This window comes from Lynx rufus, unplaced genomic scaffold (genome assembly GCF_022079265.1).
Source record: "Lynx rufus isolate CCGP_SWC_20201006 ecotype Redwood Valley unplaced genomic scaffold, mLynRuf1.p SCAF_23, whole genome shotgun sequence".
NCBI lineage: Eukaryota > Metazoa > Chordata > Mammalia > Carnivora > Felidae > Lynx > Lynx rufus.
The window spans coordinates 1,583,299-1,651,109 of NW_025814838.1; the positions used below are offsets into that span (position 1 = coordinate 1,583,299).

A 67,811-nucleotide genomic window follows, 5' to 3' on the forward strand; every position below is an offset into this window, starting at 1 on the left:
GTCTACATTGCCTCCCACGTCGGGGGGGAACGCTGCCCACATGTTCCTGATCTGGGGAAAGATTCAGGGGCGTCTTCTACCGGTTGCGTACGCTCCCCTCACCCCTCCCTCTGCGTCTCCCGGGCCCCTCCCCAACTCACCTCTTCCGGGGAGAAGCGGTCGCACTGCGTGGTAAGCAGCTCCTCCAGGCTGGAGAGAGGTGACATATGGGGAGTTGAGACTGGGCTTCGTGGTTCCTTTCCACTCCCTCCCACCTCATCCTTGTTGTCATTCCTGGTATCATCTTCAAAACCGAAGTCACTGTAGATCCCTCACTGGTCTCCCAGTCTGGCCTCCCTGCTTTTGCTCTTCCCCTCCCGAATGTGCTATCAAAATGTACTCCTATTGCCCATTTCCACAGTTCTAATTTTTCCCTTATTCCCTCCCTTATACCTAACCCTTGGTAAGAATTTAAGGAGGCTCTCTGTGTGTGAGCAGCTGGAGAGGGTCACTTACAACTGCTTCTTGATGGTGCCCTTCCCCTCATGATCCAGGACCTTGAAGGCTCCAGTGATCACGTCCTCAGGATCAGCACCTGCAGGGTCAGAGGGCATGTGAAGCGGAAGGGTCCCTGAACGGTCTGTCCTTGAAAGGTCTGGGGAGGAGCGGTTGGGGGCTTAGACCCAAGACACTTCATTCACCTTTAAGCTTCTCTCCAAACATGGTCAGGAAGACGGTGAAGTTGATGGGACCACTGGCTTCCTTCATCATGGCATCTAGCTCCTCATTCTTCACATTGAGGCGCCCTGGAGCAGGGTGGGGGGAGCTGGAGTGGGGTCCTGGGGCCAAGGGTTGATCCTTCCCATAATTTCAGATCATCCCACCCACTTTTTTGCCTGGGCAGGCTGAGGCCCAAGGTGGGGCTAGCAGGGCTGAAACCCAAAGCTTTCATATTCCCAGTACTTCCTCAGTCTTGAGTCTTTATGGGTGGGATAAGGGGCTCACCCATGGCTGCGAAGGTGTCCCGCAGATCTTCCTTGTCGATAATGCCATCACGGTTCTGGTCGATTACCGTGAAGGCCTGCGCAAGGTAGGGGCAGGGAGGGGTTAGGTCCCTTATGGCCAGGCTTCAGCATCCCTATCCCAGGCAGATCAGATTCTGGCCCCCAGCCAGCTGTCTTCTTACATGCCAAGCAGGGAGGGGAGCAAGGAATTCTAAACCCTTCCCCTCCCCCCCCCAAACAGGTGCACATTCCAGGGAGGGGTATGAGGGGGGAGGAACAGCAGGGGGTGCCTTTGGTCAGCCTTCAGTCTCCCTTCTCCTCTCACCTCCTTGAACTCTTGGATCTGAGTCTGGTCGAACATGGAGAAGACATTGGAGCTTCCGCCCTCTGCTGCCGCCCTTCTCCTGGCCTTTTTGGGTGCCTGGGGGGTGAGGGATGGGCAAAGGGGTCTATGGGCCAATCCCTACTCCTCTCTGGAGGCAGTGGATTAGATTCAGGGTTCTTTGGGTCATTTTTCTAAAGCAACTGTTCTGGCTCTAGGCTTCCCCTTCCTTATGACCTCTGCTGAGGGGACTTGCTTAAATCTGTATCCCTAAATTCCTGTCCTTCATCCTACCCAACAAGTGGGACTTCTCAACAAGTCCCCTTCTCTGTGCCCTGAGCCTGTCTCCTCTGAGTCCCAGACTTGTTGTGTGACCTAATCTACTCATTCACCCTGTCTGAACCTCTACTTCCTCATTTATAAAATGGGAGTTGGACTTCTTGCCTGGCTGGTCCCAGAGGGTTTGGGGAAGAGGGAGTGCAGAAAGGTGCAGAGGATGCTTTGAGAGGGACAGGTCTGTGAGTGGAGAGTCTGGGCAGATTATCCTTGGTTGGGTCCTTTAGGCCATCATTCTGTACGATCCCCATTAGTAATGCCAAGAAAGGGAGGATTCATCTTTTTTTCTCTTACTGGACTGGGAATCGGCTATGTTCTTTTCAAAAGTGAAGCTGCCCTGAGGTCTGAGGGGTCTGGGGGATTCTCACTCACCATGTCTTCGGTCTCCTGGGGGCAAGGCAGTGGCTCTGGCTGGAAGGGAGCAGAGTCAGCCTGGGGCAGTCCCTCTGGGGTTATATAGTCCTGCCCCAGGGAGCCCTCAACATTCCAAGGTAACCTTAGCCCTTTCGGTGCCCACCCCAGATACCAAAATAGCCCAGCTGAGGGCCTCTCCTTTCTTGGAGGGCCAAGCAGCAGCTGGAGCCCAGGGAGGGAGGAGGGAGTGGGTCTTGGGATGCATGTCTCACTGGGACCTGGGCAGAAAGGGATGTTCTCTTTCCCAAAAGCGGGCTGGAATGTGCCAGAGTTCAGAGAGGACCCAATCTGAGGGACAGTACTGGGGGAGAGATGAACCAGGCCCCTGTACCCCTGAGTGGGTGGGTCCAGATTTATTTATTTACTTTTGAAACATTCCTTATTTTGAAATTAATTTTTTATGGTTTTACTTATTTTTTTTAATATATATATTTTTTATTTTTAAGTAATCTCTACACCCGATGTTGGGCTCAAATTTAACCCAGAGATCAAGAGTCGCATGATCTACCAACTGAGCCAGCCAGGCACCCCTCCAGATTTAAACCCAGTAAAATTATTGAGCACTTACACTGTGCCAGGCACTGGGCTGTGCTTCGTGGGTGCATTTTGGCAAGCACAATCCCTCAACTCCCATTGTGGAGTTCACAGTCAAGTGTATGTATGCCTGTGGGTTAGTGGCAGAGTTGAAAGGGAGACAGCTGTCTGGGAAAGCTGAGGAATAGGAAAGTCTTCTACCTCCCCTTCATGGTGGAGGGGAGGGTGTTTCAAGAAAAAAAAAAAAACGCCAAGCATAGAATGACCAGGGACTAGAGACTAGACAGAAAGCCTGCTCTGTGAGTTTGGGCTTCGTGCTTCAACTCCCTGGGTCTTGTTTCCACCCTCTATAAAATGGGTATTAATTCCCATCCCACAGAACTTGTGGATATGGACACCATTTGGGAACAGTTTAGTGAAATATAATCATTACAATGAATAGTTAGGCCCTGTCTTGGTGGACTTAGAGTCTAGCTGTGGAGACAGGATAAATGCAGAGAATGATTCACAGCATTTGGTCAGGAGTACAGAAGTAGAGAGCATAGCAGCCGTGTCTGGGAGTATGGGGATGACTTTATGAAGGCCAGGAGAAGTGGGTCAGGTGGAAGTGGAGGGGCAGGTGTGCTAAGCAGAGAGCACAGACGGGCAAAGGCCTGGAGAAGTGAAAGATCAGGTTGCCAGAATGGTAATGGGGCTTGAGCAGAGGGTGCAAGGGGCTGGAGACCAGAGACTGGAGGGGCTTCAATGCCAGGCTGAGGGTTGAGAACTTGGCAGCCTTGGAAAGGTTTGAAACAGGAGAACATAATGGAATGTGAGTCTGTAATCATTTCTTTGGGTCCTATTATGAAAGTTGGAACCGAGCGGAGGGGAGTCAAAGACCCCAAGAGGACTGCTACTTGGTCACCTCCGCCTGGGGGGCTGGGTTGGCCAGTGGCCCCTTTCTCCATTCTGGGCAAGAACAAGTTTGGCTGACTGTATGACTTTGAGGTGCCCTCTCCTGGGGAAATAGTGGCTGAGGAAACCCCAGGAGGCCACGATTGGCGAGGACACCCATCTCCTCCTTCATCTGCTTCCTTTAGGACCCAGTGTCCTGAGGAAGATGCCTCCTCCGTCTCCCTCCTCCAGCCTCATGCCAATGCCTCTAAGACATTTTCTTTTCTGGGCACTGGGGCCCAGCCACCTGTTGTCTCTAAGAAGAGAGAAGGAGCCACCCTAAACTTAGCAGCTGCCCTTGGCCTCCTGCACTGGCCCCTCCCTACTTCAGTGGACAGCTGTCTCACCTTATAAGGTTACCATGGGGGTCTAGGCCCAGGGAGGAGCCTTATTCCTGGATTCTGGGAGGGGAGGAAAACTCCAAAGAGGGGAAAAGGGAAAGTGCTCAGGTAGCTTGGGCCAAATGAAAAGTGGGGAAGTTGAGGAGGAGATCAGGAGCTGTATATCTAATTCAGACACTGAATGAGAATACACAGGATCTGGGTCTGAGCTGGGAGTGAGTAGCCTAAGAGAACTCAGAAACCAAGGAGGACCTGGGCATTGGGAGCTAGGTCTGACTGAAATTTCAGGATGGTGGACTCTGTATGGAAATTTGGGCCCTCTAACCCTGAGGCTCAGAGGGATGTGGGTCAGAGAAAGGAGAGGCTTGTAAAGTCAGGGCTTTGTGTTTGTGGTCTAGGGTAGCAAGGGCGGGGGGGCTCAGGAGATTGGGGTCTGGTTTCTTAGAAAATGAGGAGTATAGAGAGGTGTGGCAGTGAGGGGAGAGGAGTTGATGGGATAGGTCCTGGATACCCAAAAGAATAAGAATACAGATATGGGAGTTCCTGTTACTGGGAATTCATAGTTTGGGTCTAGGATGCCTACTAGAATGCTGGGGGGGCTGCACTCAGAGGATGAGGTCCAAGGAATTAGAGCCTGGATTCTGGGGAGGAGCTCAGATAGCTGGGGAGCTAGGAGAAGGACTTAAGGGCTTGGGAGGATCTAGAGAAATGGGTCGCTTAGAGGATTTGGAGGCTCTGGTTATAGTCGCCTGGGCTTTGGAGTATTGAAGTTGGTTGTGAGACCGAGATGAGAACTAGAGACGGAGTGGAGGTTGAGAGGACTTGATCAAGGCATTGGATCTGTGGTAGGGTCTCACAGACCACGAGAGTGAGGTGGCTCTGAAGCTGGATGGAGAAAGGGAGCCTAGGAGGCGCTTGACTGGCTCAGTTGGTAGAGCATGCGACTCTTGATCTCGGGGTCGTGAGTTGAAGCCGCACGTTGGGTGTGGAGCCTACTTAAAAAAGAGAGAGACAGACAGAATGGGAGCCCAGAAAGGACTCAAACAAAGCAGCGCCATGCTCTTATTGGCTAAGGGCTGCAGTAATGTGCCTGGCCCCCGCCCCCTCACAGTGCTATCCCCAACTGTCACCCCCCTTCTGCGCTTGTCTCCGGTTGTCACCGATATCCCTGGGCTGGCACCGCCTGCTGGCAGCACCCCTACACTTTGGATGCTTCCATTGGCTGAGACAGCCGTCTATCTTCCTCCCAATTGCTTAAGCGAGGGAATGCGTTTATTGGCTGACAATGCAAATTAATTGCAAATTTGGCCCGCCCCCCCCCCCCCCAGCTGTCATTCTTTCGTGACCTTCTTGGGAGACTTTAAGAATTCCTCAGCCCTTCCTATTGACTGCGGATGCCGTCTGTCACTGCCCTCATAGACACCACTGTCTGTCAACTTGCCCTCCACCTACTCGCCCTTTTCATTGGCTCCCTTTTTAGTATTCCTATTGGCCAGGCTAGCCTCTTCTCGCACAGCACCCGCCTCCTTCCGCGGTCATTCACTCTTTAGCCATTTTTATTGGCCAGGGCGTTCAGCCTCGCGCTTTTCTATTAGTTACTTCTTTCGTCCCACCTCCCCCTGCCTTCACCCCCCTTCTCATTGGTCTTCCAGCCCTTCTTCTTCTCCATTTCCTCTTCCCAAATTACCCAGCCCCTTCCCACCTCCAGCCCCACCCACCCTTCCCAACGATTGGCAGAAACCCAGTTCCCTCTCTCCTATTATTCGCCCAAACACTCTGACGAGGAGGGAGAAAAAAGGAGCGCGACGGCACTGCCCGCGCGCAGGCGTGAAACGCCGAAATGCTGGCCGCTTAGCCGGCACTGAGGCGTGTGCGCAGGCGCGAGGTCGGCCGCTCGCCCGGAGCAGGAGGGAGGGGGCGGTGGCGAGAGAGCGCCAGGGGTGAGAGGGCGCGAGCGAGACCCCGGCGCCTGGCGCCCCAGGACCCTTGCCACGCCTCCGCGCGCCCGGCGGCGGCCCGCGCGCCGCCCTCATCTGCGACGCGCGCCGGGCCGCGCCCTTCGCCTTCTCCTCTTCCTTGGCGGGCGGCGCGGAGCGGCCTGAGGGGCGGCGCCTTCTGCGTCCGCCCCGGCGGGGTGATGTGAGGGGTGGCCCGCGGCCATGGAGACGGGCCCGGCGCCCCTGGTGGCCCCGCCGCGCCGTCATGGCGCCCCCGCGGCCCCCTCGCCGCCGCCCCGCGGGTCCCGGGCCGGGCCTGTCGTGGTGGTGGCTCCGGGGCCGCCAGTGACCACGGCCACTTCGGCCCCCGTCACCCTGGTGGCCCCCGGGGAGGCGAAGCCCGCCTGGGTCCCTGGGCCCACCCAGACTTCGGCCCCGGCCTCGACCGTCACAGGCAGCACAGTGGTGGTGCTGACTCTGGAGGCCTCATCCGAAGCCCCGAGGGCGCAAGTCTCCGCTGACCCAGACCCCCTGGTGCCCGCGGCAGTGGCAGGAGCCGAGATGTCCGTGGCTTTGGGCCCGGGGACAGATTCTCCGAAGACGGAGGAGGCTAGAACCTCACCCGCCCCTGGACCAGGTACCCCCACCAGGACCCCTTCCAGAACAGTTCCTGGGGTTCTGACCGCCAAACCCCCGCTTGCCCCCAAGCCGGGAACCACAGCTGCCTCAGGAGTGACCGCGCGGGTTGCAGCAGTGACAGCAGGACAGGTGACAAGTGGACATGAAGCTGCAGCAGCAACATCAGCATCAACTGCACAGGCTCCAGAGGACCCCTCAGGGTCTGGCACAGGCCCTTCAGGAACTTGTGAGGCTCTGGTAACTGTCGTGACGGTCACCCCAGCTCCGGAGCCTGCTGAAAACTCTCAGGACCTAGGCTCCACGTCCAGCCTGGGACCTGGCATCTCTGGGCCTCGAGGGCAGGCCCCGGACACTCTGAGCTACTTGGACTCTGTAAGCCTCATGTCTGGGACCTTGGAGTCCTTGGCAGATGATGTGAGCTCCATGGGCTCAGACTCGGAGATAAATGGGCTGGCCCTTCGCAAGACGGACAAGTATGGCTTCCTTGGGGGCAGCCAGTATTCGGGCAGTCTGTGAGTACCCAGTGGGCACCCCGTGGGGCTTCAGGGAAGCAGAGGTTGGGGAGGAGGAAATGATCCACCTTGCCCAGATCCTGGCAGCTCAGCCTCCTCCAAGGCTCCAGGGGAGTGGCTCCAGCAGGAGTGAGCTACTTGGTGATCCCTGTCCTGCCTAGAGCATCCTGAGGTTTTGGTGGCACTTGCATGTTAGAGTTTCAGGCCAGGTGTCAGGAGTTCTGGGTTTGAGCTTTGCTTTTAGTGTGTTGTGTGCCCTTGAGCTAGTGTTTTCCCTATTTCTGTGTCTCAGTTTCCATCTCTATATAGTGAAAGGTTGAATGAGGTGATACTTAAGGTCGTCCCAGCTCCTTGATGTGAAAAACTCCAGCTGTGGGTCAGATATTCTGGAGGGTTGGCTGGGCAGGGATTCTGGTAGAGATATTTGGTCCCTGAAAGGGAAGGAGTCTGGGAGGGATGCAGTCATCTTCCCTCCCCCATAGCCCTAGGTCTGATGGGATGATGAGCTGGGGGAGGCCTGGTCGGTAGAGGGGAGACCGTGAGGGTAAGGCTCCTCTGCGAAACAGAGAAGGGCAATCTTGTGTTTTTACTGAAGGAAGGGGTTGGGGGAGGCCTCTTCCCCATTTCCTCATCTCCCCAGCTGGGCTTACTCTTTCCTAGTTCCCTCCAGGGGCCTGAGTCACTCCTGATGTGGGGGTGTGATTGCCTCTGACTTCTTCCTTCCCTCTCTCTGGGAAGGATCCTGCCCATTGTTCATGTACCACTTTAACCTGCTGGTCAGTTCAACCTACAGCATCACCTGAGCACCCAGGTGCCAGGCCCTGTGCTAGGTACTAGGGATAAAATAGTTGTTTCAAGGCACTCGTTGTCAAAAGGGAGAAACAAATACTTAAACAATTGATGTCAATGTATTTTAGGTTTAGCCTAGAGATCTTCACAGGATTTTGTGAGTGTTAGGGAAGGGACCTTTTGCCCACTCAGAATTCAACTGAGTCTGTTCCAAATCCTGAAGAATGAGTAGGATTTAGTCTAATCGTGTTATGTGTGTTGGGGTGGGGGGCACCTGCCTGGAGTTGGGGAAAACACTGTGGGAAGGTATTCTAGGTGTTTTATAATCCAACAAAAACCAGAAAACCTTTGAGCACCAACATTCATGATCCTAGGAAGGCAACTGAAGTTTGACCTTGGTGTTTTCCCATGCTGGAGGGATGCACTGTTGTACCCAATGTATAGGTGAAGAAACAGGATTAGAGCAGTTGAGTGAATTGCCCCACTCACACCTGGATCTGTGTGACCAGTGGCTTTCTCCTCAATACTCTGCTGCCCTAAGGAACTTGGATTGAATTGGATTTCAGTGAGCCCCTCTTGTGTGCCAGGCACGTTGCTCGATTATGTTTCTCTGCTTTGTAATTTTGTCCCTCTAAAATCTATCTTCCATGCTGGAAGAACATACTTCTGAGGCCAGGCTGACTGGGGCACATGTTACCTTAAAAACTTATGGTAGCTCTCCCCTGGCCACAGGATAAAGTCCCATGTGCTTTATTCTGTAGATGGACTCCTTATTTTCTCCCTTTGCCAGTCTTTCTGGTCTTCTCTCCCACCACTTCTCACCATGCACTTAATACTGTGGTCCTGTTGAACTGATTGTAGTCTCTCCCCCTTCATACTCAGGCTGTTCCACCTGCCAGGAATGCCTTTCTCCTCCTTCTTGTCTTGGTATGTTCTACTCAGTCCCTCCTGGCTTATAATGAAGATGTCTCCTCCTCTAGGAAGCCTTTCCTGATATCCACTGCCCCTACTCCAGTCAGTGCCTCTCCTGTGCATTTTTGTTATTGCATTTCCCACACCACATTGCAGTTATCTCCCCTGCAAGCTTGTGACCTTCTTGAGGGCAGGAAAGATATTACCTAATTCTTCCTGATCCTTAGTAGGGTTTGGAACCAACTTATGATAGAAATTAATGAGCAATGATGGGCGCCTGGGTAGCTCAGTTGGTTAAGCGTCTGACTTTGGCTCAGGTCATGATCTTGAGGTTCGTGAGTTTGAGCCCTGTGTCAGGCTCTCTGCTGACAGCTTGGAGCGTGGAGCCTGCTTCAGATTCTGTGTCTCCCTCTCTCTCTGCCCCTTCCCTGCTCACGCTCTGTCTCTCTCTCTCAAAAATACATAATAAATATTTTTAAAATATTAATGAGTGATGATTAAGTGGTTCTAAGACAAAAGAAACTAATAGTTAATGAGCCCATCCATTTGCCAGTCCTTTATATACAGTTTCTCAGTAGTTCTCTCATACCTTTGTGATGTAGATGGTGGCATCCCTTTTTGACAGATGAGGAAGAGATTCAGGTTATCACTTGCCAAGATTTCCCAATTTCTAATGGACAGAACTGGGATTTGAGCTCAGGTTGGTCTGGAAATTCAAGCGCTTTCTTCCATTCCACTCATTTCCTGGTACTGGCTCCTACAAGTAACTGTTTCAAGACTCCTGGGGTATCTTGAGTGTGAAGCTGTGACAGAACAATGGGCAAACAGTGCAAGGAAAGCTTCATTTGCTTGAGAATCTCGGGTGACTTCAGGAAGGAGGTAGAGGGAATTGCAGGTGGCCCAGGGGATCTCAAGAGTCTGATAGGAGGAAACTCAGTTGCTTCTAAGGAGGCAGAGAAGTATATTTATATTTGTTCTGTATTCTGTTTTATGGATGACAATTGCTCTTACTGAGTACTTGCTATTATATAACCTCCCAAGTAGATCCTATTTTTTTCTCCACCTTACAAATGAGGAAATCGAGGCTTAGAGGAATTCTATGACTTGCCCAAGGTCACACAATGAGTAAGTGGTAAAGCTAGAACTTGGACCCAGGTCTAATGCAAACTGTGGCTTTTAAATATTCTGTACCCTCTCTCCAAACTTGTATGTGCCATAAGCAGGATTTGAACACACCCAACATGTACAGAGATCCAACATGAGAACACCATCTCTGTACAGAGATTCCTTCCAAGGGAAGAAGTCCTTTCAGTGTGGTGAACTAGGCCCTTCGATGGCTAAGTGGCCAGATATCCTGATATTTAGTAGCTCACAAAATGCTTTTACATCCAGTCTCTCATTTGAGCCTGGGGAGGTGGGTGGCTTGCTTCAGTTCCGCCAGCAATCCATGTTTTATACCACTGCTATTGACCCTTTCCATGCTTTCTTCATCCTGCAGAGAGAGCTCCATTCCTGTAGATGTGGCTCGGCAGCGGGAACTCAAATGGCTGGAGATGTTCAGTAACTGGGATAAGTGGCTGTCACGGCGTTTCCAGAAGGTTTGGAAGGCTGACTGGTGGGCAGGGCAATGGACAAGTTGGGAGGGGGTTAGGGAGAGCTCATATACTCCAGGGAAGCCATGATAGTATTTGTTCTCTAGACCACATTGGGGATGGGTGGTTCTTGGGCCTGGGGGAGGAGTAGTTTTAAAGATAGAAGGCCAGGCCAGGTCCAGTGGAGTCAAGCCAATGAGATGTGGGAGGGCTGTCCCAGGAAGCCTGAGGACTGCTGGGGAAAGCCTGGAGGCTATGCCAGCCCCTGAAGCTGTCACCCTGCCTGCCACTCTGCCTTAGGTGAAGCTGCGCTGCCGGAAGGGGATCCCCTCCTCCCTCAGAGCCAAGGCCTGGCAGTACCTGTCCAATAGCAAGGAACTCCTGGAGCAGAACCCTGGCAAGTTTGAGGTGTGTCCAGGGTATGGGGACAGTGATACTGTGTGAAGGGTATCATCAGTCCCCCTAGATCCTGAGATAATCCCTGATGTCCCACTGCAGGAGCTGGAACGGGCTCCTGGGGACCCCAAGTGGCTGGATGTGATCGAGAAGGACCTGCACCGCCAATTCCCTTTCCATGAGATGTTTGCCGCTCGAGGAGGGCATGGGTAAGATGGCCTGATCACGTGGGTCAGTCTGTAGAAGGCTCCAGGTGGATACAGGGCTGGGTTGAAAGCTGTTCTTGCCCTCCAGGGCTTCTAGGAAAGTGGTCCTTAATGTATTGAGTGTCAAGCCATATTGAGGGAACTGTCCTGGGAAGGAGATTCTGACTCGGGGCTGGGGGGTTGTTGGAGGGGAGATGGAGAGGCACAACAAGGACTTATTGAAGAGGTTGCATTTGAGTTGGGTTTTGAAGGTTAGATGGGAGCAGAGCCAGGGGCAGGTTTTTCCTGGCTGGGGGTTTATATAAGCTGTCTCTGGGATGTGGGGTTGAGTGGAGCTGAGGCTGGAAAAGCAGTTTCGGGTCAGATCACCAGAGGGCCTTAAAAATTGTTCCGAGGCACTTGTACTTTTGTTCTATATGCTAGACTTCCCCAAGATGTATATATATCACTCCTTAGTAATATGCAAGATGGTATTAGGTGACTCTCAGATGCACATTTTTCATCAGTTGGTTCATCTTTTCAGCAAATATTTAACTGAACACCTGCTATCTGCCAGGAACTGGTCTAGTCACAGATGATAGCAGTTAACAAGACAAAAACTCCTGCCCTTATGGGGCTTATTACATTTTAGTGAGGATAGACAATAAGTAAATAAGACAAAGAAGGAAAGTATGTTGTATGTGAAAGGGTGGTAAGTATTAAAGAGGAGTTTAAATTAAGAAACGGGAATAGAGAATGTGAATGGAGATGTGGTTATAATGATCTGACTTGTGTTTTAAAAGGATCATTCTGGCTGCTGTGCTGAGAATAGTATAAGGAGACAAGGACGGAAGCAGAGAGACTTGTTAGAAGACTATTTCCATAATCCAGGAGAGAGAGTATGATAGATATATCAGAATGGTAGCCATGGAACTATGGGGAAAAGTGGTTGGGTTCTGTCTATATTTTGAAAGTAGAGCCAAAAGGATTTGCCAATAGATTAGATGTGGACTGTATGAGAGAGAGACAGAGAGAGAGAGAGAGAGAGAGAGAGAGAGAGAGATTGGAATTAAGGCCGACTCTGAAGGTTTTGGGCCTGAGAAACTAGACAAATGGAGTTGTTCATATATTGGTGTGGATGAGAAAAGGAGGTTAGAGGGGTATGTTAAGAGCTCAGTTTAGGAATGTGAAGTTTGAAATGCTAATTGGACATCCAGATGGAGAAGTCAAGAAAGTTGGATGTACGACCTGTATAAGTCTGGAATTTGGGGAGAAGTTTAAACTGGAGGTAAGCTGGAGATTGAGAGTTACTGGCCTCTAGATGGGACTAAATTTCACCTGTGGGATTGGACGAGCTCATCAAGGCAGCAAGTGTAGATACAAAAGGAAACTCAGAGATTGAGCCCTGCAGTTCTAACATTTCAAGAATGGGAAGATAAGAACGAACCAGCACAGGAAGGAGAAACTAGAGAGGTAGAAGGAGAACCAGGGCAGTGTGATTGCTGGAAGCAAATCGAAGAGGGGTTTTGGGACCAGTTGTATGGAATGCTGCTGATGGGTCAAGTAAAATCAAGTCTGCAAATTGACCTCTGGACTCAGCACAGTAGAGGTCATTAGTGACCTTGATAAAGGCAGTTTGCACAGGGCAGTAGTGTAGAGCCTGACTGGAGAATGGGAGGAAAGAGATTAAAGACAGCAAGTCTGTATTCTGAAGTTTTGCTGACTAGGTAAAGAGAGAAATGATGTAATGTTTGGAGGGGAAGGGGGGGTAGTCAAGAGACTTTTTTTGTAACATAGAGGAAATAACAGATACTGGTATGCCACTGGGAATGATCTAGTAGGGAGAGAAAAACTGATGATGCAGGAGAGGTGGGAGGCTTGCTGGAGTGATGGACTGTGTAGGTGAGAGGGGATGGGACGCAGTACCCAAGTGGAAAAGCTGTGTTTGGCCAGGACCACAGACAGTTCACCCACAGCAACAGGGAGAAAGCAGGGACACAGATGCAGGTAGGTGGGTAAAAATAGCATGGGAGCTTGTGGGAGTTACATGTTTAATAGGTATTAGGTAAAATAACTAGTACATCAAACCTGTCATTTCATGGATGCTATTGCTAAGTGGAGAAAAAATATTAAGTAAATAGTACTGGGGAGGTATGCAGGTAAAACACAAGATCACACTTCAATGACTGAATTTGGGGATGTAAGAGGTTATTACTTTTTACTTTTTTCTGGGTAAGAAATGAAAGTCTGAGCTACGGAATGGCTGTGGAGGTAGAGAGAAGGAACAGGCATGAATGAAACTCAACATGTAGTGTTGATAAGACTTGATTAGCCACGGGGAGTGATGTAGGGCTCTCTTTTCCAACGTGGGGCTAAGTGAATGGAATTCTCAGACACAGCAATGGGCACCCTCAAGAGGACAGGTCTAGGGCAGAGATTTTATTCTTTGCGATACAGAGACACGAGAAAGGTCTGAGGCACAGCTGGCTTCTCAAGCCTTCACCAAGAACCAGGGCCCAATGGACATGTTGGCAGAGAACTGATGAAATCCACTGAGGCAGATAGGGCAGGCCCTGCTCTGGGGTGATCAAAGAATTCAGACAGTGCTATGGGAGGTCTGATGCTGTGGACAGTGGAAGCTTTCTGAAGAAGGTGACCTTGAAGGTCTATGGGGTGGTGGCAGATGAAGGATGGAGAGAGAGCACATCCTGTGCTGGGGAATGGGTAGGGAGCACATAGGATGTGGAGGCAAGGGTGGAAAGCTGGAGCCTGGAATGCTTTGATGATGGTCTCGGTCATTGGCTTAACCTTGATAGCAGTGCTAGGAAGGTCGGTGGAGGTGCGTGGTGGTGAACCTCTGAGGTTAATCTGGAACTGGATCTAGGAGGGGTCTGGGCTGGGGCTGGTTGTGGGGGGCAGGCTTAGTTTGGGGCAGAGAGCCCCCAGCTCCTGTGATTGCCCTCATGGTCTTTCCCAATACCCACAGGCAACAGGACCTGTATCGAATCCTGAAGGCTTACACTATCTACCGGCCCGATGAGGGCTACTGCCAGGCCCAGGCCCCAGTGGCCGCCGTGCTGCTCATGCACATGCCTGCTGAGGTCAGCATACGCTGGTCCTGGTTGGGGAGGGACTGGGAGGACCTTGGCCCACAGTGGTGATGGGGGAGCTCTCTGCTCCCTGTTTCTCAGGCCCCTCCCTCCTTCCTTGTTCTCGCTCTTCTCAGCAAGCTTTTTGGTGCCTGGTGCAGATCTGTGACAAGTACCTCCCCGGTTACTACAGTGCAGGGCTGGTGAGTGTCTGGGGGCTGGGTGCACCCAAGGTTGTGACTTTCTCCTGAGGCTGCAGGGAGGTCCTTGTCCTGCCTCCTCCCTCTCCCCCCCCCCCCCTTTGTCCTTTTGTCCTTTTGTCCCTCTGCTCTGGGCCTCTCCCACTGAGGTGAGGATCCCCCACTAGGGACAGTCCTACCCCACGGGAGCCACAGTAGGCCTCTTCTCATGGCTCATCCCACTTCCAGGAGGCCATTCAGCTGGACGGAGAAATCTTTTTTGCACTGTTGCGCCGGGCCTCCCCGCTGGCACACCGACACCTGCGGCGGCAACGCATTGACCCCGTGCTCTACATGACAGAATGGTTCATGTGCATCTTTGCCCGCACCCTGCCCTGGGCTTCAGTGCTGCGTGTCTGGGATATGTTCTTCTGTGAAGGTACTTCTGTAGCCGTTCAGGCCATGAGGGGGCCGGGGTTTCCATGGTGGCTGCCAGAGAGTGGCCTGCTGCCCGAAGTTACCTCTGGGACCTAGGCTTCCCTGTAAGCAGTCTGGGGGCTGGAGAAACTGGGGCCTAGTCTTGGCTCTGCTATCAGTCCAGAACCTACTGTTCCTCTCAGGAACTCAAAACCCATGGCAGCTCATTTCCCTTCGTGGGACCTCAGTTTCCTCATCTGTACGGTTGGCAGTAGACAGGGATGGGGCCTGTTGAGTCCCTTCTGACTGGGACACACTGAGGTCCCAGCCCTGATCACCCGCGCTCTCTTCTTTCTGACCTTGCAGGCGTCAAGATCATCTTCCGCGTGGCCCTGGTGCTGCTGCGTCACACGTTGGGCTCAGTGGAGAAGCTGCGCTCCTGCCAAGGCATGTATGAGACCATGGAGCAGCTGCGCAACCTGCCCCAGCAGTGCATGCAGGAGGACTTCCTGGTGCACGAGGTAGGCCGTGGCCTTAGCACACCCACACCTGCTTCAGCCCATCCCCATCCTCACCTTCACTCCGGTACCCGTTTCTTCTCCGTCTAGGTGACCAACCTCCCAGTGACAGAAGCACTGATTGAGCGGGAGAACACAGCCCAGCTCAAGAAGTGGCGAGAAACCCGGGGGGAGCTGCAGTATCGGCCCTCTCGGCGACTACATGGCTCCCGGGCCATCCATGAGGAGCGTCGGCGGCAGCAGCCACCCCTGGGCCCCTCCTCCAGCCTTCTTAGCCTCCCTGGCCTCAAGAGCCGAGGCTCCCGGGCAGCTGGAGGGGCCCCCTCCCCACCCCCTCCTGTCCGCAGGGCCAGTGCTGGGCCTGCCCCAGGACCTGTGGTCACCGCTGAGGGACTGCATCCATCCCTTCCTTCGCCTACCGGCAACAGCACCCCACTGGGTCCCACCAAGGAGACTCGGAGGCAGGAGAAGGAGCGGCAGAAACAGGAAAAGGAACGTGAGAAGGAGCGGCAAAAACAGGAGAAAGAACGGGAGAAGCAGGAGAAGGAGCGGCAGAAATGGGAAAAAGAGCAGGAGAAGGAGCAACAGAAGCAGGAGAAGGAACGGCAGAAGCAGGAAAAGAAGGCCCAAGGCAGGAAGCTCTCACTGCGTCGAAAGGCAGATGGACCCCCAGGCCCCCAGGATGGTGGGGACAGGTCCTCCGCATCTGAGGCCCGGCAGGATGCTTACTTCTGACCTCTGTCCCCGGGGCTGGACTGCATGGCCTCCCTTGTTTTCCCCTCAGTCAGGAGCAGGCCTGGCCTGGGGTGCTGCCCCGAGCTTCCTGGGCAGACTGTCCTTCTGGGGAAAGTGGTTTGATTTCCCATCTCCTTGCCAGCTGCTGATCCCTACACAGCTGGGACAGTGACAGTGCATGGGGCAGCTGCCTTTCCTCGGGGCAGGTGTGAACAAGTCTGGAGCCCCTTCACCTCCAGTTAGGTCCTGCTGGGGTCTCTGGCACTCCTGCCCCGATTTCCTTTGGGGTTCTTTCCCAGGTGCAGTCCTGATTGGCCTTTTGTCACCTCAGGGGTGACTTGGCAATGGGAATCAGCAGTTTTCAGATTCTTACACTCCAGTTGCTCCCCTTATCCATGAGTGGAGCTGGGTTCCTTTTTCCCTTCTTCAGCCCTGCTGGTCTCCCCCACTTCCTGGCTGGGGGCCACAGCTCTCCTTGCTCTACTTCTGGACATCTCTGTTGTAATTATGTACAGAGCAGCTGGTCGGCCCAGGGTGGGGGTGCTTGCTCTGTCTTCTATCCTTTGGTTCTCCTTCCATAATGTTCTTGCACTCGTTTATTTAAGGGGACATGCACTGGCACAGGAAATGTCCCCCCTTTCCCCACCTACCATTCTCCTTGTTCTCTTTCACCCACCCTCCTCTGTGTTCTCAGGCCTCTCCTGCTTTGTCTTACCAGGGCCCCTGCCTTCCACCTTGTTTCCCCTCCAGCCCCTATCTGGGTAAGGGGTCTTCCCCTGAGCTCCAGGGGGTGGAACCCAATGTTTACATTCTCTTGTCTCTGCTCCCACCCTGTGCGGCGCTTCGAGGAATCAGAAAAGAACCTGCTGTTGTACCTGGGCCTGTCTCCTGCCTTGTTATTTGATAAAGGGAGTTAGAATAAGAACTAGGTGGGGTGGGGGTGGGGAGGAAACAGTGGAGCAGGCCAGGATCTGGGTGTCTGCTGAAGCACTCAGCTGGTCTTGGCAGGGAGGGACCTTTTGGCCTTTGGTCCATCTTTCAGTCACTCATCAACAACTGTTGAGCTCCTGCTCCCCCTTTGCCTGGGATCTGCTGCCTCTGTTGTCACTGGACTGAAGTCCTCTACGCACCACCTGCAGCACCCGGATCTCTTTCCCAAAGTGCTCGTGCAACTCCTGGAAGCTGGAGGGGGGACTGAGGGTGGCTAGGAAGCCACAGTCCTCTGGGGGTGAGCTGGGTTCTTGGCCAGCTGCCTGGCACAGCTCCCGGTACTGGGCCTCCAGTGGGGGTAGTAGCGCCACCAGCCGCCTCCAGCTCACCCCAGCCAGTGCCCACAGCCACGCTGCCAGCTCTCCCTGGTTTTCTGCTGCCAGCTTGTAGGTCCGCCCACCTTCTGTGCCCTCAGCCCCGGGGGTCAAGATGGTAAAGGCATAGGGTTCTGTGGCCCCGAGGCATGGCTCCACCTGGCAGTTTTCTAAGAGGATGAGGCCCAGGGGTGTGCGGTCTGCCTGGTGCTCCAGGTAGAAGAGGAGGTTTCCCCGGAGGACAAACCAGCGGCGTTGATAGCTGATATTTCGGGCTCCCTTCTTTAGCAAGATGCCCTCCCGGTCTGGAGCCTGTGTTCTGTATCCGTGGAAGAAACTGAGCACGGACTTTCGGTGCAGTTTCATGGTAGTTCAATCTGGGAGTTAACCCTGGGGGCAGGAGAGAGGAGGGGTGGTCTCCTTATTATCATGGGTACCCCATGCTGCCCTCCTGGGGCTCCAGTAGGTTCTTCCTGGGCATAGCCTTAGTCTAGTGGGATTCAGGACTGTCCTAAAGAGCTAGAGGTCTTGTCCCCACAGCACAGGGACCCATACCCACCCCCCCATCCCCCCCTTTAGCTCTCCCCCTTGGGCCAGCTTACAGATTCTGGGCTGGGGCCGCTGGGGCCCTACTTGCCAGCAGTGGGGCTTTATCCTGAGGCTGTGGTCTGAGAGAGAGGCATTGTTGCCTCTTTCCAGGCCTACCTGAGATCGGGGCACAAGAGGCTTCTAGCCTGGATTCTGGACACAGGAACCACTGTCACCTGTACGGTGATGGCTCTTCCCACCTCTGAAACCAGGAACTCAACCAGGGGACAGGCGTGGGGTAAATGACTTCCCCTGGGTCCTAAAGAGAGCTGGGTTCGGAAAGTGCCTTCAAAGCCAGCTGGGGGCTCCAGGCGGGCCATCGTGGGAACTCGGTCTCTCCTCAGGGAGAAGAGCAAGGCCGCACCTCGGACTAGGAGAGGACAGAACTGGACGCTGACTGGGAAAGCAGGATTCCTATGGAGACGGTGAGGGGCACAAAGCCCTTGGCCAACCCTGGGGAAAGGTGACTCAACTCTGTAAAGGGAACCGGGCCGAAACCCACTGTCCCACTTCGTCCCTCCATGATGCTGAGCGCCCCTTTAAGTAGTGTGCTTCACTTTCTCCTCAGAGTCTCTAACTGCTGTAGGAGGGAATCTAAACCGCATCCGGCCATCCCTATCGTCTGATCAGGGTCTAGGCGTTCATTTGTGGCCTGTTCTCTCCGTTGTCGCCCCCAAACTGCTCACGTCACCCTGGGGGGGGCGGGGTTGTCTTCCCCGCTCTCGGCGTACTTCCGCCCGCTTTTCCAGTTAGTCATCTAATCGGAGTGAAGCCACTTCCGGCCTTCTCTGGAGCCTTCCGCAGTTCTCTTCCGGGTGATGGCGCCCGGCGCCCCGGATGTAGCCCTGGTGAAAGTCTCTCTTTTTCTTCCCCCACGGCCTCCCGTGGATCCTGAGGTGAGCGCGAGCCGGTGGGGCTGCTCGAATCCCCGCGGCTCTGCCGCCTCTCTTTGTACACTTAGGCTTGTACACTTAGCCCGGGACAGTTGGGGGTCACCCCGCGGAGCTGGGAGTTCAGCGCGGGGCGGAGGGGGTGGCCAGGACGCCAGGTCCTGGGTCCGTCCAGGCCCCGCGGGCTCTGAGGGAGCTGGGGGTGGAGGAGAGGGTGTCAGCCCGCGGATCCCCGTCGCACCCAGGACTGCGGGGGCTAGGGATTGGGGGGGTATGTGGGGGAGCCTGCCTTTTTTCGTCAAGGGTGGGGGTTGCCCGTGGGGAGCCCCTCTGCGCCACCGCCCCTCCGCCCCCGCTCCAACAACTCTTTTGGATGCCGAACCAAGTCCCGGGGGCCTCCTGGCGGCCAGCTTCCCTTTCGGCCCCTCATTTTGTGCGCCCTCTCCTCCCGAGCTGGATCTAGTGCGTACCGGGTGATTATTTGTTGTGCTGGGGCTCTTCCGCGGTGAGTAGCCTCGCCCACTTCCCTTAATCTGCATCCTTTCTCTCGGCTCAGCCCAGGGAAGGCTCTTCAGTCCAGTCATGCCAAAGAGGAAAGTGACCTTCCAAGGTGTGGGAGATGAGGATGATGAGGATGAAATCAGTGTTCCCAAGAAGAAGGTGAGGGGGCCAGACTCCTGCATTCTTAGGAGGAGTGAGGGGAGAGAAAGAACTAGAAGCCAGAAGAGAAGGAAGGGGGCGGGGGGCAAAGAAAGCAGAGAGGGGGCTAGCTTTTCCATGTTCTCTTGGAGAATTTCCAGTTGGGGAAGGTTTTGAAGAAAGCTCTACCTGGGGTATTTTGAGGAATAGCCAGTAACCTGCGTCTCTCAACTTGCTGGCCCTTCCTCACAGCCAGTGGATCCTGTGGCTGGGGCAGGGGGTCCTGGGAGCCGCTTCAAAGGCAAACACTCTTTGGACAGTGATGAGGAGGATGATGATGAAGAGGGGGGGTCCAGCAAATATGATATCTTGGCTTCGGAGGATGTGGAAGGTGAGCTAAACCCAAGAATTGATTCTTCTGGAGGAACAGATAGAGCTTTGGGGGATGGGGGGGTGGCAAGGGCGCACGCACGTGCACGTGTGTGTGTGTGTGTATGTGTGTGTGCGTGTGCGCGTGCGTGCACCCAGCACGGGATGCCTGTGTCTTTCATGCAGGTCAGGAAGCAGCCACGCTCCCCAGTGAGGGAGGTGTGCGGATCACACCCTTCAACCTGCAGGAGGAGATGGAGGAAGGCCACTTTGATGCTGATGGCAACTACTTCCTGAACCGGGATGCTCAGATCCGAGACAGCTGGCTAGACAACATTGACTGGGTGTGGCCCAGGGGCTGACATGGTGGGGGCCTGGAGGCAGCCAGTGCTGGGCTTGGGCCCTGCTCACGGTTTGTAGGAGATAACCACCCCCACCCCTGTTTTCACATCACAGGTGAAAATCAGGGAGCGGCCACCTGATCAGCGCCCACCGTCCGACTCAGAGGAAGAGGACAGCCTGGGCCAGACACCAATGAGTGCCCAAGCCCTTCTGGAGGGCCTTCTGGAGCTGCTGTTGCCAAGAGAGACCGTAGCTGGTGCACTGAGGCGTCTGGGGGCCAGAGGAGGAGGCAAAGGGGGCAGCAAAGGGGGTGGGCGGCCCAGTTCCCCCCAGCGCTTGGATCGGCTCTCTGGGTTGGCCGACCAGATGGTGGCCCGGGGCAACCTTGGCGTGTATCAGGAGACAAGGGAACGATTAGCCATGCGGCTGAAGGGGTTGGGGTCCCGGACCCAGGGACCCCCTGAACCCACACCCCCTCCCTCTCTGGACATGTTTGCTGAAGAAGTGGCAGAGGGGGAGCTGGAGACCCCAACTCCTACGCAGAAGGGAGGTAAGATTGGAGGGCAGAGGAGGAGTGCTGGGGGCAGGGGCAGGGGCCAGGGAACTTGAGGCCCAGATGGCCTTGTCTGTTGTTTTAGAAGCAGAGTTGCCAGGAGATGGTCTGGTGGACGTGATGTGGGAATATAAGTGGGAGAACACAGGGGATGCTGAGCTGTATGGGCCCTTCACCAGCACCCAGATGCAGGTAAGCCCCTTTCTACTTCTTTCTGCCACTTCTCCCCTCCCCCACCGCCCATACCAGTCCTTTCCCAGCTCTTGCTCTCTTTTCCTGCAGACCTGGGTGAACGAAGGCTACTTCGCAGATGGTGTTTATTGCCGGAAGCTGGACCCTCCTGGTGGACAGTTCTACAACTCCAAACGCATTGACTTTGACCTCTATACCTGAGCCTGCTGAGGGCCCGGTTTGGTGGCCCCTTCTTTCCTGAACTCTCTGGAGGAGGCCCCAGCTGCCTCAGGCAGTGAGGACTTGAGGGGCCACTTTTCAGTCAATTTCCCTTTCCCAATAAAAGCCTTTGGTTACATATTAGGGCCTTGGCTGTGCTGATGGCCAGAAGCCAAGGACCCCTTTGGACTCGCCTCATGAGTGTTTTCTCATGAAGTTCCTTCTTGGGAGTTTCTGGTTATTTGAACCACTTCACCTTTGTCACTCTGGGGGCAGAACCAGGGCTGTCAGGTGGCCTCTGGAGTTTCCTCACCATCTAAAAATCCCTTTCACTCACATGCTGTCCTCCGGTATCCTCAGAGGGGACTCCTATTTTGCAGTTGTTAGGTCTTTGGCCTTCAGAGCCTCAGAGTCTCTGTCTTTGTAGCCGGTGTAAGGTAGAGCACCAGAAGTGGAGATTTTAGGCCTTGGGGGTTGGGACATCTGTTTGGGGGGAGTAGGAAGCCTGGTATCCACTGACTCCACTGTATTAGGCTTCGTAGGGGAAGTGCGTACTCAGTGTTGGCACTCGAAAGCCCCTTCAAGGCCACCTGGGCCAACCCCTGAACTGGCACAAAGAGGTGGCACAAAGAGGGCCAGTGCCTCCCTGGAGCTCACACAGCAAATCAGAGAGCTGGCTCAGCCCCAGTGGGCTTCTTTTCCCAGACCTTTCTTCGCACCCTTGAAGTCCTGTGAGGTTTACATTTCCTGAGCTCCCAGTGTGCGTGGGCAAGTGCGGTGAAGGAGCTGAGATAAGTGGGTTAGTCCTCTTCCAGGAATTCAGATTCTGGGGGGTGTGGTTGGGAGGGAGACTGGTATAATTGTATTGTCTGGACCTAGCACCTCCCACCTCTCGCCAGTGCTGCCTTCTGCCTCTTTCTTGTACCAAACTAGGTTGAACCCTCCACTTTTCTACCTTGGTTGTCCATTGGAGTCTCAGGGGAGCTGTAAAATTACTCCTCAAATTCTAAACGAATTAGTCTAGATAGTGGCTCAGTGGGTGGGGCTTTTTGAAAGCTCCCAGGTGTTTTCCAATGTGTGGACAGGTGGAGAGCCACTGGGCATGACTCGGGACTGAGGTTACACCCGGAGAGGCCACTTCCCAGGTCCTGCTGTGGTGGCAGAGCTGAGCATGTGTGGCCAGGGTTCTGCTGATCTGAAACAGGATTGCTGAGCACCAGGACCCCAGGTGGAAGGATCCAGGCTTGGAAGTAGGAAAGACGGCAGGTTGGGGATACTTGATGCTCTAGTGAGGCCTCCAACTTCTGTATTAATTGGGTCCATGCCGGTGCCAGCCCAGACTTAGTGGTCACTGATTCCAAAATGCCTTCAGTTGTAAGAAGTGTTTATGTGTCATTAAGAAAACCCTGCCAATTGCATTTGTAAGATGTCCTTGATTAAGAGGTGCATCTGGATTTCAGAAGTGAAAAGCAATACAGCTGGTCACCTTTATAACCCCAATGACTGACTGACTCATGGGAGGTGTTTACTGTTGGGTGAATAGATGAAAGCTAAGGGGGCGGTTCCCTTGGATGTACCACTGGCACCTCGGGCTCCACACATCCAGATGTCACCCCATCTACCCCTCACAGTGTCCTCCTGTGATCACCTTCCTGATGTCAGGCTGTGTAGGCAGAATAATGGTCTCCCGGCGATGTCCATGTCCTCAACAAAATCTGAATATGGGACCCTACGTGGCAAAAGAGACTTTGCAGATGTGATTAAACTAATGACTGACGTGGGCAGGGGGGGCGTGCTATCCTGGATTATAGAGGTGGGTGGGCCCAATGTCATCACAAAGGTCCTATAAAGTAAAAGAGTGGAGGGTCAAACACAGCTGCTGGCTTCGAAGATGTAAGACCAGGCCATATGCCAAGGAATGCAGTGGCCTGTAGAAGCTGGAGAAGGCAAGAGAACAGTCCTTCCTGAGCTGCTACCAAAAAAAAAAAAAAAAAAAAAAAGCCCCACTGAGGATTTGAACCAGTGAAAAGCATTGTGGACTTCTGACCTCCAGAATCCTAATAAAGTTGTGTTATTTCAAGCCACAAAGTTTGTGGTTATTTGTTACAGCCCTGATAGGAAACTAACACATACCCCACCTAGCTGAATGCCTCTCCCCTTCCACGAGCATCACTGGAGTTCTCTTCCCTTTGGCTGTGGCCCTGCTGCAAGCCCCTATCAGCACTTCACTCCTTTGCCTTTCCTAAAACTGTTAGGTGTGTACATAAAATTACTATTTTTTACCAAGAGATTTACTGAGATGTAATGCACCCATTTGAAGTGTACACAGTTCAGGAGGTTTTTTTTTTTTTTTTTTTTCAGAACATTCACAGGGTTGTGCAGCCATCACCACAATTTTAGAGCATTTCTGTCAACCGTGGAAGAAACCGCCCCTCTTACTCCCCACCCTCCTCATCCTCCAGTCCCTGGTAACCACTAATCTACTTCCTGTCTCTGTAGAGTTGCCTATTCTGGCCATTTCGTACAAACGGACTCCTACAATTTGTGGTCTTTTGTGTCTTCTGTATCTACTTAGCCAGTTTTTGAGATTAAGCCATGTAATATGCAATAGTAATCTTTTTTATTGTTGACTCTTCCACCGTATGAAGGTATGGTATATTACCATTAACTAAACCTCACACTTTCTTTGGGTTTTACTAATTTTTCTCTTCTGTCCCTTGTCTGTTCCAGAATATCTTCTGGGACACCCCTTCACGTTCAGTGATCATGTCTCCTTAACCTCTGGTCTGACAATTCCCCAGAGTTGTTTTTGCTGACTTTTGACAGTTTTGAGGAGAATTGGTTAGGTATTTTGTAAAATATTCCTCAAATTTGGGTGCTTTTTTTTGGTCTGGGATTTTTCTCGTGATTGGATTTGAGTTATGGTTTTGGGGAGGGAGACCATGGAGGTGAAGGCCCTAACCTTTTACTGGAAACTTATAATGGCTTCATTTCCCTCGAGATAAAGTTCAAAAGCTTGAAGGTGACTGAGAAGGTCTTCCAGGGCCTGGCTCGATGCAGCCCCTCCAGCTCCACATCTGCCTTTGCTTTCCTTCTCCATTTTCTTCCCTGATTCCAGGCTCCAGCCTTATCCCAGAACAGGGCAATTTGATTTCTCCAGGCCTGGCCAGTGATGCCTTTCTCTTCTCTATCTGGGAAAGACCAATTAATAGATCTGTTGTACTTAATTCTAGGTCTCCTTTTTTTTTTTATGTTTATTTTCTTATTTTGAGAGAGAGAGAGAGAGAGAGAGCGCGCGCGCGCACACACACACACACACACACACACACACACACAAACGGGGGAGGGGCAGAGAGCAAGAGGGAGCCACAGAAACCAAAGCAGGCTCCAGGCTCTAAGCTGTCAGCACAGAGCCCAATGTGGGGCTCGATCTCGTGAACCACGAGATCATGACCTGAGCCGAAGTTGGACACTTGACCAACTGAGCCACCCAGGCACCCCTAGGCCTCCCTTTCCTACAGGCTTCCTAATAATCCACTCCCCACCCCCCTGGTTGGTCATTGTTTCTTCCACTGTGCCCAATAGCACAGATGTCTGGCCCCATACCCAGAGCAATTTTTGCTGGCCTGTCTCCACCAGTTGGTCTGAGACAGGAGTTCAGTGCTGATGAATGACTAGGGGATGAGCCAAGTCTTTCCCGGTGGGACTGTTTGTCCTTGCTGTCCCAGAAGGGGTGAGGTGTGACCTGGATGGGCAGTGTACAGGTGTCTAGACCCAATAGTCTCTCAGGGAGCAGGGCTGAAGGATCAGTAGGGTCATTTTTACTGAGACCATGGGCAAATGTACAGGGGGGGCTCAAGGTCAAAGCTGCAGATGTCATCCCTGTATCTGGGACACCAGAGCCTTTTGTCTGTGGCAGGCCATTTTCCAGAAGACTAGCAAGAGTGGGAGAAGGCGAGTCCAGGCTCAGGCTGTCACACCCTCCCCTGGGCATCTGGTGGGGTCCTGGGGGAGACAAGGATGGCGGAGGACTTCAAAAAGAAGTTAAAATTGGCAAAGAGTCAGGCTCCACAAAGCCCACGGAGTTTGGGGGTCCCTTAATGCCTTTGACACATCTGTCACCCCTTCCAGACCCACCTGGCTGGTTTGATGCCTCTTTGCAGGGCCACTAATGCCAGGCTCCCAGGCAGTGGGGAGGCCTGAGACTGAGCGGCTTGCCTTCCATTCTGCTCCCAGCCAGGGCCAAGTCGAAGCCCTGGAGATGCCCAGCTCTTCCTGACACTGAGACCCAAGGGGAGTTTCTTTCAAGGGTGGATTTGGAAGCGGATGTTTTGCACGAGGCCCAAGGGTGGATGACGTTTCTTCCGAACTCCACATGGAGGCCAGGCTTGCCCCTTGGTCCTTTCTGGCCATTCCCCGGGTTCAAGGGTATGCCGTTCTGTGGTCGGTTCAAGCGGCCACCAGACCTCCTTTTGCCCCCTCCGGGGGGCCATCCCAGCACACATCTCCCTCTGGCCAAGTGGGGTCTGCTCACCCTGTCCCCACCAGTCTCCCTGTTCTCCAGGAAGCTTGTCTGGCTCAGCCTGCCCTGTAGATAAGACCCCACTTATCTGTGGAGACACCACACGTGACAAGCCTGTACAACCCACTGTAGATGCTGGCGCTGCCTGAGACTTGCTTGGGTAGCCTCTGGTTTTCCTGTTCTGATGCTATTGTTCTTGCCCTCGTTTTCCTGTCTCCACTGACTACCCTACGCATCTCTGCCCCGCAGCTACAGGGGCATCAGCTCCACTACCCTGTTTTGGACACATTTCTCTGTCTCAACTCTTCAACTTGCTTAAATACAATGTTGGCTTTTCCCAGGCTTAAAATGTGGTACTAAACCTATCTGCATTTGAAAGGGCATCTGGCATTTCTTTTCTTTTTCTTTTTCTTTTCATTTCTAATGTTTATTTGTTTATTTGGTGGGGGGGGGAGCGCAGACAGAGAGGGAGAGAGAGAATCCCAAAGCAGGCCCCGCGCCAACGTCAGCCACGAGATCACAACCTCGGTTGAAATCAAGAGTCAGATGCTCAACCGACTGAGCCATCCAGGTGCCCCTGGCATTTCTTAAGTATTTAAATAAGTTAGGAATATTATGTGTAGTCTTTCTGACTACCTACTATTCACTTACGAATGTCCTCCATTTTGCTGATGAGAAAAGCAAGGCTCATAGAGGTGAAGTGATCTATCTCATGCCACACAGCCTGAAAGTGTGTGGGTTCACGGCCTTTGAACCCAGGTGTGTGATCCTGAAGTCCAGCCAGAATATTTGGTGAAATGTCTGCTCCTATTTTTTTTTAAGATGTTATTTTTAAGTAATCTCTATACTCAACCTGGGGCTCGAACTCACAACCCCAAGATCAAGAGTCACCTGCTACGGGGCGCCTGGGTGGCGCAGTCGGTTAAGCGTCCGACTTCAGCCAGGTCACGATCTCGCGGTCCGTGAGTTCGAGCCCTGCATCGGGCTCTGGGCTGATGGCTCAGAGCCTGGAGCCTGTTTCCGATTCTGTGTCTCCCTCTCTCTCTGCCCTTTCCCCGTTCATGCTCTGTCTCTCTCTGTCCCAAAAATAAATAAACGTTGAAAAAAAAATTAAAAAAAAAAAAAAAGAGTCACCTGCTCCACTGATTGAGACAGCCAGGCGCCCCTGTTCCTATTTTTTGTCTATGATAAAATTGGGTTATTTGTCTTATTACTATTGAGTTTGTAGCAGACAGTTACATATCCCAGATACAAGTCTTTTGTCAGATATATCTTTTGCAAATATTCCTCTTGGTCTGTGGCTTGTTTTTAACTTCTTTTTAATCAGTATCTTTTGAAGAGTGGAAATTTTAAATTTTGATGAAGTTCAATTTTGGATTTTTTGCCCTTATAGTTTGTGCCTTTTTGTGTCCCACCTAAGAAATCTTCATCAAACTCAGAGTCACCAACATTTTCTGATTCTTCTAGAAGTCTTATAGTTTCAGTTCTAACATTTAGGTCTATGATATCTTTGTGTTAACTTTTGTATACACTTCACTTTTTTTGTGTATGGCTAGCCAGTCACGTGAGCACGTTTGTTGAGAAGATTCTCCTTTCCACTGTTGAAAAATTGCCTTGCCCCCTTTCCAGAACATCAATTGTCCACATATATGTTCATCTATTTCTGAATTACATATTTTGTTCCATTGGTTTCTATGTTTATCTCTATACTAATACTATACTGTCTTTTTTTTCTCATTTTTTTAAAAAAGTAATCTTTAAGCCAGCCCATCAAGGGGCTTGAACTCATGACCCTGCTATGAAGAGTTGCACGTCCCATTGACTAAGCCATCCAGGTGCCCCTCAGTACCATACTGTCTTGATAACTGTAGCTTTTTTTTTGCCTTTTTTTTTTTAAAGTTTATTTATTTATTTTGAGAGAGAGAGAGAGAATGCACGTGTGCTCATGCTGGCAGAGAGAGAGAGAATCCCGAACAGGCTCTGCACTACACTGTCAGTGCGGAGCCTGTTGCAGGGCTCGATCTCACAACCCTGGGATCATCACCTGAGCTGAAATCAAGAGTTGGATGCTTAACCGACTGAGCCACCCAGATGTCCCGGTAACTGTAACTTTATGGTGAATCTTGACATCAAGTAGTGAACATCCTCTAACTTTTTTCTCTTTAAAGATTGTTTTGGCTAGTCTATGTCCTTGGCATTTCTTTTTCTTTCTTTCTTTCTTTCTTTCTTTCTTTCTTTCTTTCTTTCTTTCTAATGTTTTATTCATTTTTGAAAGACAGAGTGTGAGTGGGGGGGGGAGGGGGCAGAGAGAGAGGGAGACACAGAATCTGAAGCAGGTTCCAAGCTCCAAGCTGTCAGCACAGAGCCCAATGTGGGGTTCGAAATCACAAACTGCGAGATCATGACCTGAGCTGAAGTCAGACGCTTAATCGACTGAGCCACCCAGGTGCCCCTGTCCTTGGCATTTCTAAATAAATTTTCGAATCAGCTTGTCAATTTCCCAAAAAACCTGGTTGGGATTTGAAGGGAATAATGTTAAATCTATGTAGAATTGATATTATTTCTTCATTAAATGTTTGGTGGAATTTACCAAAGGAGCCATCTGTATCTGGACTTTGTGGGAAATTTTTTTTCCCCTGAATTTTTCCGGGTATTATCTCCAGTTTATGGGGACCATGAAGGAATTCAGTTGGTTTTATCAAGTTCACCAGCAAAGCAACAATGCGAAACCTGAGAGTGAATCCTTTAGGCTTCCAAATATTTTGAAAGTTGGCTCCTGAAAAATAACAACAAAACCGTTGTATGGGGATGCCTGGCTGGTTCAGTGGGTGGAGCGTGCAACTCTTGATCTCAGGGTCATGAGTTCAAACCCCATGTTGGATGTAGAGTTTAGTTAAAAATAAATAAATAAAATCTAAAAGAAAAAAAAGTTGTATGATGAGAAAGTATTTCTGGGATTGAAAGAGAAAAACCTTGTCTCTCAGTACCTAGAAGTCTGTGCTGGTTCCAAAGAGAATGTTTTTATTTTAGGCACAGAGCTCCAATTAACGTTATGGGAAGATTTAACTACAAATTCAATTTCGTTAATTATATGTGAGGCTATTTAAGTTTTCCGTTTCTTCTTGAGTGTGCTTTGACAGTTTGTTAGTTTTAAGGAATTTCTCCATTTCATCCATGTGATTGAATTTGCTGGCACAAAGTCGTTCGCGGAATTACTTCCTTAATTTCATTTTTGGTCTGTTGCACTTTGAATATGTCATTCTACTCACTGACTTCTGGCCTCCATTGTTTCGGATGAAAAGTTTGTGTAGATCAGTGTTGATGCTCTCTGCACACGGTGAGTCTTTTTCATTGCTGCTTTTATTATTTTCTCTTTGTCTTTCTTTAAAAAGAATTCTTTTAACGTTTATTCATTTTTTGATAGAGAGAGAGAGAGACAGTGTGAGTGGGGGAGGGGCAGAGAAAGAGGGAGACAGAATCAGAAGCGGGCTCCAGAGCCTGCCGTAGGGCTCGAACTCACGGACCGGACCGTGAGATCATGACCTGAGCCACCAGGCGCCCCCTTTTTGTCTTTCAATGGTTGGCTATGATGGGTCTAACTGTGAATCCCTTTCCATTGATCCTACCTCGTATTCACTGAGCTTCTTGGATGTGTAGATTAATTTTTCAACAAATTTCGAAGTTCTGGGCCATTGTTTCCCTTTTTTTCCCCTCCTTTTCCCTGATGCAGTACTCTATGAGTTCCTGTCGTGACATACTCTGTGACAAAATGTTTAAGATTTTGGTGTCTTAGTGTCCCAGGTTTGAATTCCAGCTCTGCCAGTTATTAGTTGTGTAAACCCAGACAAGCCACTTCATTGCTTTGAGTCTTTATTTAAAAAATTTTTTTTAATGTTTATTTATTTTTGAGAGGGAGACAGAGTGTGAGCAGAGGAGGGGCAGAGAGAGAGGAAGACACAGAATCTGAAGCAGGCTCCAGGCTTCGTCCGAGCTGTCAGCACAGAGCCCAACGTGGGGCTCGAACCCACCCACCGCGAGATCACGACCTGAGCCGAAGCCGGATGCTTAACCGACTGAGCCACCCAAGCACCCCACAGTCTTATTTTATGTTTACCACCTTATTATAAAGGATATGATAAGGGATACAGATGACAACATGAACGGCCAGATGAAGAAGTACATAGGGTGGGGTCCTGGAGCTTGGGGTCCCAAGTTCAGGAGCTTCTCTTTCTATGAAAGTGGGGTGTGCTACCATCCCAGTATGTGGCCTCTGGTGCGACTCAGCTTGGAAGCTCTGTGATTCTTTCTTCAAATCTTTCTGCTCTTTTCTCTCTTTTCCTTTCCTACTGGGACTCCTGTTATGTTTATGTTCATACACCTGATGTTGTTCCATAGATCTCTGCGTAAAGATTCATTTTTTCTTGCCTTTTGAAGAAAGAATCTGAGTTCTTCAGATTGGATAGTTTCTGTTGATCTTTCTTCATGGACATAGATTCTGTCATCTGTCATCTGTCATGTCAAATCTGTTGTTGAGCCCCTGTAGTGATTTTTAAGATTTTATTTTTAAGTAATCTCTGCACCCAACATGGGGCTTCAACTTACAGCCCTGAGACCAAGAGTCACACTCTCCACTGACTGAGCCAGTCAGGTGTTCCTCTAGTTGTGCATTTCAAGTCTGGAGTTCATTGCCATTTTAACCTTTTGTTTTGTTTTGTTTGGTTTGGTTTGGTTTGGTTTTTTGGAGAGAGAGAGAGAGAGAGAGCACGAGCTGGGGAGGGGCAGAGAGAGGGAGAGAGAGAATCCTAAGCAGGCTTCATGGTGTCAGTGCAGAGCCCGACTAGGGGCTCCATCTCATGAAACGCAGGATCATGACCTGAGCCAAGATCAAGAATTAGATGCTTTAAAAAAATTAAGCTTATTTATTTATTTTGAGAGAGAGAGAGAGAGAGAGAGAGAGGCAGAAAGAGAGGAAGAGAGAGAGAGAATCCCAAGCCGGTTTCGAACGGTGAGCACGGAACCCGATGTGAGGCTCCAATCCGTGGAACCACAAGGTCATGACCTGAGCTGAAATCAACAGTTGGACGTTTAACCTGTGGTCGGGTCCCCTCCCTAAGGAGCGAGAAAAAGAGAGAGAAAACTTCAAGGTAACCTGGCTATGTGCCTACGTGACAACATCCCTCATGACCTTGTAAACAGACTACTTAATCAGACTACATGTTTGTGTGTGTTATCATATATCATATGATATCATATATCATATATGGGCGACAAAGAAGTAGAAAATGTATAAAAAAAAACTATGCCGTGTGACAACCAGTGCTCAGTTCTTCGGGTATGAACCCAACTGAGCGGTGCCGGCATGAATAAAGTTGCTTCCTGGAAATTAAAAAGCCTCGGTGTTGGGGCGCCTGGGTGGCGCAGTCGGTTAAGCGTCCGACTTCAGCCAGGTCACGATCTCGCGGTCCGTGAGTTCGAGCCCCGCGTCGGGCTCTGGGCTGATGGCTCAGAGCCTGGAGCCTGTTTCCGATTCTGTGTCTCCCTCTCTCTCTGCCCCTCCCCCGTTCATGCTCTGTCTCTCTCTGTCCCAAAAATAAATAAACGTTGAAAAAAAAAATTTAAAAAAATAAAAAATAAAAAATAAAAAGCCTCGGTGTCTCTGTGCGAGAATCTTGCTACATTGCTTGGGGGCTCACATCGGGGATTTGGAGATGGTGCGTTTCTACCTCTTTTGCCACTGGGGTACAGCCTCAGAGCGCCAGGAGAAGCCACCTTGCCTGGTGCCAGCGGACCCTTTCACCCGTAGGAGATTAGCCTATCCCGGGGTGCCAGGGTGCCGGGGCGAGGACCCCATGTGGGCTAACAAAACCTGTGAGGCCCAGGAACCAGCTTAACGAGTGCCGCCCGTCAGACTGGTAAGAACCCGGGTTCGGGTTCGTTTTGGCAGACCTGCCCCTAAGAGGCAGAGGGGAGCCTGATCACCTCCCAGAGTTGCCCTAGTAACTCTCCACAAGGGTCAAGGAATGCAGCTGTAACTCAAAGGTGCTGAATGTAGAGCGGTGGGTTGGAGTCGTTGTGTGGATGTGTGTGAATGAGACTACAACGGGAAGGTTCCGACCTGACCAAGGGCCGAAGCGGGTGTTGAGTCCTGGTCCGAGGTTCTGTGGTGAGGCTTAAGGCGGTGTCAGACTTCCTCGGGAGTCTGATCCTGGTCGGGAATTGAAACTGAACCCGCCAATGCTAAGAGGCGCCTGAAATATCTTCGAGAGGAGAGCGGGTGGGAAACGGACAAAGGGAGTGTGCATCCTCTCCAAACTAGTCCCCCTCCTTCCTTTTTTCCCCCCCTCGTGTGCGTGAAAGTCGTCTGTTAGGGGCAGGAAATGGGTGGAAAGCAGAGTAAAGCGACTCTCCTAGAGTTTATGTTGAGAAACTGCAAAAAGGGATATTCAGGAAATTATGGTGTGAAATTAACTCGTGAAAAGCTCCAGGCATTCTGTGAAATTGATTGGCTATCATTTGGGGTGGGCTGGCCCTCCCAGGGCTCACTTGATAAGGAACTAGTTGGCGAGTGTTCAGGGTCATCCCCCGGGGGATCCAGGCCACCCTGACCAATTTCCTTACATTGACTGTTGGCAAGACCTGGTCCTATCCTGGCCGCCTTGGCTAAAAAGTCTCTGTTGAGAGAGCTGTAAAGTTATGATGGTTCACATCATGGCTTCCTCCAAATACTGGCCAGAGATTAAAAAGCCCATACTGTTGGGAGAACCTGAAGAAACACCATATGTCCCACTGCACCCCTTACTGCCACCTGTGCCCCCAGCAGCCCTAACTGCAGAAACCTCATCAGAGTCTGCCCCCAGCCCCGAGGCCTCACCAGCCCCAGCACCACCAGCCCCCCTGAATGTGACCGACTTCCCCTGGACCACCAGTCTTAACCCCGTATATGACTCCTGAACGACGACTAGAGAATCAGACTGGTGGAGGCAGCCCCTCCCTGCAGCCACACCGGAGAGCCCTACAGATGCCACTGAGGGAAACCAGGGGACCCATCTATTATGATCAGGAAGGCCAGATCCAAGGAGGCCAACGTGTTTTTATGTACCCACCCTGTATCACTACGGATCTCCTAAAATGGAAGCACCATACCCCCTCTTATACAAAGCCCCAGGCCATGATGGACCTAATGCAGTCCATAATTCAAACCCACAAACCTAACTGAAAGGACTGCCACCAACTTCTTCTGACCCTCTTCAACACTGAGGACGGTCGCCGAATTACTCAGGCAGCCCTAGAATGGTTAGAGGAGAATGCCCCGGCTGGGACACTAGACCCCCAGGCCTACGCTCAGGCTCACTTCCCTGGGGAGGGACCCAGGGACCCAAATGACTCAAGTATAGGTAGAGGGTTTGCAAGGACTGAATGATATCAAGAAGCCCTTCTAAATGGCAAAAAGAAGGCGGGGCGGGGGTGGGTGGGGGAAGGCCATAAATATGAGTAAAACATCAGAAGTGCTCCAGGGACCCGAGGAAAGCCCGAGCCAGTTTTATGAGAGACTATGTGAGTCATTTCGTCTCTACACTCCCTTCGATGCAGAAGCACCTGCCAACCAGCAGATGATTAATGCAGCTTTCGTAGGTCAGGCCCAGGGGGACATTCGGCGCAAGCTGCAAAAACCAGAAGGCTTCACTGGCATGAATACCTGTCAGTTGCTAGAAGTAGCAACCCAGTTTTTTGTTAACCATGACCAGGCGGCACGGAAGGAAGAACGCGGAAGGATGCAAAAACAGGCATACTTGTTAGCTGCCCCTTGGTGGAGCACTTCAAACACCCCCGGAAGAGTTCCCCACAGGGAAAAGGGCCAAGGCCAGAAAGGGGAATGGCAGGGAGGAGGGTCTTGCCCCGGACCAAAATCAGGGTGGAATCAGTGTGCTTCCTGCTGTCAGGAGGGCCACTGGAACAGTGAGTGCCTCCAGCGACCTGGTAATTCTCAGCAAGGCCCCAGGCAGAAAAAAAAAAAAACCCTGTGGTCTAGGGCTGGTACCAACCAGCATCATGGCCTCATGGGGCCCCCAAAGATGATTTTGTGAGGATAGCCACCATAGAGGACTACGAGGAGGACTAGGACAGACCGGGCTCTATTTGGTTAGGCCCCCAGGAGCCCATGGTCCGAATGAATGTGGGGGGCCGACCCATTGACTTTATGGTAGATACTGGAGCAGAACACCCGTGGGCCCCCTCTCACAGAGACAGCCACCATCGTGGGGGCCACAGGCAGTCCGACATGCCGTCCCTTCCTGTTGCCTCGGCAATGCAATTTACGTGGCCATGAAGTCATCATGAATTCCTGTACCTCCCTGACTGCCCCGTGGCTCTAATGGGCTGTGACCTATTGGGAAAAGCTGCAGGCCCAGGTAGCTTTCAGCTCTCGGGGACAGACTGCTCTGACCCTACTGAAACCAGATGCAAAGATTTTTTTTTTTTTTCAACGTTTATTCATTTTTGGGACAGAGAGAGACAGAGCATGAACGGGGGGAGGGGCAGAGAGAGAGGGAGACACAGAATTGGAAGCAGGCTCCAGGCTCTGAGCCATCAGCCCAGAGCCTGACGCGGGGCTCGAACTCACGGACCGCGAGATCGTGACCTGGCTGAAGTCGGACGCTTAACCGACTGCGCCACCCAGGCGCCCCCAGATGCAAAGATTTTGACTCTCACGATTCCCCAAGGGAAGGAGTGGCGTCTCTGTAGTCTCAAGGCAAAACCACAGCCGGTGCCCGAGCTTCCCTTTAAGGTCCCAGGATCGTGGGCTGAAGACAACGCACCAGGAGTCAGTCCAAAACATACCTCCAGTGGTTGTGGAATTAAAGTCCGGGCATAGCCCACCTGCCAGAGACGATACTTCATCCCTCGCAAGGCACAGGTCAGGATCCAAAAACACCTGGAGAGACTTTTATTATTTTTTTAAATTAAAAAAAAATTTTTTTTTAACGTTTATTTATTTTTGAGACAGAGAGAGACAGAGCATGAACGGGGGAGGGGCAGAGAGAGAGGGAGACACAGAATCAGAAACAGGCTCCAGGCTCTGAGCTGTCAGCACAGAGCCCAACACGGGGCTCGAACTCACAGACCGCGAGATCATGACCTGAGCCGAAGCCGGACGTTTAACTGACTGAGCCACCCAGGCGCCCCACCTGGAGAGACTTTTAAAGTATGGGGTCCTCCAGCTGTGCCAGTGGCCTTGGAACATGCCCCTCTTGCCTGTCCATAAGCCTGACATAGACAACTACCGGCCGGTTCAGGATCTGTGAGCAGTAAACCAGGTAACTGTCACCATACACCCAGTGGTCCCAAACCCCTATACACTTTGGGGGCTCATTCCTGCTGAAGCCACCTGCTTCACCTGTTGGGACCTTCAGGATGCCTTTTTCTGCATCCGTCTGGCCCCCAGAGCTAATTGATCTTTGCCTTCCAATGGGAGGATCCTGAAAATGGTGACAAGAGCCAATTAACTTGGATCAGGTTGCCTCAGGGGTTCAAAAACTCCCCAGCCATTTTTGGCACTGCATTGGCCTCTGACTTAAAAGCCTTCCCAGGGGATCAGTACGGCTGTGTCCTGCTTCAGTACGTGGATACTTTGGTGCCGGCTGGGAGGTCCCGGAAGGGCTGCATGGAAGGGAATCAGCAGCTCCTTACCCTCCCGTGGAAAACCGGTTACAAGTTCTCCAGGAGAAAGGCCCAAATCTGTCAGGAAAAGGTTAAGTATCTCGGCTTCCACCTGTCCCATGGGCAGCGCCAACTCAGCCCAGAGAGGAAGCAGGCCGTTTGTTCAATCCCGGCCCGACAACCCAACACCAGGTTCGAGAGTTTCTCAGGGCTGCAGGTTTCTGTAGGATCTGGATACCTAACTTTTCAGTCCTGGCAAAACCCCTCTATAAGACTACAAAGCAGGGAGAGAGAGAACCCCTGAGGTGGGAATCAGTACAGCAAAAGGCCTTTGAGGAAATAAAGCGAGCCGTTACTAATGCGCCTGGGTTAGGGCTCCCAGACGTGACCAAGCCTTTCTTTCCATATGTCCATGAGCGCAGTGGTATTGCAGTGGGAGTCCTAACTCAGATGTTGGGATCATGGCATCACCCGGTGGCATATCTCTCCAAGCGACTTGACTCTGTGGCCCAAGGTTGGTCCCCCTGCCTATGGGCGCTGGCAGCCACAGCCCTCTTAGTGTCTGAGGCTGACAAGTTAACTATGGGACAGGAATTGACAGTCCGGTTGCCACATTCAGTATTGACGTTAATGGAGTACAAGGGACAATACTGGCTAACCAACGCCAGGATGGTCAGATATCAGGGAATGTGATGTGAGAACCCGGAAGTACTGCGGGCCCTGAACTCTGCAACCCTATTTCCTGTTGGGCCAGGCCAGCCAGACCATGACTGTATTGAAGTCATGGATGAGGTGTTCTCCAGCCGACCAGACTTGAGGGATCAGCCCCTCAAAGACCCCAACACTGAATATTTCACTGATGGTAGCAGTTTTGTAAAGAGGGGAGAGCGTCTTGCAGGTTATTCCGTGGTGACCCTGAACTCTGTCATTGAAGCGGAGCCCCTGCCGAAGGGGACTTCGGCACAAAAGGCAGAGCTCATTGGTCTAACCCGAGCCCTCCAATTGGCAGCAGGGATACGTGTTAATATATACACAGACTCTAAATATGCCTTCACCACCCTCCACGTACCTGGGGCCTTATACAAGGAGAAGGGTCTGATAAACTCGGGAGGAAAGGACATAAAATATGGTAAGGAAGTCCTTGAACTCTTAGACGCTCTGTGGGCCCCTAAAAGTGTGGCAGTCATGCATCTCCAGGGACACCAAAGGGGAGACACCACGGCTGCACGGGGAAGCCGTAAGGCAGACTGAGAGGCAAAGCAAAATCAGCAGCTTTAACCGCTGCACTGTTCCCCAACCCACTGGCAGAATGGGACCCTAATTACTCACATCATGAAAGTACTTGGTTTAAGACTGAAAATGGAAACTACCCCCCCCCCCCCCACCGAGGCAGATGGTGAAAATTTGAAGACAGCGGAGTAGCAATTCCTGAGACCTTGGCGCCAGCCTTTGTTAAACAGTTCCATCAGGAAACTCACATTGGCAGGACAGCCTTTGAAACAGCGTTAAGCCGGTATTTCTACCTCCCTCCACTCTCCGGCATAGCCCGGGCGCTTTGTGAGCATTGTGAAACCCGCACCCGGAATAACCCACATCAGGGACCCCAGGCCGCTCCTGGGGTGCAGAGTGTCGGGGCAGCCCCATTTGAAAATGTGACGGTGGACTTCACTGAGCTCGCCCGGGATCCGGGTTGTAAATACCTGTTGGTCTTTGTGTGCACTTTCTCAGGTTGGGAGGAAGCTTTCCCTACTTGAACAGGAAAGGCGCACGGGGTGGCCCGACTTCTTCTAAAGGAAATTATCCCACGATTTGGGATCCCTGTCACTATGGGTTCAGATAACGGGCCAGCACTCGTGGCTGAGGTGGTGCAGCTGGTGGCAAAGGACTTAAGATTTCCTGGAAGTTACACGCGGCATACCGACCCCAGAGCTCCGGGAAGGTGGAACGAATGAACCCAACCCTGAGGCTACAATTAAGTACGCTGTGCCAAGAAACCCACCTACACCGGGACCAGGTGTTGCCAACAGCGTCGTTAAGAATCAGGCGCAGCCCCACAAAGCAAACAGGGCTTTCCCCCTTATGAAATCCTTTATGGGCACCCTCCCTCAATTATCAAGGGCATAGCGGGGATTTAAAGGAAATGGGCAGGCTAACCCTGAGGCGGCAGGTGCGGGCCCTGGGCTCTACTCTAAGCACCCTACACCGATGGGTTAAAGAACGATGGCCTGTGAGTCTGACCACAGATCGTCACTCCTTTGAGCCAGGAGATGCTGTATGGGTAAAGGAGTGGAAAGTTCAGCCACTCAAACCCCTTTGGAGGGACCCGTTCACTGTCATTGTGTCCACCCCTACTGCAGTAAAAGTAGCCGAGGTGGGTCCCCGGATTCACCACGGCAGAGTGAAGCCGGACTCCCGGGACTGATCCATCCACGCCGTGCAAGCTGACCACCCGGAAGAAGCAATCCGCAACGCCGGGGATTCCAGCGGGGGACCGCTGCCCTGCTTTAGTCACTCCGGAAGCTGACCAATCTACACACAGCAGAAGCTTGAGGAATCGCCGGTCCGGTGAAATAAATAGACTGTCCTTGTTTTCTATGTCTGTCTTCTTACCGTGATGCACTGCCACCCCTTGTCTTCTCACTGTTATTGTAATTTTTGCCCTACTTCTTGCTATCGGATTGGCGAAGGTTGCCCCAGCCGGCTGAAAATGTGGCAAGAGGTTGCTGTCAGCACTCACTTTCCTCTTGTGGGCAGGATGCTTTGTTGGTATTTGTTGCTTTCAATCTGGACCCTGTTTGTGAATCTAGATCTCTCATCGTGTGACCCATGTATTCGCATAACCAGGTCAGGCCAGGGAGTCACCTGGACCTTACCATACCATACCATACCCACTTCTCACGCCAGTCAAAGACCTGGTGCCCTGCATACACAGTAAGACCCCCTATTCCATCTGCCAATGGGGGAGTCAATACACTTGCTTTGTGTCAATACCCCAGTGCTCCCCAGATGAAGACTGCTTAGAAGTCCTATCTTACCAGGAAGTGGGGGGTCTTGATCAGCTGGACACAGATCACTAACCCCAAGCGTCTGGTGTCAATATTGTTTGATATATGTGCAGTTATAGGTATTGGCCTGGAGGCATCTGTTGGACGAGAAAAGCGGGCACTTGTCATGCAGGGCCCGAGGACTCTTGATATACCATGTGGAGGCTTGGATTGGGAGCGAAAATACCGACTCAGTGACAAATGCACGTGTGAGGAAAACGGTGTATGTGCCTGCACACCTGAGTTTTTTTTTTTTTAAATTTTTTTTTTTTCAACGTTTTTATTTATTTTTGGGACAGAGAGAGACAGAGCATGAATTGGGGAGGGGCAGAGAGAGAGGGAGACACAGAATCGGAAACAGGCTCCAGGCTCTGAGCCATCAGCCCAGAGCCTGACGCGGGGCTCGAACTCACGGACCGCGAGATCGTGACCTGGCTGAAGTCGGACGCTTAACCGACTGCGCCACCCAGGCGCCCCTGCACACCTGAGTTTTTATGCCCCAGTTTGGAGCTGTGTTTCATGGGCTACTTGGGGGAAAAAAAAAAAGGCACAACAGCGCTCCTTCAGGAGGGAGCTGCTACATCAGGTTGTCAATCAAAAGCCTGTAACCCTGTTAATTTCACCATCATTAACCCAGGAGACTACACGTGGCAATGGGGCGCCCGAATTGGCGTCCGAGTCTATGGGTGTGGCAGACACCCAGGGACTGTGCTATATTTCAAGAGGGTCACTACCACCCATCCAACCACGTCCCGTCAAGTCTTCCACTCCGTCTCTGAAGAAATAAGTAGTCCCCCTCCCATTTCAGTCCCAGTTTCTAGTCCTGGCAGAGACTATAGCCCGGACCCTAAAGATCTCTTCATGCCATGTATGTGGGGGAACCAACCTGGGGATCAATGGCCATGGGAGGCCAGGGAATTAGATCCCCCCGAGCCTTATAATGGAACAAAATACCCCAGTTCCACTACCGGGGTTTGGCTCCTCAAAACCTCAATCATTGGGAAGAACTGTCTTGCCCGATGGGGGAAAAAGTTCACCATCCCTGTTGGAAGCTTAATATGCCTAGGCCAAAGGTTTTATAATTCAACCACCTGGGAAACCCAACGGTGGGGGTCCCCTGGTCACATTGAGCCAGACCCTCACCCCTTGTTTAACTTGTCTCATCTCCGAGAGGCTTGGGACAACATTGATGCAGCCATCAAATGGCAGGCCCCAGGTGGGCTATACGGGGTATGTGGGAAAAGAGCCTCTATGGTACTTCCTTCAGGCTGGTCAGGGTCATGTGTGCTAGGGACTATCCGTCCATCTTTCTTCCTACTCCCATTGCAGGAGGAGAACATCTGAGAGTTCAAATGTACGGGGATAGGCTCGAAGAAAGTGAAGTACCTTGCAAATTGGCAAATGGAAAGATGATGAGTGGCCTCCTGAGCATATAATCCAATATTATGGCCCTGCCACCGGGGCAGAGGATGGGTCCGGGGGCTACCGCACTCCCGTTTACATGCGAAACCGCATAATTAGACTACAAGCAGTTGTAGAAATTATAACCAATGACGGGGCGCCTGGGGGCTCAGTCAGTTAAATGTCCAACTTCAGCTCCGGTCATAATCTCGCGGTTCATGGGTTCGGGCCCCGCGTCTGGCTCTGTGCTGACAGCTTAGAGCCTGGAGCCTGCTTTGCATTCTGTGCCTCCCTCTCTCTGCCTCCTCCTCCGCTCATACTCTGTGTCTCTCTCAACGACTGGTGCCCGCAGACAGATGATGAGGAAAAAGTCATGGAGGAGATCACAGATCGAATGAGAAAGGTTGCTCATGTCCCCCGTCCAGACCTGGAAAGGTGAAAACCCCAGGGAAAGGTGAAAATCAACTCTCAGAGGATGCAAAACCTTCATGGGAATGATCCTCCTAATTTTGGGAGGGTGCTGGATCTTATCCTGCTTCGTCCCCTTGGTTGTACGGTCCGTCTCCAGTCTCATTGAGGCCATGGTTGAAAGAAAGACGGCCACTCATGTAATGATGTTCTGGAAATACAAACCTCTAAACCAAGATGATGCTCTTTGACCCGAAATGGAGGGGTCCGAGCATCAAAGCGGGGAATGTGGTAGGGTCCCCTCCTCAAGGAGGGAGAAAAAAGGGAGAGAAAGCTTCAGGGTAACCTGACTATGCACCTACGTGACGCCATCACTCATGACCTTGTAAACTGAGACTACTTGATGAGACTGCATGTTTGTGTGTGTTATACCATATATGGGAGACAAAGAAATAGAAAATGTATAAGAAACTATGCCATGTGGCGTTTGGTGCTCAGTTCTTTCGTGTACGAACCCAACTGAGCGGTGCCGGCAGGAATAAAATTGCTTCCTGGAAATTAAAAAGCCTCAGTGTCGCAGCTCTCTGCGAGAATCCTGCTACAAACCAACTGAGCCACCCAGGCACTCCTCAAGAGTCAGACACTGAACCCACGAAGCCACCCACGCACCCCTAACAATTTTTTTTTTAATTTTTTTTCAACGTTTATTTATTTTTGGGACAGAGAGAGACAGAGCATGAACGGGGGAGGGGCAGAGAGAGAGGGAGACACAGAATCGGAAACAGGCTCCAGGCTCTGAGCCATCAGCCCAGAGCCTGACGCGGGGCTCGAACTCACGGACCGCGAGATCGTGACCTGGCTGAAGTCAGACGCTTAACCGACTGCGCCACCCAGGCGCCCCAACAATTTTTAAGTGTATAATCCAGCAGCATTAAGTACGTGGACAGTGTTGTATATCTGCTATTATCCATTTCCAGATGTTCTTTATGATACATTGTCTCAACAGAAACTCTGTACCTATTAAACAACAACGTACCATTCCTCCCTTCCCCCAGCTCCTGATAGCCTCTGCTTTTTCTGTCTCTATGAATTTGTATATTCCAGGTGCCTCATATAAATGGAGTCATACAATATTTTTCCTCTTGTGTCTAGCTTCTTTCACTTAGCATAATGTTTTGAAGGTTCATCCATGCATATTGTAGTAGGTATCAGAACTTCATTCCCCACCCCTTTTTTTTTGGAGGGGGGTGGGAAGAGAGAGAGAGAGAATCTTAAGCAGACCCCACTCCCAGTGTGGAGCCCATGCGGGGCTTGATCTCATGAACCATGAGATCATGACCTGAGCCAAAATCAAGAGTTGGGTGCTTAGCCAACTGAACCACCCAGTGCCCCAGAACTTCATTCCTTTAAAAAACATAATTTCTGGGGCACCTAGGTGACTCGATCGGTTAAGCATCCGACTTTAGCTCAGGTCACGACCTCACGGGTCATGGGTTCGAGCCCCACGTCGGGCTCTGCACGGATTTGCAGAGCCTGCTTGCGATTCTCTCTCTCTCTGTGGCCATCCCTGACTCGCACTTTCTCTCACTCTCAAATAAAATAAATACACTTAAAACATCAAAATAAATTTAAAAACATAATTTCGGTGCACCTGGGCGGCTCAGTTGGTTAAGGACAGACTCTTGATTTCAGCCCAGGTCATGAGCTCATGGTTCATGAGTTCGAGCCCCATGTCGGGCTCTGCGCTGACAGCATGGAGCCCGCTTGGGATTCTCTCTCTCTGCTCCTCCTCTGCTCACTGCCTTCTTCTTTCTCTCTGTCAAAATAAATGAACATTGAAAAAATAATAAAATAAATAATTTCTATCCTCTTACCAAGATGATCTATTTTGTCACAATTTCCTTTGAGTTGTTTTTTTAATTTTAGTTCTTTGACCATATTTATCATATTTATAATAGCTGCTTTCAAAGTCTTTGCTAAATGCTAAATGGCTTTATCTTCAAAGATGCTGAATGCATCTGGGGACACTCAGAGGCAGGGGGGGGTCTACTTGTTTTCCCAGAGTTTAGACTGCATTCTGATGCCCCCTACAGGTCGGTGTTGTCATTGGTTTTTGTTTGTTTTTCTTTGTTTAATAATTTGCTTCTGCTTGATCTGTGAAATCTGCCTCACCCATGGTGGATATCCACTGATGTCACTGCCCCATTTAAAATAATTCTTGCTTTGGAGTGCCTGGGTGGTTCAGTCAGTTAAGCGTCCGACTTAGGCTCAGGTCACAATCTCGTGGTCGGTGAGTTCCAGCCCCGCTTCAGGCTCTCTGAGGACAGCTTGGAGCCTGGAGCCTGCTTCGGATTCTGTGTCTCCCTCTCTCCCTGCCCCTCCCTCACTCTCTCTCTCTCTCTCAAAAATAAATAAAAATTGAAAATTGTTAAAATAATTCTTGCTTTTATTTTTAGCCTGGATTCCCAGAAATACCCCTGTCTGTGTAGCTTAATGGTCAGCTAATTATTGGACAGCGGTTGTACTCAGTCACGCTGAGCCAGTGAGAATTCTGTCCTCTGCCAGTGGATCTATGGGTGGGTAGGAGAGTCCAAAGTTCAGGCTGTTTGCAAGTTGACCATAGCTTTGCTTTCCCCTGGGCCCTTCTGGGCCTTCTCTGTGCATACAGCCCCAGGGTTTTAGCCAAGAATGTACGGCTAACGGGTAACGTGGGCTCTCCCTGCTGCAAATGCACACAGCTTTAGCTGGGAAGAGGCTCCCTTCAACCACAACCACAACATCAGGCTAATAGATGTTAGCTTGTCACCGAGCTGGCCGCTTCCTCTGGCGATATCCCCGGACATGAACATCATCCAAGTGTCCCAATCAAATAAACCCCTTTCAGCAGTGGAACTGCCAGTCCTCAAGGCCCACCCCCACCCCGGCAGAACTTCTGCACCTCCTGAGCTGCCAATGGAGAAAGAGAGAGAGAGAGAGAGAGCAGCCCCAGTCGAGAACACCACCGACTCCCGGTGTTCTAACTCAAAGTTGAGCGGGGTTCTCAGATTGTGGTATGCCTTTGGCGGATCTCAGAGAAGCGACTGTTTTGTTTACCTTGTGTGGCTTTATAGGTGAGTTGGGGGAGAGGACTTGCTGACCTCCTCACTCAACCATAGGTGGAAATCTCCTCTTTTAAATACTTTGAACTTTGTCCTGGGAAAGAGTTCTATTACTTGGCCAAGAAGTTTGGAGGGTTTGAATGCCTTGGAAACACTTGGAGCCTTCCAAGGCTTGCCTTTACGTGTTAAGTGGGACCAGAATAGCCTTCGGCCTGGGGTTAACGTGGCCCCACTGCTGAGGCTATGCCCTTCTGAGTTCTCTACTAGATGTCTGTGCGTTTGGTGATCTTTTCACGATGGCTGGTGGGACCATGAGCCACTTCCACCGTGCGCGAGCCCCGGGGATTGCTCAGTACTCAGATGAAGCCCTGTGGCAACTGAGCTCTGCTGGTATCTAGAATTCTCTCCTCTCATCTCTCCGGCCTGTGGATCCTCCCTATAGAACTCTGTCTCCTCACTTCAGGGAGACTGCTGGAGTCTATTTGGGTCCCCTCTTCTTGCACTCTAGGACTCTCCAACCTGCACTGCCAGCTGTCCAGTGACCGAAAGTTCTTTCTTCTTGTTTAAGGTAGGCAGGTGTACCTGGCACTTTTTACTTCATTCTGGTTAGAAGCCCCGGTCAGGCTTTTTGATTCCACGATGCTGTGCCCCAACCCCATCCCATCTTGTGCCCCAATATCAGTGGCAGTAGAGACAGTGAGCAGACTCTGGTTTTCCACAAATGTACCCGAAGTCCTCCGGGGAGGTCAGCAGAGGGCACTATTCTCTGTCTTCAAGAGCAGTGTGGGCGAGAGGCAGGCTAGGGAGAGCAGGGTGGCAGAAAGAGCCTGGCTGTCAATGTCCCAGGGCTTCCTGTGAACCTATTGCCACCAGCTAATCTGGGATCCATGAGGAGGCTGGACGCGTGACATCGACCTGGAGCCCACTAGAGATGTCCAAACTTCCAAATTTAAACACTAATGATGTGCACTTAGACTCGAGGCTAAGTTTTATTTACTTATTTTTAAAGGTTTATTTATTTATTTTGAGAGAGAGCTTGAGTGGGGAAGGGCAGAGATCAAGGGAGAGAATGAGAAGCCCAAGCAGGCTCCATAGAGCCTGACATGGGACTCAAACTCACGAACCGCGAAATCATGACCTGAGCTAAAATCAGGAGTTGGACGCTTAACCAACTGAGCCACCCAGGTGACCCTAGGCTAAGTTTTATATACACGATGCCTACATGATATACATGCTATTTACATGATATTATGGGATGAGGTATACTAATTGTTCTCCAGGTGTAAACCTTTCAGTACCTGGAAAGTGAGGCCTTCCAGAGTTTCCTAAAGGAGAAGCCAGAGAGACTGGCATGGGGAATACTGGAGGGATGTCTTGGACCGGCGGCTCTTTACAGAACTATTTCATATTGGGGCGCCTGGGTGGCTCAGTCGGTTAAGCGGCCGACTTCGGCTCGGATCACGATCTCGCGGTGCGTGAGTTCGAGCCCCGCATCGGGCTCTGTGCTGACAGCTCGGAGCTCGGAGCCTGTTTCAGATTCTGTGTCTCCCTCTCTCTCTGACCCTCCCCCGTTCATGCCCTGTCTCTCTCTGTCTCAAAAATAAATAAACGTTAAAAAAAAAAAAGAACTATTTCATATCTTAACAACACCAGTGTGTGCCAAACGAACTTGACTCCTGTGGGGACATCAGGAAGATTGTGGGCTATGCAAGTTCTAGCACGGGCAGTAGGCGGGAAGGCACCAGCACGATCCTGCATGGGGTGTCATTACTGACAAGACTGCGTGTGGGGGCACCTGGGTGGGTCAGTCGGTTAAGTGTCTGACTTCGGCTCGGGTCATGATCTCACGGTTTGTGAGTTCGAGCCCTGCATTGGGCTCTGTGCTGACCGCTGGGAGCCTGGAGCCCACTTCGGATTCTGTGTGGGTCTCTCTCTCTCTCTCTGCCCCTCCCCCACTTGTGCTCAGTCTCTCTCAAAAATAAATAAATGTAAAAAAAAAAAAAAAAGAAGAAGGGGCTCCTGGGTGGCGCAGTCGGTTAGGCGTCCGACTTCAGCCAGGTCACGATCTCGCGGTCCGTGAGTTCGAGCCCCACGTCGGGCTCTGGGCTGATGGTTCGGAGCCTGGAGCCTGTTTCCGATTCTGTGTCTCCCTCTCTCTCTGCCCCTCCCCCGTTCATGCTCTGTCTCTCTCTGTCCCAAAAATAAATAAAAAAAACGTTGAAAAAAAGAAAAAAAAAAAAAAAAGACTGCGTGTGGCCCCCGGGCCTATAATAGAACAGGACGCCTGGCCGGTTTGCTCTCACCTTTCCCAGCAAGGGTCTCCAGGTCTGTGTTTGCTTCTCTCACCACTTCCCAAGCCCCCACACTCTGGCCACATTGAGCTCCTTCCAGCAATTTCCACATCCGAGGCTCTTTGTTGCCTCCAGGCCTTTACTAAAGCTTTTCCCACTTTCTTGACATCTCTTCCCTCTTCTCTCTGCCTGGACAACTTCTACTATTTAATCTTCAGGCAACACATAGGCAACTCTTCCTCTAGGAAGCCTTTCTTTCTCCCTTCCTTTTTTTTTAAGATTTTATTTTATTATTATTTATTTTTTTTTTTTTTAAGTAATCTCTACGCTCAAGATGGGGCTCAAACTCACAACTCCGAGATCAGGAGTCTCACGCTCCACTGACTTGAGACAGCCAGGTACCCCCAGGAAGACTTTCTTGACCTCCAGATTTGAGTAGAGGCTCCTGTCATGTGGCCCATGGGTCCTTGTGTTCCTCCCTCATAACCCTTATCGATGGCTGCAGTAGGTTCCATGAGAACTGGGGGCCCGTGTGTCCCCAGCACTGACTGCCATGCCTGGAACACATAGTAGGTGCTCAATAAGTATTCTTTGAGGGCGCCTGGGTGGCTCAGTTGGTTAAGCATCTGACTTCAGCTCAGGTTATGATCTCACAGTTTGTGGGTTCAAGCCCTGCATCGGGCTGTCTGCTGTCAGCGCGGAGCCCTCTTCGGACTCTCTGTCCCTCTCCTCTGCTCATGTTCTCTCTCTCAAAAATAACTAAACATTTAAAAAAATAGTATTCTTTGAAAAGGGCTTGGAAGGGTGGTTTGAGGTGGAGACCACACTTACATAGAGCCCCACAGTCTCAACAGCCCCAAGGAGGGAATTGAAGACTGGGGTCCAAGGGATCATGCCAAACTGAGATTTGGGATACAAGGGATCTTGACAAGCCTCTTCCTGGCCCAAATGCCATGAGCTCTGAGCCCAGCCTGTTTCCAAACTGTTTTTCTTTATACCCCTTTATCCCATACTCCAGCCCAGCCAGCCCTGGCCCCTTTCTGCCTCTGCTGTGTTCAAGCTTCTTTCCCACTCTGGAACACCCACTCCGGCTCTCCCATGGAGCCTTCCCACATCCTGTTCTTCTACCCTGTCCCGTGAGGACTTATTTGACCTTTTCTTAGGCTCATGGAGCACGGTTTTGTCCCTCAGTGGAAACAAGGCAGCCTACTGACTCACACTAGGTTATTTATGTGAAAACCACTGTCCTGGGTAACATACGTCTCTAAACACGGTGTGTGTGTGTGCATGTGTATGTATGTGATATGAACTAAGCTCTTCTTTTTTTTTATTCAAGTATAATGAACATAGTGTTATATTAGTTTCAGGTGCACAACACAGTGCTTCCACAATTCTGTACATGACTTGGTGCTCATGGCAGTAAGTGCACTCTTAATCCCCTCCACCTGTTTCACCCATCCCCCACCCACCTCCCCTCTAGTAAACCATCTGTTTGTTCCCTGTAGTTAAGAGTCTGTTTTTCTGTTTGTCTCTTTTTCCTTGGTTCATTTGTTTTGTTTCTTAAATTCCACATATGAGTGAAAGAAATCATGGTATTTGTCTTTCTTGGACTTATTTCTCTTAGCATAATACCCTCCAGATCCATCCATGTTGCCACCAATGGCAAGATTTCATTCTTTTTTATGGCTGAGTATAAAAAAAATGAAACCTTGCCATTGGCAGCAAGGTAAATATACATATCTTCTTTATCCACTCATCTATCTATAGACATTTGGGCTACTTACATATCTTGACTATTATCAATCATACTGCGGTAAACATAGGGGCACATATGTCTTTTTTTTTTTTTTTCAACGTTTATTTATTTTTGGGACAGAGAGAGACAGAGCATGAACGGGGGAGGGGCAGAGAGAGAGGGAGACACAGAATCGGAAACAGTCTCCAGGCTCTGAGCCATCAGCCCAGAGCCCGATGCGGGGCTCGAACTCACGGACCGCGAGATCGTAACCAGGCTGAAGTCGGACGCTTAACCGACTGCGCCACCCAGGCGCCCCACATATGTCTTTTTGAATTAGTGTTTTCATTTTCTTTGGGTAAATACCCAAGAGTGGAATTACTGGATCATATGGTAATTCTATTTTTAATTTCTTGAGTAACCTCCATACTATTTTCTGAACTAACTCCTTAAAGGAGCTGTTTTAGACGGCAAACTCCTCCTTTTTTTTAAGCCTTGTTTTATTTTAAAATTATGGTTTTTGAGGCACCTGGGTGGCTCAGTTGGTTGAGCATCTGACTCTTGATTTCGGCTCAGGTCATGATCCCAGGGTTGTGGGATTGAGCCCCGTGTCGGGCTCCACACTGAGTACGGAGCCTGCTTGAGTTCCCTCTCTCCTCCCTCTGCCCCTCACCCTGCTCAAGTGCTCGCTCGCTCTCAAAAATAAAATAAAATAAAATAAAATAAAATAAAATTAAATTAAATTAAATTAAATTAAAAAATGATTTGTTTTTCTATCAAAATAGTAATACATATAATTTTAAGAATTCAAATAGCCTTCCAAGGCTTGAAAAGCAATTCCTTGCACTCTCCCCTGCAAATCTCCCTCCTGTACAACTACTCTAGACTCTCTTGAGCTATTTCTACTGGTATTTACCTCCATGTTTCTTTCTTTCTTTTTTTTTTTTTAAGATTTTATTTTTTCAGTAATCTCTACACCCAATGTGGAGCTTGAACTCATAACCTTGAGATCAAGAGTTGCCCGCTCCACAGACTGAATTAGCCAGGGGCCCCATACCTCCATGTTTTCTAATAAGATACTGGCTTTTATTTCATTGCTTTTAGACCTTGTGTCTTTTTCTTATAATTACTTTATGGAGCTAAAGTCACATACCATATAATTCACACATTTAAGGTGTATCCTCGATGATTATTTCCCGCATCCACAGAGTTGTTCAGCCATTGCCATGATAATTTTAGAGCATTTCCATCCCTGCAAAAAAGAAACCCTGTACCCCATTTCTCTCCTACTTTTCCAGCCCCTGGCAACCACCAGTCTACTCCTGTTTTTATGGATTTGCCTTTTCAGGACATTTCAAATGAATGAATTATACAATATATGGTCGTTTGTGCCTGGTTTCTTTCACTTGCCATGATGTTTTCGTGGTTTATACATGCTGTAGCAGGTATCAGCATTTCATTCCTTTCATAGTTTTATTTATTTATTTATTTATTTATTTATTTATTTATTTATTTATTATAAGTGGGCTTCACACCCATTGCGGAGCCCAACGCAGGGTTTGAACTCACAACCCTGAGATCAAGACCTGAGCAGAGATCAGGAGTGGAACACTTAACTGACTGAGCTACCCAGGTACCCCTTATCCCTTCTAAAGCTGAATAATGTCCCATTGCATGGCAACGCTACATTTTGTTTATTCATTCATAAGTTGATGGCCACGTAGATTGTTTCCACTTTTTTGCAGTGATGAATAATGCTGCTTTGTGAACAAGTTTTCATATGTGTATAAGTTTTTATGTTTTCAGTTCTCATGGGCAATGGCTAGGAGTGGAATTTTGGGGTCATATATGGTTATGACCACATGGTTAAGCATGTTTTACCATTTTGAGGTGCTGCACCATTATAGGTTCCCCTCTGCAGTGTATGAGGGTTAAACATTACCTTGAATATCTGTTAGAATGGTTGAGGGTCAATGACAGTTGAAACTGGATTCGCAAATATGTAAACCGGATAAAAATGCCTTGGTTTTGAGAGACATGGGGCATGTACCGGTCAGTCCCAGCAGGGGACAGAATCCAATTCCAATGGTTTTAGAGCAGTGGCATCCAATGGAACCTTCTGTAATGACTGCAATGTCTCTATCTGCGCTCAGCAAAATGGTGGCCACTAGCCACATTCACTATTGAACCTTGGAATGTGGCTAGTGCAATGGAGGAGGCACATTCTAAATTGTATTTAATTTTAAGTCATTTGAATTCAGAATTTTTTTACATTTATTTATTTATTTATTTATTATTTTTTTTAATTTTTTTTTTTCAACGTTTATTTATTTTTGGGACAGAGAGAGACAGAGCATGAACGGGGGAGGGGCAGAGAGAGAGGGAGACACAGAATCGGAAACAGGCTCCAGGCTCTGAGCCATCAGCCCAGAGCCCGACGCGGGGCTCGAGCTCACGGACCGCGAGATCGTGACCTGGCTGAAGTCGGACGCTTAACCGACTGCGCCACCCAGGCGCCCCTACATTTATTTATTTTTGAGAGAGACAGAGCACAAGTGGGGGGCAGGCAGAGAGAGAAGGAGACATAGAATCCAAAGCAGGCTCCAGGCTCTGAGCCGTCAGCACAGAGCCCGATGCGGGACTCGAACTCACGGACTTTGAGATCATGACCTGAGCCAAAGTTGGACGCTTAACCGGCTGAGCCACCCAGGCGCCCCTTAAGTCATTTGAATTCAAATACCTACATGTGTCTAGTGGCTATCATATTGGACAACACAGTTCTAGAGGCTTTAATATTAGGACTCTATGTAGAGGTGGGGATAGTTAGAAGAACCTACAAGGAATGTGGAAACACTCGGGGCTTAGCCACAATGGAGAGCTGCTACTATGATCAGGGCTCTCTGGGAAGGGGAGGAAATCATGAAAGTTGGAGATACAGAGGAGGAGGTAAAATTCTGATCACCAGTTGCAGCGTGTGCGTGCGTGTGTGTGTGTGTGCGTGTGTGTGTGTGGTTTGGGGAGCTCTGTGCCAGAAATGGGGACAGAGACCAAATATATATTCCTTATAATAAGTCCGAATATCACAGGGGTCCACCTGACAGATGCTAGACATGGGTTGGTGATGAAGCCAGTGTCAGAGATGTGACTCAGGTTAGGAAGGAAGCTGGGAAGAAACATCCTGCCTTCTCTCTGCCTCTCCCTCTGATCTCCAGCCCATCCTACCTTTAGCCAAACCCGAGTGGAAGCCAGAGGGCAAAAGGACCTCCGAGGCATGGAGCAGAGCAGAGGCTGGATCTGGGGGTGGAAGGCACATGACAACCAGCCTAGGGTAACAAGCCCCAAAGCTTCCACCCCTTATAAGCTGCGTGTCCTTAGGCAAATCGCTTGAGCTCTGAGCTCCTATGATCCTCTCTGTGATTGGAGCAGTACCCATCTCACATGTCAATGCTGGGCCTTTGTCTCTTAATCAACACTCACTTTTAAGGTGAACTCGTCCAGACTCATGGCTTTAAACGCCATGCAAATGCTGATGTTCATCAAATTTACATCTTCAGGGTAGGCCTTTTCTATGAGGTTTGGAACTTTCTACCCCCCCTTGGGTGTCTAATGGGCTTCTCAAACTTAACCTGTTCCCAGATAAACTCTTTATCTTCTCCTCCAAACCTGCTCCACCCTAGGCTTCCCATATCAGAAGATGCAATTCCATGCCTACAGTTTGTCGGGCCAAAAAACCCTGGTGTTGTCCTTGATCCTCTCTCGTGCACCCGTATATCCATTAAAAATGACCCTGTTGCTTGTACCTCAAAAGACGTTCGGCAACTGACCACTTATCTCCACACCCCCCATCATCCTGGTTTGGACCTGGTGGTCTCTCTCCTGGTCAGTGCAGGAGCCTCCTCACTGGCCCCCTGCTCCCATGGTGCCCCCCTCCACACCCTGCGGCAGCCAGAGGGGGCCTTTTCAAAGATGGAGCCCATCAACAGGTCTCCTTTGACTCAGAGCAAAAGTCCTTAAGATCACCTCACGGGGGGGGGGGTGGGGTGGCTTGTTGGCTCAGTCTGTTAAGTGGCTGGCTCTTGGTTTCATCTCACATTTCATGAGTTTGAGCCTGGCATTGGTGTGCAGCCTACCTGGGATTCTCTCTGCTTCTCCCCTGCTCATACCCGCGTGCTCTCTCTCTCTCTTCTCAAAACAAGTAAACAAACTTAAAAGAAAAAGAGATCACCTCACAGGATATGGCCCTGTTTCCTCTCTGACCTCCCCCTCCTACCCTTGATCTGTGGTATGCCCTGCTCAAGCCACACTGGCCTCCCCTGGGTCCTCAGAGGACACCAAGCATGACCCAGTTTTGAAAAAGGCCTCCGACTTGGTGTTGTCCTTTCCTGGAATTCCCTTCCCCAGGGATCACATGGTTGGGGCCCCCACTGCCCACAAGTCTCTGCCCTGATGTCACCCTGACACCCCTCTCTCTGAGAAAGAGGTTTCCTATAGAATAGCACCCCTTTACTGCTTTATGTTCCTCCATAATACCTAACAGTATGGATTTTTCTAGAGTCTGTGTCACCTCAGGAGAAGGTCACCTCCAGGAAGACACATGAGTGGCACTTTATTTGGTTCATTACTATATCCTATGCCCGACACATGGTTAGTATTCAACAAATATTTGTGAAATAAATGAACAAATATTGTGACGTAGATCCTTTATTTCCATTTTAAAGGGCAGGAAGACTGAGGCCCGGGAAGGTGCCTGGTGCACAGTTTTGACTGGTGGAGTCGCCTGCGAGCTAGTTTGTCTGACTTCAAGACCCGGGCCCTTACTACTGATGCGTTGTCCATCGGCCATTACAACCATGACATCAACTGGCAATTGAAGTATGTTCTCACATGAAAACTATTTTTATTTTTTTTAATTTAATTAATTAATTTGAGAAAGAGAGAGAGAGAGAGAGTGAGAGTGGGAGAGGGGCAGAAGAAAGGGAGAAAATCCCAAGCAGGCTCCATGCTGTCAGCGCAGAGCCTGATGTGGGGCTCAAACCCACAAACCGTGAGATCGTGACCTGAGTCAAAGTCAAGAGTCCGACACTCAACCAGCTGAGCCACCCAGGCACCCCGAAAACTAATTTTAGAAGTGAGTACTAGGAAAACACTGGACTCCTCTGAGGAACTAACTACTGTGTTTCCTCCTTTTTGATTAAGTCCTCTCATCATGTAAATTGTCCCTTCTGGGTTAGTCCCAGGAAGCTCCCAGTCAAATGTGAGCTTGGTCCCTCTATGAGCCTTTTACTAGGCTTGGGTTTTTTTTCCTCATTAACCTCATCGTGTATATTCTTTTTTTTTTAATTAAAGCAAATGTGACATACAATTTTATATTAGTTTGAGGTATACAGCATAATTTGTATCAATATGATATGTCAATTAATATTCGTATATATTGTGAAACCACCACAATATGTCCACTTAAGATCTATTGTGACACATAGCTACAAACATTTTTTCTTATGATGAGAACTTCCAGTATCTACTCTCTAACCAACTTTTTTTTTTAATGTTTTGATTTTATTTTTGAGAGAGACAGAGACAGAGTGCTAGTGGGAGAGGGGCAGAGAGAGAAACACACACAGAATCCGAAGTAGGCTCCAGGCTCCGAGCTGTCAGCACAGAGCCCGATGTGGGGCTTGAACCCACAAACCTTGAGATCATGACCTGAGCTGAAGTCAGACAACCGACTGAGCCACTCAGGCGCCCCTCTAACCAACTTTCAAATAAACAATACAGCATTATGAACTATATCATCAAGCTGTACATTACATCCTAGGACTTACTTATTTTATAACTGGAAGGCTGTACCTTTTGACCCCCTGCGCCCATTTTGCCTGCTCCCTCCTGTCCCCACCTCTGGCAACCACCCATCTGTTCTCTGTATCAATGAATTCATTGTTTTGTTTTGTTTTAGAGTCCACCTATACGTGAGACCGTATAGTATTTGTCTCTCTCTGCCTGACTTATTTCACTTAGCATAATGCCCTCAAGGTCCAACCATGTGGCCACAAATGGTAAGATTTCCTTCTTTTTTATGGCTAAATAATATTCCTGTGTGCGTGTGTGTGTGTGTGTGTGTGTTACACATATAGCACTTTTTCCCCCATTCATCCATTGATGGACAGACACTTAGGTTGGTTCCATGTCTTGCCTATTGTAAATAATGCTCCAATAAACATGGCAGGGAAGATATCTTTTAAAATTAGTGTCTTCATTTCCTTCAGCTAAATACCCAGAAGTAGAGTTGGTGAATCACATGGTAACTCATCAGTTTTTAGGTTTTTGAGAAATCTCCGTACTGTTTTTCATAGTGGCTTCACCAATTTACATTTCCACCAATGGCACACAAGTGTTCTCTTTTCTTCACATCCTTACAAACATTTGTTAATTCTTGTTTTTGTTTTTGTTTTTTATCGTAGCCATTCTAACAGGTGCAAGGTGATATCTCATTGTGGTTTTGACTTGTATTTCCTTGATGATTAGTGATGTTGAACACTTTTTTTATGAATCTGTTGGCCATCTGTATGTGTTCTTTGGGAAAATGTCCATTCAGATCCTCTGTCCATTTTTTTTTTAATTTTTTTTCAACGTTTATTTATTTTTGGGACAGAGAGAGACAGAGCATGAACGGGGGAGGGGCAGAGAGAGGGAGACACAGAATCAGAAACAGGCTCTGAGCCATCAGCCCAGAGCCTGACGCGGGGCTCGAACTCACGGACCGCGAGATCGTGACCTGGCTGAAGTAGGACGCTTAACCGACTGCACCACCCAGGCGCCCCTGTCCATTTTTTTAAGTAGGCTCCACACCCAATGTGGGGCTCGAACTCATGATCCTGAGATCAAGAGTTGCCTGCTCTATGGACTGAACCACTGAGAGGTGGTCCTCCTCTGCTCATTTTTAATTGAATTGCTTTTGTTATTGAGTTGTATGAGTTCTTTATTTTTTTTAATTTAAAAAATTTTAAAAATGTTTATTTTTGGGAGCTTGGGTGGCTCAGTCTCTTGAGCCTCTGACTTCGCTCAGGCCATGATCTCTCGTGGTTCTTGAGTTCAAGCCCCACGTAGGGCTCTGCGCTGACAGCTTGGAGCCTGGAGCCTGCTTCAGATTCTGTGTCTCCCTCTCTCTCTGTTCCTCTCGCACTCATGCTCTGTCTCTCTCTCGATCTCTCTCAAAAATAAATAAACATTAAAAAAAATTTTTTTTTGAGAGCAAGAGAGAGAAGGAGGGACAGAGAGAGGCCAGGTCAGAGAGAGAAGAGGGGTCAGCATATCCGAAACAGGCTCCGTGCTGACAACAGACAGCCTGATGCAGGGCTTGAACCTATGAACCATGAGATCATGATCTGAGCCGAAGTCAGACACTTAACTCACTGAGCCACCCAGTTCTGCTTTTTGATGTGGTTCCACTTGTTTATGTTTGCTTTTGTTGTCAAATCCAAAATATCTTCACCAAGACCCACATCAAGGAGCTTACCCTCTCTATTTTCTTCTAACAGTTTTACGATTTTGGGTCTTATGTTCAAATCTCTCATCCATTTGGATTGATTTTATTATTTTTTTAATTAAAAGTTTTTAAATGTTTATTTTTGAGAGAGAGAGAGACACACACACACACACACAGAGTGCAAGCAGGGGAGGGGCAGAAAGAAAGGGAGACACAGAATCCAAAGCAGGCTCCAGGCTCTGAGCTGTCAGCACAGAGCCCGACGCAGAGCTCGAACCCACAAGCTGTTGAGATCATGACTTGAGCTGAAGTCAGAATGGACTCAGCCACCCAGATGCCCCGTGAGTTGATTTTTGTGTATGGTATAAGATCAGGGTCTATTTTCTTTCTTTCTCGGAGAGAATCCTTTTTTTAATGTTTATTTATTTATTTTGAGAGAGAGAAAGAGAGAAAGAGCACCCACACACGAGTGAGGAAGGGGCAGAGAGAGACAGAAAGAGAGAATCGCAAGCAGGCTTCATTCTGTCAGCACAGGGCCAGAAGTGGGGCTCGATCTCACAAACCATGAGATCATGATCTGAGCCGAAGTCAAGAGTTGGACACTCAACTGACTGAACCACCTGGGTGCCCCTATTTTTTCTTTTTAATGTGGCCGTCCAGTTTTCCCAATACCATTCATTGAAGAGACTATCCTTTCCTCATTTGTACATTCTGGCTTCTTTGTCATAAATGAATTGACCATACGTGTGTGGGTTTACTTCTAGATTCTCTATTCTGTTCAGCTGGTCTGTGTGTCTGTTTTTCTGCCAATATCATATAATTTTGATTACTACAGCTTTGTTTGAAATCAGGAAGTATGACGCAATACCTTCAGCTTTGTTCTTCTATCTCTAGGTTGCTTTAGCTATTTGGGGTCTTTTGTGGTTCCATACAAATTTTAGGATTCTTTGTTCTAATTCAGTGAAAAAGGCCACTGAAGTTGTTTCAATGTGATTATTGAATCTGTTGATTGCTTTGGGTAATATGGACATTTTAACAATATTAATTCTTCCAATCCATGAACATGGACTGTTTTTCCATTTATTTTTTTTTACTAAAAAATTTTTAATGTTTATTTATTTTTGAGAGAGGGAGAGAGACAGAGTGTGGGCAGGGGAGGGGCAGGGAGAGGGAGACGCAGAATCTGAAGCAGGCTCCAGGCTCTGAGCTGTCAACACAGAGCCTGATGTGGGGCTCGAACCCATGAGCCATTAGATCATGACCTGAGCCAAAGTTGGATGTTTAACCGACTGAGCCACCCAGGCGCCCCTGTTTTTCATTTATTTGTGTCATCTTCAATTTCCTTCATCAATGTCTTATAGTTTTCGGTGTAGAGGTCTTTCACCTGCTTCGTTAAATTTATTCCTATGCATTTAATTCTTTTTGATGCAATTGTAAATAGGATTGTTTTCTTAATTTCTCATTCTGATAATTCATTGTTAATGTATAGAAGTACAACTGATTTAGGGTGTCTGGGTGGTTCAGTCTGTGAGCATCAGACTCTTGATTTCAGCTCAGGTCATGATCTTGCAGTTTGTGGGATTGAGCCCCATGTCCGGTTCTGAGCTGACAGTGTGGAACCTGCTTGGGATTCTTTCTCTCGCTCTCTCTCTCTCTCTCTTCTCTCTGCCCTCCCCCACTCATGCACATGCTCTCTCTCTCAAAATAAATAAATACTTAAAAAAAGAAACACAACTGAGTTTTGTTATTGATTTTGTATCCTGCAGCTTTACTGAATTCATTTATGAGTTCTAACAGCTTTTTGGTGGTCTTTAGTATTTTCTTTTTTAAAATTTAAAAATTTTATTTATTTTGAGAGAGAGAGAGAGAGAGAGAGAGAGAGAGTGGGGAAGGGGAAGAGAGAGATGGGGAGAGAGAGAATCCCAAGTAAGCTCCACACCTGACGTGGAGCCCAATGCAGGGCTTGATCTCAGACATGAGATCATAACCTGAGACAAAATCAATAGCCAGATGCCCAAATGACTGAACTACCCAGGTGCCTGTGGTATTTTCTACATATAATATCATGTCATCTGCAAATAGAGGGTTTTAGGAATAAATCCCACTTGAGGATGGTGTATGATCCTTTTATTGTATTATTGAATTCAGTTTGCTAATATTTTGTTGTGAATTTTTTTGTCTATGTTCATCAGGGATATTGGCCTCTAATTTTCTTTTCTTGTAGTGTCCTTGTCTGATTTTGGTATTGGGGTAATTCTGGCCTTGTAAAATGAGTTTGGAAGTATTCTTTCCACTTCTATTTTTCAGAAGAGCTTGAGAATGATTGGTATTAATTCTTCTTTAAATGCTTGGTTGAATTCAGGAGTGAAGGCATCTGATCCTGGACTTTGGTTTGTTGGGAGGGTTTTGATTACTGATTCAATCTCCTTCTGGTGATCAGTCTGTTCAGGTTTTTTATTTCTTCACCATTCAATCTTGGTAGTTTTTATATTTCTAGGAATTTATCCCTTTTCTCTAGGTTTTCCAATTTGTTGGCATGTAATTGTTCATAGTAGTCTCTCAAGAGCTTTTGTACTTCTGTAGTATCGGTTGTAATGTCTCCTTTTTCATTTCTGATTTCATCTATGTGCTTTGGACTCAACTGCCTCCTATTCCTTAGAAGAGATGTAAGTCATACGTGGCATCTTTGGGATTGTGAAATGTCTGGGCATGAGTCTTCTTTTATTGGGCAGGCATTTCAGTCTGTAGCAAAAAGAATAAATTGTGGGGCACCTGGGTGGCTCAGTCAGTTAAGGATCTGACTCTTGATCTCAGCTCAGGTCATAATCTCACAGTTGTGAGATCAAGCCCTGTGTCAGGCTCCGTGCTGAGGGCGGAGCCTGCTTAAGATTTTCTCTCCCTCTGCCCTTCTCCCTCTCTTGTTCTCCCCCACTCCCCCCCCAAAAAAAGAATAAATGGAGTCAAAAGGAATAAAATACATAGGAGTAAATTTAACCAAATAGCCTTTTATTGGAATGGGCATTTCAGTCTGAAGATGCATTTTTTCAGCTAAATGAGTATCTTATGTTATTTCTCGAATAATTACCCCTTTCCTTTTTTTTTTTTTTTCTTTTGGTTCTCTCTTCCTGGTGTGGTTGGCTTGAACCTCTTGGATTGATCGACTGTGTCTCTGTGGCGAGCACTACTCATTGTCTACCATAATCCAGTCATCCCCTCTCCCATTGGGAACATGGCTGAACTACATTTCCCAGCCTTCCTTGCAGTTACATATGATCATCCAACTGAGTTTTCACCAACAGAATATTTTGAAATTGATGTTTAAGACTTCTAGGCATAAGTCTAAGAAGGTGGGCAAAGCATGCCTCCTCCATACTCTCTTTTCATCAAGACGGGAGATTTATCTCTGCAACAGTGGATGGCAGAAAAATGCTAGGAAGGAGTCTGGTCCCTGAATGATGCGAGGTACAGAGCTGTGTCACCAACCACCACCACTTAACTTGGACTTGTTTCATTAAAGATAAATAATCTACTTTGTTCTTTTGGCTACCTTACTGGATCTCTTTGTTAGAGCACATAGATTTACCTGAAATAATGTGGCCTTACATGTTGTCTCTCATATTTTCTCCTCCACCTTCTACTTTTGGGGAGGGTTATTTTCTAGGATAGTTTCTTTTTTTTTTATTATTTTTTTTGTTTTAGAGAGAGAGAGTGAGAGTGTGAGGGAGAGGGGCAGAGGGAGAGAGAGAGAGAGAGAGAGAGAGAGAATCTTAAGCAGGGTCCATATTCAGTGTGGAGCCTGATGCGGGGCTTGATCCCACAACCCTGGGATCACGACCTGAGCTGAAATCAAGAGTCGATGCTCAGGGCGCCTGGGTGGCTCAGTCGGTTGAGCCTTCGGCTTCCGCTCAGGTCATGATCTCGCAGTTTGAGTTCGAGCCCTGTGTCGGGCTCTGTGCTGACAGCTTGGGGCCTAGAGCCTGCTTCCTTCCGATTCTGTCTTTCTCTCTGCTCCTTCCCTGCTCACACTCTGTCTCTCTCTCAAAAATAAATAAAGATGAAAAAATAAAAATAAAAAGAGTCGGATGCTCAACAGACCAAACCACCCAGGCACCCCTGGGATAGTTTCTTGATTGTATTGTATTGTATGTATGTATGTATGTATGTATTAAAAGCAAGAAGGGATTTACTGGCACAGGCCAGAAGAATACGGGACATAACACCAAGGAGTTTGTATTTTTAAGTAATCTCTACACCCAATATGGAGCTTGAACTCACAACCAAAATCAAGAGTCACATACTCTACTGACTGAGTCAGTCAGGTGCCCTTCTTGATCTTATATTCTAGCACTTTTATAATTCAGTATCACAGTTTTAATTTCTTTTTAAAAAAAAATTTATGTTTCTTTATTTTTGAGAGAGTGAGAATGCAAGCTGGGGAGAGGCAGAGAGAGAGGGAGACACAGAATCCGAAGCAGGCTCCAGGCTCTGAGCTGTTCGCACAGAGCCCGACGTGGGGCTCGAACTCACACACCATGAGATCATGACCTGAGCCGAAATTGGACACCTATCCGACTGAGCCACCCAGGCGCCCCTCACAGTTTTAATTTCTAAGAATTCAGTCTTGTACTCTATTTCTTTTTCATAGCATCCTGTTCTTATTTTAAGGAAGCAATATCTTCTCAAAATTCTCCAAGAATATCAGATCTCCCTTCCTTCCCTTTCTTTCTTTCTTTCTTCTTTCTTTCTTTCTTTCTTTCACTTCCGTTTCCTCAAAGGTTATTTTTCATTTTGTTTATATACTTATGATGTTCTTAACTACAAAAAACTGAAGATCCAACTCCTAGGAAGACCACAGAAGGGGACAGGTGGTATTCAGGGGCCACTGACCCACCTATTACAATGCCTCAGGGATCCCATGCTCTTTGTCTCCCTGCCCTGCCACTCACAACACTGTCATCATCCTAGGGTTGGTTCCTTTCAGAGTTGTTGGATGTGTCCTTAATCATGTCTAGAGGGAGAGAGAAGTCAGTGCCCTGGTTTTCTTTTAAAAGTAAGGAGGAGTTGGGGTGCCTGGGTGGCTCAGTCGGTTAAGTGGCCGACTTCGCCTCAGGTCATGATCTCGTGGTCCGTGAGTTTGAGCCCCGCGTTGGGCTTTGTGCTGACAGCTCAGAGCCTGAAGCCTGTTTCAGATTCTGTGTCTCCCTCTCTCTGACCCTCCCCCATTCATGCTCTGTCTCTCTCTGTCTCAAAAATAAACATTTAAAAAAAATTAAAAAAAAATAAAAGTAAGGAGGAGCTTTCTGGGGCACATGGATGGCTCAATCTGTTGAGCATCTGACTCTTGGTTTCAGCTCAGGTCATGATCTCACCGTTTGTGGGATCAAGCCCCGTGTTGGGCTCTGTGCGCTGACAGCATGGAGCCTACCTGGGATCCCCTCTCTTTTTCTCTCTTTCTCCATCTCTCTCTCTCAAAATAAATACATAAACATTTAAACAAAAGTTTCAAAAAAAAAAAAAAAAAGGAAGGAAGGAAGAACTTCCCAAGAAGCTTCCCTTCTTTCAGTTTAGTGGGCTAGAATCGGGTCACATTTCCCTTTCCAATCATGGGCAAAGGTGAGGGTAGTTCCTGTAGATTAATCAGACTTTCTTTTTTTAGATATTAATTAGGGGCGCCTAGGCGGCTCAGTTAAGTGTCTGACTTCAGCTCAAGCCATGATCTCATTACGGTTTGTGAGTTCGAGTCCTGTGTCGGCTCTGTGCTAACAGCTCAGAGCCTGGAGTCTGCTTTGGATTCTGTGCCTCCCTCTCTCTCTGCCCCTCTCCCACTCATGCTCTGTCTCTGTCTCTCTCTCTCAAAAAAAAATAAACATTAAAATATTTAAAATCTTAGTTAATTTATTTCTTTTTAAGTAATCTCTACACCCAACATGGGGCTCAAACTTGTAACCCTGAGATCAAGAGTTGCACAGTCTACCAACTGAGCCATTCAGGAGCCTCTAATCAGACTTTCTTCGGGAGCTGAAGGAGGGGTCAGTACCCCTGATGTGCATGGAGAGTGGGCCTCTGAACAAATTGGGGTTCTGTTAGGAAGGAGGGAGGCAGAATGGTTGCTGAGGCTGTTTCATTTTGGTGCTTTCTTTTCACCTTGCAGCACTTCTCTGAATATCTGGTATTTCTTTAAAGTCCTTTCAGCATTCAGAGTAAGCTCATAAAACACTAATTGGGGCCTTGCTTACCGGAGTAGGGCTTTCTAACGCAGAGGCTGAATTTTCAAATCCTCCCCCCCCTTTTATTTTGAGAAAAACTCTTGGATTAGCATCAAACTATTCATCAGCAAAATCAAGTATACAGATCCTAGAAGAAAAGAAGATAATGCTTCTAGGTTCCAAGGAAATAATTTTTAGCCTGGCATTCTTAACCGACTGAGCCACCCAGGTGCCCCTAGCCTAGCATTCTATATCAAGCAGGTGTCAGAATGAAATAAAGACCTATGAAGGTGAAAGATTAATCAGAAAGTTTACCTTCTTCTTAAGAAGTCCCCTTTATTAGAAAATGACTTGAGGATATGCTCCAGCAAAAATGAGGGGATAAACCTAGAAAGAGGAGGATGTGGGGTGTGGGAAATAGGGGACGCCACCTGGGAGCACAATACCACTGGTTCTAGGATAAAGCTGTGTAGCAATAGGGAGGGGCAGGGGGGCAAGGAAGCCTCTTGGGACAAGGAATTATGAGAAGCAATTAGAAACTCTGGGAAAAATTAAAAGATGTATGAGTTAGGGGAGATAATCATAGTAAAGTGTTGGTTGTGCACTGAACAAAATTATGTAATCTTTAAAAGGAAAGACAACTGATAATTTTTCACTGTTAGACTCAAATTCTGGACAAGTCAGTGAGATGAGGCAAATATTCTACTGAGACGATGCAAATATTCTGAGACGATGCATATATTCTGCTGAGGTCCTATCCAGTAAGGTAACCATGAGCTACATGTGGTTTTTGAATATGTAAAATGTAGCTGGTTAGTTGCAATGGAGGACATGAATTTTAAATCTTATTTAATTTTAATTGATCGAAATGCAGATAGCCCCATGTGGCTAGTGACTGCTATATGGGACAGTATAGCTCTAGACCATGCAAAGAAGAGAATGCAAGTATAATCTACCCAGATCTTTATAAATAGTTTTTTTTTTTTTAATTTCAGAGAGGGAGGAAGAGGGGCAGAGGGAGAGAGAGACTCTGAAGCACGCTCCACCGTGGAGCCCACCGTGGGGCTCAATCCCACGACCTTGGGATGACGACCTGAGCCAAAATCAAGAGTCGGAAGCTCAACCGACTGAGCCACCCCGGCGCCCCTACCCAGAACGTTATCAAAGTAAATGTACGCATAACAGAAACTGGGCAGAAGAGAGCTAAAGGCAGGGAAGCCACAAAGTGACAACGGAGGATTTGTTACAGCCAACGTGGACACCGCGTACATGGAGGTTAGAGGCACTGGCAGTGTTCCGAGTCCCGTCCGCGCTCATTTAATCCTCAGGACAAGGCCGTCTGCCAGATGCTGTTGTTAGCCTCTTCTCGTGGCTGAGCAGCCTCAGACACGGGAAGGCCACATCTGTTGCCCAGAGTCTCACACTCTCAGTCAGGGGCTGAGCCCGGATCTGACTCAGGACATCTGGTCCCAGAGTCTACTCCCTGAACCACTGTGCCTCTGAGCTTAACTGATACCCCCAATGACCATGGCCAGCTGTTACTTAAAGTAACAAAAAACAGGGGCAGCTGGGTGGCTCGGTCAGTTGAGCGTCCGACTTCGGCTCAGGTCATGATCTCACAGTCTGTGGGTTCGAACCCTGCATCAGGCTCCGTGCTGACAGCTCGGAGCCTGGAGCCTGCTTCGGGTTCTGTGTCTCCCTCTCTCTCTCTGCCCCTCTTCTGCTCATGCTCTGTCTCTCTCTGTCTCAAAAACAAAAACAAAAACAAAAACCATTTTTAAAAAATAAAAAAAAAATAAAGTAACAAAAAACAACTTTAGTTACAGTTACAAAGGACCTAAAGAGAAGGATGTAGGAAACCTGGGAAGTGAGACAGGGCCAGTGGGTCAAATGTTCATCTATTGAGCTGGAAGCCCGTAGATTCAGGCAAAACGGATACATTAAGAAATAGTTGAATTAGCATGCTGTTTAGGGATATGGACCCATCAGAAGAACTGAGACCAGAATAAGTTAAAAGCATTAAAAAAAAATTTTTTTTTCCAGGACCACGACTTGGGAAGGAAAGGGGAGGAGGATTGCCATTCGTGATAAATCCTCTGTACTTATAATATCATTACTTGGATAAAAATTAAAAAAAATTTTTTTTAATGTTTATTTGTTTTGAGAGAGAGAATGTGAGCAGGGGAGGGGCAGAGCGAGAGGGAGACACAGAATCTGAAGCAGGCTCCAGGCTCTGAGCTGTCAGCACAGAGCCTGATGCGGGGCTCAAACCCACGAACCTTGAGATCATGACCTGAGCCGAAGTCAGATGCTTGAAGAACTGAGCCACCCAAGTGCCCCTTGTATAAAAATTTAAAAAGCAGTTGTGTTCAGTGAATAAATTAGTACGTAAACCTCTCTCTGGCTAAATGGAAATTCCTCGGAGGACAGGGATGTCTGCCTGTCCCGTGCCTGGACAGGGTGATAGATGGGAAGAAAGGGCCCCAGGCCCCAAAGCAAGGCCAAATCCTGTAGCCCTGGAGTCTGATCCGGAAGCAGAATGGCACTTAACTCGTTTCCTATTACATCAGCTATTAGGCATTAGGTTCTGACGAAGGGCCCCACACGATCTAATTTAATCCCCCCAAGAACTTTGAAAAATAGTATTATTTTCCCTATTGTATTGTATTTGTTTTTTAAAATTTATTTACTTACTTATTTATTCATTTTTTATTGACATTCAAGTTAGTTAGCATGTAGTGCAATTATGACTTCAGGAATAGATTCCGGTGATTCATCATCCCCTGTGGATAACACCCAGTGCTCATCCCAACAAGTGTCTCCTTAATGCCCCTTACCCATTTAGCCCATCCCCCCACCCCAACCCCTCCAGCAACCCTCAGTTTGCTCTCTATATTTAAGGGTCTCTTATGTTTTGTCCTGCTCCTTGTTTTTATATTATTTTTGCTTCCCTTCCCTTATGTTCATCTGTTTTGTCTCTTAAATTCCACATATGAGTGAAGTCATATGACATTGGTCTTTCTCTGACTGGCTAATTTCACTCAGCATAATACCCTCCAGTTCCATCCACGTAGTTGCAAATGGCAAGGTTTCATTCTTTTTTGATTGCCGACTAATACTCCATTGTATATAGATTCCACATCTTCTTTATCCATTCATCTGTCGATGACATTTGGGCTCTTTCCATACTTTGGCTGTTGTCGATAGCACTTCTATGGACATTGGGGTACATGTGCCCCTTCAAAACAGCACACCCGTATCCCTAGCAGTACAATTGCTGGGTCTTAGGGTGGTTCTATCTTTAGTTTTTTGAGGAACCTTCATACTGTTTTCCCAGCTTGCATTCCCACCAACAGTGCAAAAGAGATCCTCTTTCTCCGCATCCTCGTCAGCATCTGTTGTTGCCTGAGTTGTTCATGTTTGCCATTCTGACAGGGGTGAGGTGGTATCTCATTGTGGTTTTGATTTGTATTACCCGGATGATGAGTGATGTGGAGCATCTTTTCATGCGTCGGTTGGCCATCTGCATGTCTTCTTTGGAGAAGTGTCTATCCGTGTCTTTTGCCCATTTCTTCACTGGATTATTTGTTTTTCGGGCGTTGAGTTTGGGAAGTTCTTTATAGATTTTGGATACTAACTCTTTATCTGATACGTCATTTGCAAATATCTTCTCCCATTCCGTTGGTTGCCTTTTAGTTTTGCTGATTGGCTGTGCAGAAGGTTTCTATTTTGATGAGGTCCCAATAGTTCATTTCTGCTTTTGTTTCCCATGCCTCCAGACACGTGTTGAGTGAGAAGTTGCTGCGGGAAAGATCAAAGAGGTTTTTGCCTGCTTTCTCCTCGAGGATTTTGATGGCTTCCTGTCTTACATTGAGGTCTTTCATCCATTTTGAGTTGAGTTTTGTGTCTGGTGTAAGAAAGTGGTCCAGGTTCATTTTTCCGTGTGTCTCTGTCCAGTTTTCCCAGCCCCACTTGCTGAAGAGACTGTGTTTATTCCATTGGATATTCTTTCCTGCTTGGTCAGAGATTAGTTGGCCGTATGTTTCTGGGTCCATTTCTGGGTTCTCTATTCTGTGCCATTGATCTCAGTATCTGTTTTTGTGCCAGCACCATACTGCCTTGATGATTACAGATTTGTAATACAGCTTGAAGTCCGGGATTCTGGTGCCTCCAGCTTTGGTTTTCTTTTTCAGGATTGCTTTGGCTATTCAGGGTCTTTTCTGGTTCCAATACAAGTTTTATTATTTTTTTTAATGTTTATTTATTTTTGAAAGAGACGGAGAGAGCTAGCACAAGCGGAAGAGGGGCAGAGAGACAGAATCCAAAGCAGGCTCCAGGCTCTGAGCTACCAGCACAGAGCCCGATGCGGGGCTTGAACTCACAGACCACAAGATCTGAGCTGAAGTCGGACACTTAGCCGACTGAGCCACCCAGGTGCCCCTGGTTCCATATAAATTTTAGGATTGTTTGTTCTAGCTCTGTGAAGAATGCTTGTGCTATTTTCATAGGGATCGTATTGAGTATGTAGATTGCTTTGGGTAGTATCGACATTTTAACAATATTTGTTTTCCAGTCCAGGAGCATGGAACCTTTTTCCATTTTTTCATGTCTTCTTCAATTTCTTTCATGGGCTTTCTGTACAGTTTTCAATGTGTAGCTTTTTCACCTCTTTGGTTAGGTTTATTCCTAGGTATTTTATGGGTGTTGGTGCAATTGTAAATGGTTATTAGCCCTATTTTACAGATGAAGAAACTGTATGGAACCTTTTTCCATTGTTTCGTGTCTTCTTCAATTTCTTTCATAAGCTTTCTGTATAGTTTTCAATGTGTAGCTTTTCACCTCTTTGGTTGGGTTTACTCCTAGGTATTTAATGGGTCTTGGTGCAATTGTAGAATGTTATCCCTATTTTACAGATGAAGAAACTGAGGCAGAGGGGATGAAATCACCGACCCTAGGCCGCACACAGAGGAGGCAATGCAGCTCGGTGCCAGCGTCCCGTCCGCTCTTCTGTGGCTCCCCTGGCGCCTGGCTTAGGAGCAGGGAGGGGCAGGCTCTCTGGTGCCAGCTCCTATCTGCTGTGGTGTCTGGCTGCAAACGGCCCCTCACAGCCCTGCAGAAGGTCGGAACTGCAAGCCCAAACACTGGTGAGGAAGGGGCTGGGAGGGAAGAGCTTATCTTCATAGAACACACGTTGCTCGAGTCACTTGGAAGCCTGAAACCCTCTGATGACCCGGGATGACCTCCTGGATGTCTGCGGGCTGGGCGGGGGTGGTCGCAGATCCAGACCCTTCGAATGCCCGCAGCCCCCACCCCTACCTCACCCCGTTCTGCCCTGCAGGACACCCTCTCTTTCTCTGGGCTGGAGAACTTTGCATCACCCTAGCGCCTACCGTGTACGAGGCACCTTCCAGGGTCTGCCGGGACAGCAGACAGAAACACCTTGCACTGTCACAGAGCTCACATGCTGGTGGGGCCAGCCAGCCAGAAACAAGATAGGGAAGTAGAAGATACAGCATTCGAGAAGGTGAGAAGTGCTGTGGAGAGAAACGCGTGGGTGCGGAAATGGGGGGGTGCAGACCAGGGGGGTGGGCACAATTTGACTAGGGTGGCCAGACAGAGCCAGAAGCTATTATTTGAGCAAAAACTTGCGAGGAAAAAAAAAAACAACAACAACAACCAAACAACCATAGCAACAAAATAAACAAACAAAACAAAAACCCCTATCTATGATAAAAAGAGCCATCTAGATATCTGGGTGAAGAGCTTCCAGGTGGGGCCATGACAGCACCAAGGCCCCAAGGCTCACATTTTTCAGATACAAATGGAAGCCTTGGTGGTAGGAGCAGGGGGAATAAGGGCAGGAGAGGGAGGGAGGGAGGGAGGGGGGGAGGGGCAGATCACGTATGGCCTCCTTGGCCATTCAGAGGACTTGAGGCGGGTGGGCACGGTCTTCAGGTGTAGAGCAGCTGAAGGGTAGGATCAGATGTGTGATCTGGGGCCCTCGGGCTGTTCTGTTGGAAAGAGAGCATCTAAAGGAGGCTGAGGTCACAGGGAAGGAGACTGGTGCATGTACTGGGTGAGAGTAGGAGAGGTTTGGATCAGGGGGTAGTGGTGATGAGGAGATAGGCAGACTCTGGATCTTTCTGTGTTGTTTTCTTTTCAAAAATTTGGGGGCACCTAGCCAGACTAGTTGCTGGAGTGTGCAACTCTTGATATGGGGGTCATAGGTTTGAGATCCACATTGGGTGAAGAGATTACTTAAAAATAAAAAATTTTAGGGGCGCCTGGGTGGCTCAGTGGGTTGTGTCTTTTTTTTTTTAAGCTTATTTATTTTGAGAAAGAGAGAGAGAGCATGAGTAGGGGAGGGGCAGAGAGAGGGAGAGAACCTCAAGCAGGCTTGAACTCATGAAACATGAGATCATGACCTGAGCTGAAATCAAAAGTCAGATACTTAACTGGACCACCCAGGCATCTGACTTTTGATTTTGGCTCAGGTCATGATCTCACTGTACCTGAGATCAAGCCCCAAGCGTTCTCTCTCTCTCTCTCTCTCTCTCTCAAAATAAATAAACAAACTTTAAATTTTTTTTTTTTTTTTAGCGTTTATTTATTTTTGAGACAGAGAGAGACAGAGCATGAACGGGGAGGGTCAGAGAGAGGGAGACACAGAGTCTGAAACAGGCTCCAGGCTCTGAGCTGTCAGCACAGAGCCCGATGCGGGGCTCGAACTCACGGACCGCGAGATCATGACCTGAGCCAAAGTCGGCCGCTCAACCGACTGAGCCACCCAGGCGCCCCAATAAACAAACTTTAAAAACAAAAAAACATGTCCCCCTGCTGTATGCCTAAGCAAATAATAGACGGGTGGTAGAATTACATTTTCAGTACAGCATCTGGATGCATCATAAAAACTTCGTAGTTCTCAGAAGCCTCCTCTGGTTTTTTTTGTTCTTGCCCTTGGGGAAGTGTGATGACCCCATCCAGCGTTTTTGTTAATGACCACTAATTAAAAGACTTCTTCAGGGGGGGCCTGGGTGGCTCAGTTGGTTAAGCATCTGACTTCAGCTCAGGTCAAGATCTCGCGGCCTGTGGGTTCAAGTCCTGCATTGGGCTCTGTGTTGACTGACA

General features: G+C 49.0%; 4 protein-coding genes across 7 annotated transcripts in view; 2 read left to right on the forward strand and 2 right to left on the reverse strand.

The window, feature by feature from the left end:
- The window catches only part of MYL11 (myosin light chain 11), a 2,407-nt gene extending 147 nt beyond the window's left edge, over nucleotides 1-2,260 (reverse strand). The window contains exons 1-8 of the mRNA XM_047087802.1: nucleotides 2,168-2,260; nucleotides 2,014-2,052; nucleotides 1,309-1,404; nucleotides 985-1,060; nucleotides 681-785; nucleotides 496-574; nucleotides 141-189; nucleotides 1-51 (exon numbers count right to left, since the gene is read on the reverse strand). The exon at nucleotides 1-51 is cut by the window's left edge and continues 147 nt beyond it. Coding sequence (XP_046943758.1) covers nucleotides 1-51; nucleotides 141-189; nucleotides 496-574; nucleotides 681-785; nucleotides 985-1,060; nucleotides 1,309-1,404; nucleotides 2,014-2,052; nucleotides 2,168-2,260 — 588 coding nt within the window. The remainder of the gene's footprint in view (nucleotides 52-140; nucleotides 190-495; nucleotides 575-680; nucleotides 786-984; nucleotides 1,061-1,308; nucleotides 1,405-2,013; nucleotides 2,053-2,167) is intronic.
- Nucleotides 2,261-5,902: 3,642 nt separating this feature from the next.
- Nucleotides 5,903-16,642, forward strand: TBC1D10B (TBC1 domain family member 10B). Its single transcript, XM_047087136.1, has 9 exons — nucleotides 5,903-6,951; nucleotides 10,151-10,250; nucleotides 10,545-10,652; nucleotides 10,743-10,849; nucleotides 13,812-13,926; nucleotides 14,052-14,117; nucleotides 14,343-14,532; nucleotides 14,877-15,031; nucleotides 15,119-16,642. The coding sequence occupies exons 1-9, from the start codon at nucleotides 6,023-6,025 to the stop codon at nucleotides 15,761-15,763; spliced, it is 2,415 nt and encodes an 804-aa protein (XP_046943092.1). The 5' UTR covers nucleotides 5,903-6,022; the 3' UTR covers nucleotides 15,764-16,642.
- LOC124517706 (sesquipedalian-1-like) lies at nucleotides 15,643-17,853 on the reverse strand. 2 transcript variants are annotated; one of them, XM_047087140.1, is made up of 2 exons: nucleotides 17,773-17,853; nucleotides 15,643-17,457 (listed from the first exon to the last, which is right to left on the reverse strand). In XM_047087140.1, the coding sequence occupies exon 2, from the start codon at nucleotides 17,431-17,433 to the stop codon at nucleotides 16,813-16,815; it is 621 nt and encodes a 206-aa protein (XP_046943096.1). In that variant the 5' UTR covers nucleotides 17,434-17,457; nucleotides 17,773-17,853; the 3' UTR covers nucleotides 15,643-16,812. The 2 variants fall into 2 exon arrangements, with proteins under 2 accessions (XP_046943096.1, XP_046943098.1); XM_047087142.1 differs by having other exon boundaries at nucleotides 17,670-17,773.
- CD2BP2 (CD2 cytoplasmic tail binding protein 2) lies at nucleotides 17,807-20,979 on the forward strand. 3 transcript variants are annotated; one of them, XM_047087138.1, is made up of 8 exons: nucleotides 17,807-17,893; nucleotides 18,000-18,080; nucleotides 19,102-19,205; nucleotides 19,437-19,575; nucleotides 19,740-19,897; nucleotides 20,010-20,445; nucleotides 20,534-20,640; nucleotides 20,709-20,979. In XM_047087138.1, exons 3-8 carry the CDS (start codon nucleotides 19,128-19,130, stop codon nucleotides 20,820-20,822), a joined length of 1,032 nt encoding a protein of 343 aa, XP_046943094.1. In that variant the 5' UTR covers nucleotides 17,807-17,893; nucleotides 18,000-18,080; nucleotides 19,102-19,127; the 3' UTR covers nucleotides 20,823-20,979. The 3 variants fall into 3 exon arrangements, with proteins under 3 accessions (XP_046943094.1, XP_046943093.1, XP_046943095.1); XM_047087137.1 differs by lacking the exons at nucleotides 17,807-17,893; nucleotides 18,000-18,080 and adding an exon at nucleotides 18,102-18,551; XM_047087139.1 differs by lacking the exons at nucleotides 17,807-17,893; nucleotides 18,000-18,080 and adding an exon at nucleotides 18,224-18,551 and having other exon boundaries at nucleotides 20,731-20,979.
- The last annotated feature ends 46,832 nt before the right edge of the window (nucleotides 20,980-67,811 follow it).

Coding starts and splice junctions, on each gene's coding strand:
- TBC1D10B (XM_047087136.1), top strand. CDS start 6,023: ATGGAGACGGGCCCGGCGCCCCTGGTGGCCCCGCCGCGCCGTCATGGC. Junction 10,850..13,811: donor GCCGCTCGAGGAGGGCATGG/GTAAGATGGCCT, acceptor CAATACCCACAG/GCAACAGGACCTGTATCGAA. Junction 14,118..14,342: donor GTTACTACAGTGCAGGGCTG/GTGAGTGTCTGG, acceptor TCCCACTTCCAG/GAGGCCATTCAGCTGGACGG.
- LOC124517706 (XM_047087140.1), bottom strand. CDS start 17,433: ATGAAACTGCACCGAAAGTCCGTGCTCAGTTTCTTCCACGGATACAGA.
- CD2BP2 (XM_047087138.1), top strand. CDS start 19,128: ATGCCAAAGAGGAAAGTGACCTTCCAAGGTGTGGGAGATGAGGATGAT. Junction 19,206..19,436: donor TCAGTGTTCCCAAGAAGAAG/GTGAGGGGGCCA, acceptor CCTTCCTCACAG/CCAGTGGATCCTGTGGCTGG. Junction 20,446..20,533: donor AACTCCTACGCAGAAGGGAG/GTAAGATTGGAG, acceptor CTGTTGTTTTAG/AAGCAGAGTTGCCAGGAGAT.